Here is a 72089-nt window from a genome sequence, read left to right on the forward strand (position 1 = left end):
CTAAGTTTTTGCGTCTTCACGTAGCCGTGCTATCCTTGAAATGTCATTTTATTTTGTTTTGCTTGCTGTTTGAATAAAATACCAAGATCTAAAATTCTTAAATGAGAGAGAGTCTTCACATAGTTACATAATTATTTACCTACTCATTGATCTTCACTTATATCTTGTTGGAGTAGTTTGTCATTTGCTCTAGTGCTTCACTTATATCTTTTAAGAACACGGCGGTGGCTTAATTTTTGAAGAAATTGTTGATCTCTCATGCTTCACTTATATTATTTTGAGAGTCTTTTAGAACAGCATGGTATTTGCTATGGTTATAAATTTGGTCCTAGAATGATGAGCATCCAAGTTGGGTATAATAAAAACTATCAGAGAAAGTGCATTAAACACTAGGATCAATTTGATGCTTCATAATTGTTTTGAGATATAAAGGTGGTAATGTTAGAATCATGCTAGTGGGTAATTATGAAATTGAGAAATACTTGTGTTGAAGTTAACAAGTCCCGTAGCATGCACGTATGGTAAAAGTTGTGTGACAAATTTGTTGCATGAGGTACTCTTTTGATTGTCTTCCTTATGAGTGGCAGTCGGGGACGAGCGATGGTCTTTTCCTACCAATCTATCCCTCTAGGGGCATGCGTAGTAGTACTTTTCTTCGAGGACTAAGTAGACTTTTGCAATAAGTATATGAGTTCTTTATGACTAGTGTGAGTCCATGGATACACGCACACTCACCCTGCCACTTTGCTAGCCTCTATTGTGCCGCGCAAATTTCACCGGTATCATGCACCCATTATTTACCTTCCTCAAAACAGCCACCATACCTACCTATTATGGCATTTCCATAGCCATTCCGATATATATTGCCATGCAACTTTCCACCGTTCCGTTATTATGACACGCTCCATCATTGTCATATTGCTCTTTGCATGATCATGTAGTTGACATTGTATTTGTGGCAAGGCCACCCTCATAATTTTCATACATGTCACTCTTGATTCATTGCATATCCCAGTACACCGCCGGAGGCATTCATATAGAGTCATATTTTGTTCTAAGTGCTGAGTTGTAATTCTCGAGTTGTAAATTAATAAAAGTGTGATGATCTTCATTATTAGAGCATTGTCCCAAGTGAGAAAAGGATGATGAAGACTATGATTCCCCCACAAGTTGGGATGAGACTTCGGACTTTATAAAAATAAAAGAGGCCAAGTAAGCCCATAAAAAAAGAGGCCAAAGAAGCCCACCAAATAAAAAAGAAGGTGTTGACGCCTGATTTTGGCAAGATACAGAGTGAAAGGGTTTTTTCAGCATGAAAAGTTTCACATCACCGAGTGGAACAACTTTGATGTTTAGGTTATCATCGTCCGACTCCATCTTAGGGGCCGAAATTATATTCCGAGTGGTAGAATTCAATATTCCGAGTGGTTTTTGGCCGATCATGCCTTCAAGACGACCTCGGATGAAGGAGTACTCTAAAGGAATTGTCTTTGTCTCGTCGAAGCAATCAATTTTGATATATAAATCATCTCAATCCGAGTTTGTATGCAAAAGTTACAATCAATACAGACCAGCCCTACCAAAGACCAAAATATTACGCTCGACACCAGACACATGTTAATGAGTGTCTGATACAATGCGTGAGCAATTCGGCCTTCTGGATGGCCTTGAATGGAAAAACCTTCAACATGAAAAAGTTTCGTCTCGTCGAGCCGATCGGTTTTCATATACAATTTGTCTTAATCCGAGGTCATATGCAACCTGGAGAGGCAAATCAAGATCAGGCTGTCTTTTCAATCGGGAAATCCGAGTGGAAATTTTTACCATCCGAGTGAAAACTTACCGATCGAGTAAAAGGTCGAGTGAAAACCTACCGATCGAGTGAAAGGTCGAGTGAAAACCTACCGATCGAGTAAAAGGTCGAGTGAAAACCTACCGATCGAGCGAAAGGTCGAGTGAAAACTTACCGATCGAGTAAAAGGTCGAGTGAAAACCTACAGATCGAGTAAAAGTTTGTGAAAACCTACCGGTCGAGTAAAAGGTCGAGTGAAAACCTAACGATCGAGTAAAAGGTCGAGTGAAAACCTACCGATCGAGTAAAAGGTTGAGTGAAAACCTAATGATCGAGTAAAAGGTCGAGTGAAAACTTATCGATTGAGTAAAAGTTTGTCTTCCGAGTGAGAATATAGTCATCCGAGTGAAAGATTGTTTTCCGAGTGAAAAGGTCGAGTCGGATAGTCCGAGTGAAAGTCTCTAATATCCGAGTGGATGAGCTCGAATCCGAGTGAAACTGAACATGTGCCCGAAAGTTTATCAAGATGACCTCGGATGAAGAAGTGTTCAATACAGAAGTTATGCATATCATCAAGACGGTAAACTTTGGTTTTGGAGTCATCATCATCAAAGATAGTATATGGCCTACAAGTTCAATACGAGACTCGGATAATCCAGTCTACTGCAAGACCGAGTCCGACTGGAAGGTAAAGATGACCTCGAAGAGTATTCAAGATGGCCTTATTTGAAAAAGTAATCAACATGAGAGTTGTTCGTATCATCGAGGCGCACAAGTTTGATATTTGGGCCGTCTTGATTGGAGATCATATGCAAGCTCGGCGGCCCACGCAAGGAGGAAGACAGAGTTTGGGCCGGATTCAGACTGAATCCGAGTTGGAATAGAACTAGGACTCTAGGACGCGAATTGATGTAATTTTTCTTGTAAGGAAAGCCTAGATGAATCCTTTAATTGTACGGGAAGTCCAGCCGCCTCTTATATATGTTGGGGGTGACGGCCGATTGAACAACACACAATTGAACAAATCAATATACTACTTTTTCAAGTCTACGTTTTATCTCTCCATCGTTTTTCTCTCTCGTTCTTCGCTGTTCTTCGTGTTTGAGTGCTGCGAATCTCGAGGCTCTAGGGGCGAGCGAATTGACCTAGGGCAGCCCATAGCCGCCGCACTCCCTAATGGGGTCCCTCCCGGGGGTGTGGGGTTTTCGGGTCTGCAAAAGCGCCCGTCGACTGTCTTGCGTATCGCGCTGTCGGTCGGGTCTCCTTCGACGTGAGCTGCTGTGCATCACCCCCGGCATCGAGGGTACCCGTGACGTGTTCGTGTGTCAACACACTTTTTGGCGACTCCGCTGGGGAAAGAAGATCAATCATCATCATCCACCATGTCCGATCTTCCCAAGCCATCCGAGGTAGACGCTGATAACATCATTAAGCCCAGTCTTGATGAGATATCGGCTGATCATCGCCAAGTCTATGAGGAGTACAAGAAGGCGCGCGAAGAGAAGGATTTGCAGGAGTTCCTTGCAAAGTTCAAGAAGGATCGCCAAGGCAACATCACTCCGATTGAAGAAATCAAGTTCCCTCCTCTTCAAGCCGAGCAGGTTAAACCCTCTATGAGTACTACCTTTTCTCCTGAGCAGTGGGCTGAGATTGAGAGTCGTATTGCTGATGGTAACAATCTAGTCTATCAAACTTTCATAGAAAATACTAATGCTCAGAAAAATATACCTCAGTCGTCTAGTGGTAATGATGGTGTAGCTGCTAGTGTGCAAAACCCTAATCTGGCTTTACCTACCTCATCGACGCCTCCCGTGCCAATGACTTATTATCCTACTCAAACAAATCAGATTATGGTTGCACCCATTAATCCTATTATGAGCATGCCAGGTTCGGTGGCAACGCCGAACCCAACCCTACTTATAGCTACAACCACTCGACCACTAGCAAATTATGGGTCGACATACCTGCCACAATTCCTACCTACAGCTAGTAACCATACTCCTCATATGCCGCTGCCACAAGCTTCATCGTCCACTATGGATGATGGTCTAGCTAATCTTAGAGAGGAGATGGCTAAGATGCTTCGAGAGAATTTTGGGGTTGAGTTACCTCGGAATCGGATTTACCAAAAGCCGTACCCCGAGTACTTTGATGCCATCCAGTGCCCTCCAGGATATAAAATTCCAAATTTTGTTAAGTTCAATGGAGAGGGCACAAAAACCACATGGGAGCATGTTAGTCAATACTTGGCACAATTAGGTGAAGCAGGTTCACTAAATGAGTTGAAAGTGCGTTTATTACCTTTATCATTAACTGGTACCGCATTTTCATGGTTTTCTTCTTTACCACATGGTTCCATTCGAGTTTGGTCGCAGTTAGAGCAGAAATTTCATGATCACTTTTACAGCAGCGACAATGAACTCAAGTTGTCACATCTAACATCGGTTAAACAGAAGCATTATGAATCGGTCTCCGATTACGTCAAGAGATTCAGAGAAACGAAAAACCGATGTTTTAGTTTGGTGATAACCGAGAGAGACTTGGCAGACCTAGTGCTGAGTGGTTTGAGAACTCCCATTAGAGAAAAGTGAGAAGGTTATGAGTTCTTAAATATTAACCAAGTCTTACAAAGGGCTTTGGCTCAGGAAAGCCAAAGCAAAGATCTCAAAGAAGTGCATAGATACAAAGCCGATCGTCCAAAGATGAATATGGTGGAATATGATAGTGATCGCTCGGACAATGAGGGTGATGTTTTTGCTACTGAATTTGTTTGGCCATCTAAGGCCAAACCCTTTACTTGCAATGATCTGAAACCGATTCATAAGAATCGTGATGAAGATATGAAGTTTACTTTTAACATTGCTAAGTGTGATAGAATATTTGATGCTTTGCTGCAGGCTAAGATTATTAGAATATCTCATACTTTACCGCCGTTTGAAGAGCTGAAACGGCTTTCTTATTGCAAATATCATAATTCTTTTTCTCATGCTACTAACGATTGCAATGTTTTTCGACGACAGATACAATCGGCCATTAATGACGGACGATTGAACTTTTCTGAGATGCAAGTTGATAAACAGCCCTTTCCAATGAACACCATGGATTTAGAAGGGTCGGCCGGAGGTAGCCGAATCTGCTAATAAAGCTAATGTCATTGTTGGTGAGCCCAGGAAAGACAAGGAGGGCGACAAGGTTTTGGGGAGACATGTTGTGCTTGATAAGCAACCCGATGGCAAGGAAGTGATCAAGATCACCATGAAGAATCCTACACTCGGGGGGCAAACACAAGTGCAGCAGGACACTCGAGTTAAATTTGTCAAGCCCAAGAGTCCAGAAGTTGGCAAATGGAAGAGGAATGAAGCTAAAGTGCAACGCAAGCGGATCAAGCCAACTTTTGATATGTTACTGTCCAAATATGCTAATCAGTCGGCTGGTTCCAGCTCTAACCGGCCATCATACTTGAAACGACCAAGGTCACCATCAGATGATATATTCAGTCAGTATGTGAAACCGAGTGGACCAAGGGCGCAGTTTTCAGAAGAGCAGAGGCAATCTGTGTGGAATCGACTTGATTACTCATATAATGGCCGACTGAACATTGGTGACTATCAGTCGGCTGGTCAAAATATGCGACCGAGTGGAAAATATCCTAGTGTAAGAATGCACCCAGGTGGAAGCTATCCAAGTGAAAAAATGTGGCCAAGTAGATTCCATCCGAGTGGATTCCATCAGAGTGACGTCCATCCGAGTAAAAAGGTGTGCCCGAGTGGAAATTTCATGCATCTGGGAAGTCGAAAAGAATGGCGTGTTAAGTCACCAAGTGTTGCAGCAGTTGAGTCGGGAAAAGGCAAGGAGAAAATGGATGTCGACTCACTTATCTTGGGCACCGAAACATTCCCCATACAACAGCCGACTGTGCATAACCACTCGACTGAGCCGATACTTGCTATCGCGCCAAAACACTCGGTTAATGACCATGAAGCAAGCACCAGCCAAGTAAAGGTGAGAGATGCTAAATACACTCGACCAAAGTGGTGTCCTCCAGGGCTAACAAAGACACAGAAGAGGAAACTACAGAGGTTAAGGAGTCAAGAGATGGCAGAGCAGGAGGCCGAGAAGCAAAGGGATACGTTGTTCAATGACACTCGGCCCATGGTTCCAGCAAAACAAGTGTGGAGGCCTAAACAAATACAAGATACATCAGCTTCTACATCTATCACAGAAGTGCCTACACCACCCAAGGAGGACGATGCGGCAGCTATTACATCGTCTGCAACACTTCCTACTTCTCCTTCACTCGGCCAGATTTCAGAATCGGTCGATCCACTTGAAGAAGAGGCTGATATGTTGGACTATGAGTCTACACCGTTTCATGAAGGTATGGATATCAATATGGTATATTACTTACCTGCTGAGTTTCGTGCTGTAGATGAGGAAGGGGAAGTGGCTCAACTGGATTTTGGCCCTAAAAACGCAATATTCGAGAAGCCAAAAGAACCAGTAACACATTTGAAACCATTGTATCTCAGAGGTCATATCAATGGATCGCCACTCACTCGGATGCTTGTGGATGGAGGTGCTGTGGTAAATCCTATGCCCTATTCAGTCTTCAAGAAATTGGGTTTGCCTGATGAAGAATTGATCAAGACCAATATGGTGCTCAACGGGTTTGAAGGCAAAGAGAAAACTGAAGCCAAAGGTGTAATGTATGTGGAGCTTACAGTCGGAAGCAAAACTTTGGCTACTGCATTCTTTGTCGCTGAGGTGCAAGGTAATTACAACGTTATACTAGGCCGTGATTGGGTTCATGCAAACCAGTGCGTGCCATCCACTATGCACCAGTTTTTGATTCAGTGGGTTGCTAATGAAGTGGAAGTCATTCATGCGGATAACTCGGCCTGTGTTGCTTTAGCCGATGCATCGGTGGATTGGCAACATCCCAATGCTACTTGCTTAACGGGACGTGACTTATCAGAGTTTGATTTTCTCAGCGCGACCAAGAATGGTTTTGTGCCCATGTCTTTAAAGCCGACTGAATGCAATCGGCTCCAAGGTATGATATGTTTAAATGGATCCTAATTCCGAGTGGTTACAAAAATGTCTTGTAAAATATCGGTCCAGTGAGGACGATATGTATGAGTCTATAGAGGAGTTGGATGACATGGATAAACTTGGACAAGGTTTTACATCGGCTGATCCATTAGAAGAGATAGATATTGGAGATGGTTCAGTCACTCGACCGACATTTATAAACAAAAATTTGAAAGCCGATTGTAAGGCTAGATTAATCGAGCTATTGAAAGAATATGTTTGTTGCTTTGCATGGGAATATCATGAGATGCCAGGGTTGAGCCGAGAGCTAGTGGAGCATCGGTTGCCTATAAAGGCCGGTTTTAGACCTTATAAACAGTCGGCCAGAAAGTTTAATCCGAAAACATATGACCGGATCAAGGAAGAGATCGGTCGACTGCTTGAAGCTAATTTCATTCGACCTTGCAGGTATGCCGAGTGGATTTCTAACATTGTCCCAGTAGAGAAGAAGGAATCTGGCAAGTTGACGGTGTGCATTGACTTTAGAGATTTGAATAGGGCTACACCCAAAGATGAGTATCCCATGCCAATAGCCGATATGCTTATTAATGATGCTTCTGGACATAAGGTTATTAGCTTTTTAGATGGTAATGCCGGATACAATCAAATTTTTATGGCCGAAGAAGACATGTACAAAACAGCTTTCCGATGTCCTGGTTTCCTTGGTTTATTCGAGTGGACAGTGATGACATTCGGATTAAAAAATGTTGGAGCCACGTATCAAAGGGCTATGAATTTGATTTTTCATGATTTGCTCGGTATCATACTTGAAGTTTATATTGATGATATTGTTGTCAAATCGGATGCTTTTGAATCTCACTTGGCCGATTTGCGTTTAGCTTTTGAAAGAATGAAAAAGTATGGACTGAAGATGAATCCTTTGAAATGTGCATTCGGCGTGTCAGTTGGCAAATTTTTGGGTTTTATTCATGAAGATGGCATCGAAATTGATCCCAAAAAGATAGAGGCCATACAGAAAGTGGAGGCTCCAACATGCAAGAGAGATATGCAAAAGTTCCTTGGCAAGTTCAATTATTTGAGAAGGTTCATAGCTAATCTGTCAGGGAAAGTTGATGCATTTACTCCCATCCTTTGGTTAAAGAATGATGTTGATTTCACTTGGGGGACAAAGCAGCAAGAAGCCTTTGATATGATCAAGAATTATTTGTGCACTCCTCCGGTGGTGAAAGCACCCAAGCATAGAGAGCCTTTTAAGCTTTATATCGCAGCCGAGGAAGGTGTTATTGGTGTTGTTTTGACTCAAGATACCGAAGGAAAAGAGCATGCCATTACGTATTTGAGCAAACGCTTATTGGACGCCGAGACAAGGTATACATTTATTGAAAAACTATGTCTATGCTTATATTATGCTTGCACAAAATTGAGACATTACCTAGTGCCGAGTGTCGTGGTTCTAAGCCTGACAGTAGAGTGGGGGGTAGGTATGGAGAGGCAAGGTCCTAGCTATGGAGAGGTTGTAAACACAAGGGATGTACGAGTTCAGGCCCTTCTTGGAAGAAGTAATAGCCCTACGTCTCGGAGCCCGGAGGCGGTCGAGTGGATTATGAGTATATGAGTTACCAGGTGCCGAACCCCTCTGCCTGTGGAGGGGGTGGCTTATATAGAGTGCGCCAGGACCCCAGCCAGCCCATGTAGGAGAGGGTTTAAGGTGAGTTAAGTCTGGGGCGTTACTGGTAACGCCCCACATAAAGTGTCTTTACTATCATAAAGCCTACTTAATTACAGGCCGTTGCAGTGCAGAGTGCCTCTTGACCTCCTGGTGGTCGAGTGAGTCTTCGTGGTCGAGTCCTTCAGGTCAGTCGAGTGAGTCCTTCGTTGGTCGACTGGAAGGCGACCTCTTCTAAGGATGTCCTTGGGTAAGTTACTTGGATCAGGTCCATGACCCTACCCTAGGTACATAACCCCATCATTAGCCCCCGAATGGATTGAGGCTTTGAGTGAGGAAGGAGTTGATGTCGTTTCCGATTAACCTTTGCGCTCTGGTCGTGCGCTGTTCTGGACCAAAGAATCTCTTCGTCGACAGTGAGCAACTTGTCTTCAGTCGACTCGATCCATTCTCTTCTTTCGTCGAGTGATCTTTCGGGCTTCGACGATCTCCGAGCGACGGATCGCAGGAAACCCCGTGTCTGACAGACTGATCTGCTGTTCGCGGATTCCGCGGGATGCGAAATTTGGGGACGCGCGCGAAGCTGAGCGGACCGCGGCGTTCGGATGGGACAGGACATAGACGCCTCGATCTCCGCGCCATTTTCTTCGCCACGTATCCCGTCTGCATAACTGCTCCCGGATATGATTAGATCGACCGGGCCCACCTGTCATCCACTCGGAAGGGACCTTATAAATGCGCCCGGCGAGGATTTCTGTACTGTGCTTCAGCATTCTCTCTCTCTCTGCTCCCTTCGTCCCCGTCCAGCACGCTCGCTCTCGCTCCCGCACAACTTCCCCACGCGCATCTCGCCGGCAATCATGGCCAAGGAGAAGACGGCGGCGCTGGAACGTGCGAAGAAGGCGTCGGCGTCGGAGAAGGCGAAGGGGAGATCTACCAGCCGCGGCGGGTCCTCGTCCAGATCCCGCCTGCCGAAGGGCTGGGTCCAAGGAGACTGGATCCAGTCGACCATCACAGAGAAAGACCTCCTCTACATGGCCAACGAGGGCTTGATCCCTCATGGAGCTGCGAGGCTTCCGGGGAAGGAGTGGCAGCCCCAGCCAGAAGAGGGTGAGTGTGTGCTCTTGGCCACCCATGTTGATCGTGGATTTTCCTTGCCGCCGAGTATTTTCTTCCGTGGCTTCTTGAATTTCTTTGGAGCGCAGCTCCACCACTTTACCCCAAACTCTATTGCCTATCTTGCCGCGTTCGTGTCCATGTGTGAGGGTTTCCTGGGCTGTCGACCGCACTGGGGTTTGTTCAAGCATATATTCACGTGTCGCTCTCAGACCGTGAAGAAGGCGAGCCCAGGTGATGAGAGAACCCGAGTCGTCCAAATGTGTGGGGGTCTGGGGATCCAGGTGAGGAATAAGAGCACCTTCCCGCCCATGACCTTTCCCGAGTCAGTCAGAGGCTGGCAGTCGACCTGTTTCTACTGCTAGGACCAGTCGACGCCGGGACAGTCGAGTGGACTCCCACAGTTTACCATGGACCGAGTGAACAAGCCCTCCTCTCTGAAGTTGATTCCGGAGGAGAAAGCTGACGTGAAGATGTTGATGGAGCGCGTGGTGCAGTTGGTTCGGGAGGGAGTGATGGGCATGGACCTCCTGGAGGTCTTCCTCAGGTGTCGCATCCAGCCCCTTCAGTTCCGGAGCCATTGCATGTGGTTGTACTGTGGGACTGAAGACGAGACTCGAGTCCATCCAGAAGCAGTCCATGATGTCACTCTGGAAAGATGGATGGTAGCCGTTACCGGAAACAAGGACAGCCCACGCGGAGCCAGAAGGATTCCTCCACTCGACCACAACAGCGATCCAAACAAGGTACACTTGCTCTGCTCTCCACTGCGTTCTTGTCGCATTCATTTCTGTTTACCCTGCCGACTGGTCGACTGATCCTTGTCTTGATATCTGCTAGGCCCTCACCGAGCTGTACTCGATGCCCAATGGGGCACAAGCTCCGACTGAGGAGGGTGAGGCGAGTGGGGGCGAGAGCCAGGACGAGGAGGAATGGGACTCGGACGTTGCAGAGGATGATGATGATGATGACGAAGATGGCGGTGATGAAGATGACGTTGAAGACGAGGAAGAATAGGAGGAGGAGGTCGTACCACCGCGCTCGGAAAGGCGGTCGAAGCTTGTCCACGACCCTTCGACTGAACGTGGTAAGGGGGTTGCGACCGCTGCTCAGTCGACCAAACGCCCTCGGACTACCTCTCTAGTGCCGACTGAAAAGGCGCCGAAGCAGCCCAGGGCGGCCTCGTCGAAGCCGATCAAGCTCTTGCCAAAGATGAAGGTGTCCATCCCCACCATATCAGGGTAACCGTGCTGCTTAAGTCTTCTTATTTTGTGTGAACTTTATCTCTGGTCGATGCTGAAGTTGGTCGACTGATCCTTTGGAGTTGCAGTGCTACTACTTCTGAAACCTCAGCCCGGGCTGATGACCACGAGATGGAGGACGCAGCAACTTCGAAACCAGGTACTGTATTCTAAACACCGTTCTTAGTCGACTGACTCGCGATCTCTGATCCTGATTCTTCTCCGTAGCTCCACCCAATGTTGTTATCGATCTCCCTGATGATGATGAGGATGAAGAACCACTGAAGCGCAGGAGGAGTCGGAAAGCGTCCGCCAGTAAGGTGCCTCGGGATGTGACGGCGCCTGAGATTCTGACTGCGGAGGAAGAGAACGCCACTCGACACACGGTGTCCTTCGCAGATCCATTGACGAGTGCTCAGCAGCCCTCCCTCTTCACGACGCACCACGTCCCAGAGGACCAAGCTGGCGCGGCGAAGGAAGCGATACGTCAGGCGGGAATCATGATGGAGCAGTTGAAGACCATCTGGGATGCGAGCCAGGTAGCTTATGACGCCAGTTCTGCCCTCCAAAGCAATGTTCAGGTCAGTCGACCACCGTTTGTTCTGTTGGATATGCTACCAAAAACTTTTCCTTTCCGGAATTTATAGTAGTCACCCACTGGGTGTGTCGATTAAACTCCGTGTTAGCGGGGGCACGCTGAGTGCACCCGCTGGGTGTAGTCCCCAAGGCTAAGGTCGACTGCTGGCAGTCGGCCTTAGGCTTTATGATGTCAATCTTGCTGTCAGTCGACTATGTCGACTGGATTTCACAAACCGGTGGGGGCACGCTGAGTGCACCCACTGGGTGTAGTCCCCGAGACTGTGGTCGACTGCTTGCAGTTGATCACAGTCTTAAAGAATACATCTCTTTTTTTTTGAGGTCGACTGGTCGACTTTGTCTTCAACAGGATTAGTGGGGGCACGCTGAGTGCACCCACTGGGTGTAGTCCCCGAGACTACGGTCGAATGTTTGTATTCGGCTGTAGTCTTAGAAACGTGTGTTTTTTCCTTTTTCACTCGGAAGTGAATTATATTTGACATTTAGTCGATTGGTTCTCCGCAGAACTCTTGTGATCTTGTGGCTCGCTACTCTGAGCTGGAAAACAAGAACACTCAACTCGAGCTGAGCTTGAAGCTGGTTCAGGAGAAGCTGACGAAGGCAAAGGAGGAGACCGAAGGTATGTTTGGTGAGGCCCTGACGACTGCTTTTCCCCTTGCTTGTTTCAAAATCTGACCTTGCTGTAACTTGCAGGTAAGATAAGGGAGGCCCAACAGAAGAAAGACCTCGAACTAGCTGAGAAGATCAAGCTTGCTGACGAGAAGTTAGCTTCAGTCACCAAGCTCGAACAAGACAATACCAATCTGAAAGCTGCTCTTGGGATCGCCAACAAGGAGGTCAGTCGACTAAAAACTGATAAAGCTGCCCTGACCGACCAAGTCAGCAAATTGACTGGGAAGAAAACTGATCTGGAGGCCTTCCTGAGTGGTCTTGCCAAGAAGCTGTTTCTTATGCTTGAAGGTAAACCTCTATGCTTGGCAAACATTTCCAATTGTGGTTTTTCCATTCGACCATCCCCTTGACTTAGTGATCATCCTTGCAGAATTTTGTCAAAACTTTGAAGAAGAAACTAGCCGGCTGGAGCCAAACCTCGACCCCGTCAATTCTCCGGTGAACGACGAAGTTGCCATGGATGTTTTCCGACTGGAGTCTCGTGTTGCAGCTGTCGTGGACTATCTCACAAGGCTGAAGGCCGCCACATCTCGCATCGACTCGACGCTCTGGCCTGAGGAGACACTTCAGAATGACCTTGAGTCGCTGATGGCTCGCTTGAACACGATCCCTGGTCGAGTGCAGGAATGGAAGAAGTCCTCAGCTCGGTGTGGTGCAGATGTTGCTCTGTGTCTGGCCCGAGTCCACTGTAAAGATGCGCGAGAAGAGAAGTTGGCGGCCCTTCGGGTGGCCAACACCAAGAAACACGACTTCAGGTCCTTTATTGAAACTTTCCTTGCAGCTGCCACTCGGATCGCCGACGGAATTGACCTTGATGAATTCGTCGCACCTTCCAGCCCTCCACAGGAGGGGTAAAAAACTTCTTCTGGCTCGACGCTTTAAATTTGCCTCGGTATGCCGAGTGGAATTGTAACCGATAAACCTTAACAGGCTTAATGCCTGAGCACTTTCGGTTCCTTTAGATATCGATTCAAACTTGAATTTGGTGCTTGAATATGATTGTCTTTGGATCGAAATGTCTTTTGCAGGTTCAAAGCAAGGCGCCTTTACTGCAATCGACTTATTCTTTAGTCCACTTAGGCGAGCACTGGGCTGCGGCTAAGCCTCCGAGTGGAAGCCCGGCTTATCACTCGGTAGGATTTCTATAACTTAGGCGAGCACTGGGCCGCGGCTAAGCCCCCGGGTGAGAGATTTACTCTTCACTCGGTAGGATTTTGATAACTTAGGCTAGCACTGGGCTACAGCTAAGCCTCCGAGTGAGAGGGTTGCTCTTCACTCGGTAGGATTTTTATAACTTAGGCGAGTGCTTGGACTGCAGCTAAGCCCCCGAGTGAAAGGGTTGCTCTTCACTCGGTAGGATTTTTGACAACTTAGGCGAACACAGGGCTGCAGCTAAGCCCCCGAGTGGGAGGGTTGCTCTCCACCCGGTAGGATTTTTGACAACTTAGGCGAGCACAGGGCTGCAGCTAAGCCCCCGAGTGAGAGGGTTGCTCTCCACCCGGTAGGATTTTTGACAACTTAGGCGAGCACAGGGCTGCAGCTAAGCCCCCGAGTGAGAGGGTTGCTCTCCACTCGGTAGGATTTTTTTTACAACTTAGGCGAGTGCTTGGACTGCAGCTAAGCCCCCAAGTGAGAGGGTTGCTCTTCACTCGGTAGGATTTTTATAACTTAGGCGAGTGCTTGGACTGCAGCTAAGCCCCCGAGTGAGAGGGTTGCTCTTCACTCGGTAGGATTTTTATAACTTAGGCGAGTGCTTGCACTGCAGCTAAGCCCCCGAGTGAGAGGGTTGCTCTTCACTCGGTAGGATTTTTGTAACTTAGGCGAGCACAGGGCTGCAGCTAAGCCCCCGAGTGAAAGTCTGGCTTACCACTCGGTAGGATTTTTTACAACTTAGGCGAGCACAGGGCTGCAGCTAAGCCCCCGAGTGAAAGTCTGGCTTATCACTCGGTAGGATTTTGATAACTTAGGCGAAACGGATTCGCAGCTAAGCCTCCGAGTGAGAGTCTGGATCACCACTCGGTAGGATTTTTACAAACTTAGGCGAAACGGATTCGCGGCTAAGTCACCCACTGAGGGGGAATTTTATTTGGACAAAAATAAAAAGTGACAGAAATTATGGAGGAACTATGACACTATTATTTTGAGGTCCATGAACTACAGAAGTACTTTATTGCATCTCATCCGAGTGATAAAACTTAAGTGTAAAATGGGCGGAGTAGCTCCGCGTTCCAAGCTCGGGGCTCGTCGATATTATGCTCGACGTTGTAAAGACGATACGCCCCGTTGTGGAGAACCTTGGTGACGATGAAGGGGCCTTCCCAAGAAGGAGCAAGCTTGTGTGGTTTGTGCTGATCCACTCGGAGAACTAAATCCCCTTCCTGGAAGGCTCGACCTCTCACATTTCTAGCGTGGAAACGACGCAAATCTTGTTGGTAGATGGTCGACCGGATCAGAGCCATCTCCCTTTCTTCCTCTAAAAGGTCGACTGCGTCCTGCCGCGCTTGTTCAGCCTCTGCTTCGTTGTAGATTTCAACTCGAGGAGCATTGTGGAGAAGATCACTCGGCAAGACTGCTTCAGCTCCGTAGACCAAGAAGAATGGAGTTCTTCCGGTCGACCGATTAGGTGTGGTCCGCAGCCCCCAAAGCACCGAGGGAAGTTCGTCGACCCAAGCTCCAGCCGCGTGTTTGAGATCACGCATCAGTCGAGGCTTCAATCCCTTAAGAATCAGTCCATTAGCTCGCTCTGCTTGTCCATTCGACTGCGGATGGGCGACTGAAGCGTAGTCGACCCGTGTGCCTTGGGAGTTGCAGAAATCTCTAAATTCTTCTGAGTCAAAGTTCGACCCATTATCCGTAATGATGCTGTGCGGGACTCCATATCTGAATATTAGTTCCCTGATGAAGCTAACAGCAGTACTGGTGTCAAGGCTCTTGATTGGTTTAGCCTCGATCCACTTGGTGAACTTGTCGACTGCCACCAGTACATGCGTGAAGCCACTTCGTCCTGTTCTCAAAGGACCGACCATGTCCAGTCCCCATACTGCGAAAGGCCAGACGAGTGGGATGGTCTTCAGGGCCAACGCTGGCTTGTGTGACATATTCGAGTAGAACTGACATCCCTCGCACTTATCCACTATATCTTTTGCCATTTCATTCGCCTTTGGCCAGTAAAATCCGGCTCGGTATGCTTTGGCCACGATGGTCCGAGAGGACGCATGATGACCACAGGTCCCCGAGTGAATATCATTGAGGATGAGTCGACCTTCTTCTGGTGTTATGCACTTCTGACCAACTCCAGTCGCGCTTTCTCTGTATAATTGTCCTTTGATTACGGTAAAGGCCTTAGATCGACGGACGATCTGTCGAGCCTCTTCCTCATCCTCCGGAAGCTCTTTTCTCAGGATATATGCGACATACGGAACTGTCCAGTCGGGAATGACCACCAAAACCTCCATGATCAAGTCGACCACCGCTGGGACTTCAACTTCAGTCGGATCTGTGGCACTCTTGGGCTGTGGAGTTTCTTCGGTGAAAGGATCTTCTTTGACTGACGGAGTGTGTATATGCTCCAAGAACACACCACTCGGAATGGCTTCTCTCTTGGAACCTATCTTTGCTAGATCATCAGCTGCTTGATTTTTCAGTCGGGGTATATGATGGAGCTCCAACCCCTCGAACTTCTTTTCCAGCTTCCTCACTGCACTGCAGTATCTAGTCATGGCTGGGCTTCTCACGTCCCACTCTTTCATCACCTGGTTGACCACTAAATCCGAGTCGCCATAGACCATCAGGCGACGGACGCCGAGTGAAATGGCCATGCGCAACCCATATAAGAGGGCCTCATATTCTGCCTCATTGTTGGAGGAATCAAAGTGAATCTGGAGCACATATCTGAGCTTATCTCCTCTGGGGGAAACTAGGACAACCCCAGCACCGGAACCATTCAACATCTTAGAGCCATCAAAGAACATGGTCCAATGCTCCAAGTGAACTTCAGTCGGCTGCTGCTGTTCAATCCACTCGGCGAGGAAATCTGCTATTGCCTGGGACTTAATGGCTTTCTTTGCCTCAAACTTGATATCAAGGGGAAGAAGTTCAATCGCCCATTTGGCCACTCGACCAGTTGCATCTCTGTTGTGCAAAATCTCTAATAGTGGAGCGTCGCTGACGACTGTGATGGAATGATCAGAAAAATAATGAGCAACCTTCTTTGTGGTCATGTATATTCCATACACAAGCTTCTGATAATGAGGATATCTCTGCTTGGATGGAGTCAAGACTTCTGACAAATAATACACTGGGCGCTGAACTTTGAGAGCTTTTCCTTCTTCTTCCCGCTCGACCGTTAGCACAGTACTGACGACTTGTCCTGTGGCTGCGATATAGAGCAACAGAGGCTCTTTGCTGATTGGAGCAGCAAGCACCGGCTGGGTGGAGAGCAGAGTTTTTAGCTCGGCAAACGCTGCATCAGCTTCTGGAGTCCACTCAAACTTGTCTGTTTTCTTCATCAGTCGGTAAAGAGGCAATGCCTTTTCACCGAGTCGTGAGATGAATCGACTTAATGCGGCCAAGCACCCAGTAAGCTTCTGGACATCGTGCACTCGCACAAGGCGTTTCATTCGGAGAATAGTGCCAATCTTCTCTGGGTTAGCGTCGATTCCTCGTTCAGAAATGAGAAAACCGAGTAACTTGCCACCAGGAACTCCAAATGTGCACTTTGATGGATTGAGCTTGATATCATATCTTCTGAGGTTGGCAAATGTTTCGGCGAGATCAGCGAGCAGGTCAGAACCTTTTCGTGACTTGACAACGATATCATCCATATATGCTTCCACATTCCGACTGATTTGAGTGAGTAGACACTTCTGAATCATTCGCATAAATGTGGCTCCGGCATTCTTGAGGCCGAATGGCATGGTGATATAGCAGAAGCACCCGAATGGAGTGATGAAAGCTGTTTTTACCTCGTCGGGTCCGTACAGACGAATCTAGTGGTACCCGGAGTAGGCATCTAAAAAAGATAGCCTCTCGCATCCCGCGGTCGAGTCAACAATTTGATCTATGCGAGGGAGAGGAAAATGATCTTTCGGGCAGGCCCGGTTGATGTGCTTGAAATCAATGCACATTCGGAGCGACTTGTCCTTCTTAGGAACCATGACGACATTAGCGAGCCACTCGGAGTGGTATATCTCTCAGATAAATCCGGCCGCCAACAGTCGAGCCACTTCTTCACCAATGGCTTTTCTCTTCTGGACGGCGGACCGCCGAAGATGCTCTTTGACTGGTTTTGCAGATGAGTCGACTCTTAGGCGATGCTCAGCCAGTCCCCTGGGAACACCTGGCATGTCAGCGGGCTTCCATGCAAAAATGTCCCAGTTCTCACGGAGGAACTGGATGAGCGCTTCTTCCTATTTTGGGTCGACCCCCGACCAAAACTCCAGCAGACACCATGATGAAAGTACTCGGAAGAATCGCAACTTCTCCACAAAATCGCTAAAACACCTGCCCCACTGTGGGCGCCAACTGTCGTGGTTCTAAGCCTGACAGTAGAGTGGGGGGTAGGTATGGAGAGGCAAGGTCCTAGCTATGGAGAGGTTGTAAACACAAGGGATGTACGAGTTCAGGCCCTTCTCGCAAGAAGTAATAGCCCTACGTCTCGGAGCCCGGAGGCGGTCGAGTGGATTATGAGTATATGAGTTACCAGGTGCCGAACCCCTCTGCCTGTGGAGGGGGTGGCTTATATAGAGTGCGCCAGGACCCCAGCCAGCCCACGTAGGAGAGGGTTTAAGGTGAGTTAAGTCTGGGGCGTTACTGGTAACGCCCCACATAAAGTGTCTTTACTATCATAAAGCCTACTTAATTACAGGTCGTTGCAGTGCAGAGTGCCTCTTGACCTCCTGGTGGTCGAGTGAGTCTTCGTGGTCGAGTCCTTCAGGTCAGTCGAGTGAGTCCTTCGTTGGTCGACTGGAAGGCGACCTCTTCTAAGGATGTCCTTGGGTAAGTTACTTGGATCAGGTCCATGACCCTACCCTAGGTACATAACCCCATCACCGAGTGCTTGTGTAGTAGCTTGTCAAACCGATGTCATTAAGTATATGTTGCATAGGCCAATTCTTAGTGGTAGAATTGGCAAGTGGGCTTATGCTTTGATTGAATATGATTTGGCTTATGAATCTCTAAAGTCCATGAAAGGCCAAATTGTTGCTAATTTCATTGTTGAACATCGGATTAATGACAAGCATGATGTTGATATGAACCTTGTTTCATTAGTGCCATGGAGATTATACTTTGATGGTTTAGTTTGTAGCAATGGCCAAGGTGTTGGTATTGTTTATATATCTCCTCATGGTGCTGTTTTTGAAGCCTCATGCCGCTTAGAATATCTTTGCACAAACAATCAAGCCAAATATGAAGCATTGTTATTCGGTTTAGAGATGTTACTTGCTATAGGTGTTACACATATTGAGGCTTACGGTGATTCGTTACTAGTAGTGAATCAAATATCCAGAGTTTTTCAGTGTTTGGACGAATCACTTAATGTTTATCTTGATAAATGTCTAGATATAATTTCTACTTTGGATTGTTTTAGCATTGCACATATATCTAGACATGACAACTGGAAAGCAAATGAGTTAGCACAGCAAGCATCTGGATATCATGTTGATCATGGCATGTTTCATATCTCTCAAAGGCCGATGTCTTGTCTTGCCAATATGGGAGAGGCCAAACCTGAACCCACTGATTCGGCCATTAACAAAAAAATCTAGTGCAGGTGATAATTCCGACTGGAGAAAGCCCATTGTTGATTATCTATGCAATCCGAGTGAAAGGGTGGACAGGTCTGTTCGGCATATGGCTTTCAAGTATACAATGAGAGATGATGGTCTTTATCGCCGAACGGTCGATGATGTTCTTCTAAAGTGTTTGGATGAGGACCAGGCAAGAATTGCTATGGGAGAAGTACATGAAGGTATTTGTGGCACTCACCAGTCGGCTCCCAAGATGAAATGGTTATTGCGACGTGCTGGGTTTTATTGGCCGACTATGATTAATGATTGCTTCAGATATTATAAAGGATGTGAAGCTTGTCAAAAGTTTGGTGATATTCAATTGGCTCCTGCTGCTATGTTACATCCTATTATCAAGCCGTGGCCTTTTAGAGGATGGGGTTTAGACTTTACTGGGCAAATTCATCCATCTTCCTCAAAAGGGCATCGGTTCGTGTTGGTGGCAACTGATTACTTTACTAAATGGTCTGAAGCAGTACCTCTCAAGAACATGACACATACTGAGGTAATTCAATTCATAACCGAGCACATTATTCATAGATTCGGTGTTCCTCAAACGTTAACTATGGATCAAGGTTCATCTTTCATGTCACACCAAGTCAGAGAGTTTGCCGAATCTTATAACATAAAGTTGCTCAATTCCTCTCCGTATTATGCCCAAGCTAATGGACAAGCCGAGTCTAGCAATAAAATTTTAATCAAGCTCATCAAGAAGAAGATTGAGGATAATCCGAGGAGATGGCATGAGTTGTTGTCCGAAGCTTTATGGGCACATAGAATTTCAAGGCATGGTGCTACGAGGGTAACTCCATATGAGCTAGTATATGGTCAAGAGGCCCTTTTACCAGTGGAAGTAAATTTGAATGCTTTGAGAATAGCCAAACAAAATGATTTATCGGCAGTAGACTTTTATAACTTGATGATGGACAATATTGATGAAGTCGCCGATAAACGTTTGGTTGCTTTGAAGTCCATAGAGAGAGACAAATTGAGGGTTGCAAGAGCTTACAATAAGAAGGTTAAGTTGAAGAATTTTCAAGTTGGTGATCTTGTCTGGAAAGTGATTCTGCCGATTGGTTCAAGAGATAGAAAATTCGGGAAGTGGTCTCCAAGTTGGGAAGGTCCTTTTAGGATTATAAGAATTGTTCCCGGAAATTCATATTTGGTGGAATCTGTACAAGGGACGGTGTTACCTAGAGCTCTCAATGGCAAATACTTGAAGAAATACCACCCGAGTGTGTGGCAAGAAGCCTAAGTAGGCAATGGCCGATATATGATTATCGCCCTTAACACAAACATGGCCGATACATAATTATCGCCCTAAGAAAATAAATGGCCGATGGAGTGTTGACATCGTCCTTAGAACAAACACCGTGCATATTATTTTTCGGCATGCAAGCTTTGCCAAAAAACAGGGGGGCATGTGTTGATGCCTGATTTTGGCAAGATACAGAGTGAAAGGGTTTTTCCAGCATGAAAAGTTTCACATCACCGAGTGGAACAACTTTGATGTTTAGGTTATCATCGTCCGACTCCATCTTAGGGGCCGAAATTATATTCCGAGTGGTAGAATTCAATATTCCGAGTGGTTTTCGGCCGATCATGCCTTCAAGACGACCACGGATGAAGGAGTACTCTAAAAGAATTGTCTTTGTCTCGTCGAAGCAATCAATTTTGATATATGAATCATCTCAATCCGAGTTTGTATGCAAAAGTTACAATCAATACAGACCAGCCCTACCAAAGACCAAAATATTACGCTCGACACCAGACACATGTTAATGAGTGTCTGATACAATGCGTGAGCAATTCGGCCTTCTGGATGGCCTTGAATGGAAAAACCTTCAACATGAAAAAGTTTCGTCTCGTCGAGCCGATCGATTTTCATATACAATTTGTCTTAATCCGAGGTCATATGCAACCTAGAGAGGCAAATCAAGATCAGGCTGTCTTTTCAGTCGGGAAATCCGAGTGGAAATTTTTACCATCCGAGTGAAAACTTACCGATCGAGTAAAAGGTGGAGTGAAAACCTACCGATCGAGTGAAAGGTCAAGTGAAAACCTACCAATCGAGTAAAAGGTCGAGTGAAAACCTACCGATCGAGCGAAAGGTCGAGTGAAAACTTACCGATCGAGTAAAAGGTCGAGTGAAAACCTACCGATCGAGTAAAAGTTCGTGAAAACCTACTGGTCGAGTAAAAGGTCGAGTGAAAACCTAACGATCGAGTAAAAGGTCGAGTGAAAACCTACCGATCGAGTAAAAGGCTGAGTGAAAACCTAATGATCGAGTAAAAGGTCGAGTGAAAACTTATCGATTGAGTAAAAGTTTGTCTTCCGAGTGAGAATATAGTCATCCAAGTGAAAGATTGTTTTTCGAGTGAAAAGGTCGAGTCGGATAGTCCGAGTGAAAGTCTCTAATATCCGAGTGGATGAGCTCGAATCCGAGTGAAACTGAACATGTGCCCAAAAGTTTATCAAGATGACCTCGGATGAAGAAGTGTTCAATACAGAAGTTATGCATATCATCAAGACGGTAAACTTTGGTTTTGGAGTCATCATCATCAAAAATAGTATATGGCCTACAAGTTCAATACGAGAATCGGATAATCCAGTCTACTGCAAGACCGAGTCCTACTGGAAGGTAAAGATGACCTCGAAGAGTATTCAAGATGGCCTTATTTGAAAAAGTAATCAACATGAGAGTTGTTCGTATCATCGAGGCACACAAGTTTGGTATTTGGGCTGTCTTGATTGGAGATCATATGCAAGCTCGGTGGCCCGCGCAAGGAGGAAGACAGAGTTTGGGCCGGATTTAGACTGAATCCGAGTTGGAATAGAACTAGGACTCTAGGACGCGAATTGATGTAATTTTTCTTGTAAGGAAAGCCTAGATGAATCCTTTACTTGTACAGGAAGTCCAGCCGCCTCTTATATATGTTAGGGGTGACGGCCGATTGAACAACACACAATCGAACAAATCAATATACTACTTTTTCATGTCTATGTTTTATCTCTCCATCGTTTTTCTCTCTCGGTCTTCGCTGTTCTTCGTGTTTGAGAGCTGCGAATCTCGAGGCTCTAGGGGCGAGCGAATCGACCTAGGACAGCCCATAGCCGCCGCACTCCCTGACGGGGTCCCTCCCGGGGGTGTGGGGTTTTCGGGTCTGCAAAAGCGCCCGTCGACTGTCTTGTGTATCGCGCTGTCGGTCGGGTCTCCTTCGACGTGAGCTGCGGTGCATCACCCCCGGCGTCGAGGGTACACGTGACGTGTTCGTGTGTCAACAGAAGGAAGAAAAAAGAAAAGAAAAAGAGAAAAGAAAAAAAAATGAAAAGAGAGAAAAGAGAGAAGGGACAGTGCTACTATCTCTTTTCCACACTTGTGCTTCAAAATAGCACCATGATCTTCATGATAGAGAGTCTCTTGTGTTGTCACTTTCATATACTAGTGGGAATTTTTCATTATAGAACTTGGCTTGTATATTCCGGTGATGGGCTTCCTCAAAATGCCCTAGGTCTTGGTGAACAAGCAAGTTGGATGCACACCCACTTAGTTTATTTTTTTGAGCTTTCATACATTTATAGCTCTAGTGCATCCATTGCATGGAAATCCCTAGTCACTCACATTGATATCTATTGATGGGCATCTCCATAACCCATTGATACGCCTAGTTGATGTGAGACTATCTTCTCCCTTTTTGTCCTCACAACCACCACCATATACCACCATAGTGCTATGTCCATGGCTTACGCTTATGTATTGTGTAAGAGTTGAAAAAAGCTGAAGCACGTTAAAAAGTATTAACCAATTGCTTGGCTCGTCATCGGGGTTTTGCATGATGGGAGTATTTTGTGTAATGAAAATGAAGCATGGCCTAACTATATGATTTTGTAGGGATAAGCTTTCTTTGGCTATGCTATTTTGATAGGACATGATTATTTGTTAGTATGCTTTGAGTATTACTATTTTTATGTTTTATAAGCTTTTATCTTGAATCATTTGGATCTGAACAATCATGCCACAATAAAGAAAATTACATTGAGAATTATGCTAGGTAGCATTCCACATCAAAAATTCTGTTTTTATCATTTACCTACTCGAGGACGAGCAGGAATTAAGCTTGGGGATGCTTGATATGTCTCCAACGTATCTATAATTTTTGATTGTTCCATGCTATTATATTACCTGTTTTGGATGTTTACGGGCTTTATTATACAGTTTTATATTATTTTTGGGACTAACCTATTAAACGGAGGCCCAACCCATATCGTTGTTTTCTTGCCTATTTCAATGTTTGGAAGAAAGGGAATATCAAACGGAGTCCAAACGGAATGAAACCTTCGGGAAACTTATTTTTGGAACAGAAGCAATCCAGAGAACTTGGAGTACAAGCCAGGGAAGCTTCGAGGAGGCCACGAGGGTGGGGGGCGCGCCCCCCTACTTGGCGCGCCCCCTGTCTCATGGGCCCCTCGAGCGTCCCCCGACCGACTTATTTCGCCTATATATTCCCATATACCCTAAAAACATCGAAGACGAAGATAGATCGGGAGTTCCGCAGCCGCAAGTCTCTGTAGCCACCAAAAACCAATCGGGACCCTATTCCGGCACCCTGCCGGAGGGGGGTCCCTCACCGGTGGCCATCTTCATCATCCGGCGCTCTCCATGATGAGGACGGAGTAGTTCACCCTCGAGGCTGAGGGTATGTACCAGTAGCTATGTGTTTGATCTCTCTCTCTCTCGTGTTCTTGAGGTGATACGATCTTATGTATCGCGAGCTTTGCTATTATAGTTGGATCTTATGATGTTTCTCCCCCTCTACTCTCTCGTAATGAATTGAGTTTTCCCCTTGAAGTTATCTTGTCGGATTGAGTCTTTAAGGATTTGAGAACACTTGATGTATGTCTTGCCGTGCTTATCTGTGGTGACAATGGGATATTCATGTGATCTACTTGATGTATGTTTTGGTGATCAACTTGCGGGTTCGATGAACCTATGCATAGGGGTTGGCACACGTTTTCGTCTTGACTCTCCAGTAGAAACTTTGGGGCACTCTTTGAAGTACTTTGTGTTGGTTGAATAGATAAATCTGAGATTGTGTGATGCATATCGTATAATCATGCCCACGGATACTTGAGGTGACAATGGAGTATCTAGGTGACATTAGGGTTTTGATTGATTTGTGTCTTAAGGTGTTATTCTAGTATGAACTCTATGATAGATCGAACGGAAAGAATAGCTTCATGTTATTTTACTACGGACTCTTGAATAGATAGAACAGAAAGGATAACTTTGAGGTGATTTCGTGCCCTACCATAATCTCTTCGTTTGTTCTCCTCTATTAGTAGCTTTGGAGTGACTCTTTGTTGCATGTTGAAGGATAGTTATATGATCCAATTATGTTATTATTGTTGAGAGAACTTGCACTAGTGAAAGTATGAACCTCGGGCCTTGTTTCCTAGCATTGCAATATTGTTTGTGCTCACTTTTATCATTAGTTACCTTGCTGTTTTTATATTTTCAGATTACAAATACCCATATCTACTATCCATATTGCACTTGTATCACCATCTCTTCGCCGAAGCACCTATACAATTTACCATTGTATTGGGTGTGTTGGGGACACAAGAGACTCTTTGTTATTTGGTTGCAGGGTTGTTTGAGAGAGACCATCTTCATCCTACGCCTTCCACGGATTGATAAACCTTAGGTCATCCACCTAAGGGAAATTTGCTACTGTCCTACGAACCTCTGCACTTGGAGGCCCAACAACGTCTATAAGAAGAAGGTTGTGTAGACATCAACGCTTGATAAGATTTTTCAATGAGTACATACCTTGATAAGATTTTGAAGTAGTTCAAAATGGAACAGTCAAAAAGGAGTTCTTGCCTGTGTTGCAAGGTGTGAAGTTGAGTAAGACTCAAAACCCGACCATGGCAAAAAATAGAAAAAGAATGAAAAGTCATTCCCTATGCCTCAGTCATAGGTTCTATAAAGTATGTTGTGTTGTGTACCAGTCCTATTGTGTACCTTGTCATAAGTTTGGCAAGGGGGTATAATAGTGATCTAAGAGTAGATCAATGGACAGCGGTCAAAATTATCCTTGGTGAGGACTAAGGAATTATTTCTTGATTATGGAAGTGATAAAAGAGCTTGTCGTAAAGAGTTATGTCGATACAAGCTTTTACACCGATCCAGATGAATCTAAATCTCAGTCTGGATACATATTGAAAGTGGGAGCAATTAGCTAGAGTAGCTCCATGCAGAGCATTGTAGACACGGAATATTTGCAACATACATACGACTCTGAATTTGACAGACCCGTTGACTAAACTTCTCTCACGAGCAAAACATGATCACACCTTAGTACTCTTTGGGTGTTAATCACATAGCGATGTGAACTAGATTATTGACTCTAGTAAACCCTTTGGGTGTTGGTCACATGACGATGTGAGCTATGGGTGTTAATCACATACAGATGTGAATATTTGTGTTAAATCACATGGTGATTTGAACTACATTATTTACTCTAGTGCAAGTGGGAGACTGAAGAAAATATGCCCTAGAGGCAATAATAAAGTTATTATTTATTTCCTTATTTTATGATAAATGTTTATTATTCATGCTAGAATTTTATTAACCTGAAACTTAGTACATGTGTGAATACATAGACAAACAGAGTGTCACTAGTATGCCTCTACTTGACTAGCTCGTTGAATCAAAGATGGTTAAGTTTCCTAGCTATAGACATGAGTTGTCATTTGTTTAACGGGATCACATCATTAGGAGAATGATGTGGTTGACTTGACCCATTCCGTTAGCTTAGCACTTGATCGTTTAGTATGTTGCTATTGCTTTCTTCATGACTTGTACATGTTCCTATGACTATGAGATTATGCAACTCCCGTTTACCGGAGGAACACTTTGTGTGCTATCAAACGTCACAACGTAACTGGGTGATTATAAAGATGCTCTATCGGTGTCTCCGAAGGTACTTGTTGAGTTGGCGTATTTCGAGATTAGGATTTGTCACTTCGATTGTCAGAGAGGTATCTTTGGGCCCTCTCGGTAATGCACATCACTATAAGCCTTGCAAGCAATGTGACTAATGAGTTAGTTGTGGGATGATGCATTACATAATTAGTAAAGAGACTTGCCGGTAACGAGATTGAACTAGGTATTGAGATACCGACGATCGAATCTCGGGCAAGTAACATACCGATAACAAAGGGAACAACGTATGTACAACGTATGTTGTTATGCGGTTTGACCGACAAAGATCTTGGTAGAATATGTGTGAACCAATATGAGCATCCAGGTTCCGCTATTAGTTATTGACCGGAGACGTGTCTCGGTCATGTCTACATAGTTCTCGAACCCGTAGGGTCCGCACGGTTAACGTTCTGTGACGATTTATATTATGAGATATGTGTTTTGATGTACCGAAGTAAGTTTGGAGTCCCGAATGAGGTCGGGGACATGACGAGGAATCTCGAAATGGTCGAGACGTAAAGATCGATATATTGGACGACTATATTCGGACATCGGAAAGGTTCCGAGTGATTCGGGTATTTATCGGAGTACCGGAGAGTTACGGGAATTCACCGGGGAGAAGTATTGGGCCTTATTGGGCCATACGGGAAAGAGAGAGGGGCTGCCTAGGGAAGGCTGCACACCCCCCCAAGGCCTAGTCCGAATTGGACTATGGGGAGGGGCTGCACCCCCTCCTTCCTTCCCTTCTCTCTTCCCCTTCCTTCTCTCCTACTCCTACTAGGAAAGGAGGAGTCCTACTCCCGGTGGGAGTAGGACTCCACCCTTGGCGTGCCCTCCTCCTTGGCCGGCCGCCTCCCCCTAGCTCCTTTATATACGGGGGCAGAGGGGCACCCAAGACACACAAGTTGATCTGTTGATGTATTCCAGCTGTGTGCGGTGCCCCCCTCCATCATATTCCACCTCGATCATATCGTAGTGGTGCTTATGCGAAGCCCTGCATCGGTAGCAACATCATCATCGTCACCACGCCGTCGTGCTGATGAAACTCTCCCGTGAAGCTCTGTTGGATCGGAGTTCATGGGACGTCATCGAGCTGAACGTGTGCTGAACTCGGAGGTGCCGTACATTCGGTACTTGGATCAGTCGGATCGTGAAGACATACGACTACATCAACCGCGTTGTGCTAACGCTTCCGCTTTCGGTCTACGAGGGTACGTGGACTCACTCTCCCCGCTCGTTGCTATGCATCACCATGATCTTGCGTGTGCGTAGGATTTTTTTTTTGAAATTACTACGTTCCCAACAGTGACCCACCATGAGTGAACTCTCGCTGAACCCACCACAAGTACCAGGATCCAACAGCTATGACCTGTTTAACATCAAAGCAAGGTTTGAGAGGTAGCGACCTGGCCTCCGCCAACAGAAGATATTCTAAGATGATCGAGCCTGAATGGTCAATTTTCTTTGCTTCTTCAATGATATCAATAATTCCCAATCTATGCCATAAATCTTGAGCCTGTGTACAGTCAAACAGTAGATAGCGCACATCTTCAGCAACTTGATGACAGATCGGACAAGAGCTATTCGAGCCTACATGTCTGTTTTGTGAAAATTGATTTCAACGAGATAATTCCATGAAGGGTCCGCCAGCAGAAAATCTGTATCTTACATGGAACCTGCAGTTTCCAAACTTTACTCCATATTTCTGGTGAATTAGAACCAGAAGGGCGTGTCAATAGATTTGCCTGTGCACGGTAAGTTTGAATCCATTGGATGCGATATGCCGTCCGGACTGAGAACATCCCTCTCCGATCTGGGTTCCAGGCAATAAAAACCTCAAATGCCCCATGGTTCAAAGGGGTTTGCATGATCCTTCTAACGTCAACAGGATTAAATATAGACCGAATTAGGGGTTCATCCCATACTCCAGTATATGGATCGATGAGATCGCTGACTGTCGTGAGGATGGACTGTCCTCTACTGAAGATTACCATCCTATTAGGGCTTGAAGATACCCAAGGATCACTCCAAATTTTCACATTCTCACCAGTTCCAATACGCCAGATATATCCTAATTTAAATGTTTCCAATCCCTTCATTATGCTCTGCCAGGTGAAAGATGCCCCACTTTTCAAAGTTGCTTGAAGTAAACTTTCATTAGGGAAGTATTTTGCTTTGAACAGTCGGACACATAGAGATTCTGGGTTGGTAATGAGACGCCAGCATTGTTTCGAGAGCATAGCCAAATTGAAAGAATAGAGATCTCTAAAACCCATTCCTCCTTCTTTTTCGGGTAGCATAGTTTCCACCAAGTGTACCAATGCTTTCTTTTATGATCCTCATCATCGCCCCACCAGAATTGGGCTATCAAGTCTGTGATCTCCTTGCAAATGCCCTTGGGTAAACTGAATACTGACATGGCAAAAACATGGATTGCTTTGGCAACAGATGTAATAAGTATTTCCTTGCCACCGGTAGATAGTTGTTTCTCCATCCATCCTTTCAACCTTTCTTTAATTCTTTCACATAAGTGCCTAAAACAGTCACTTCTATCTGCTCCCACCATTGCATGCAGGCCAAGATATTAAAATGTACTAACATTGAATTGATAACAAGAGTAGAGTGAAAACAAAAACATCTAGATGAATGTGCCGTTCAAACTTTGAGTTGGTTTAACCCTCTGGCGACGTGGCACGCGAACTCGGATCTACCTGACGAGAATGTCTCTGGTATTGGTAGACTTCTCCACCGTCCCATGCCTTCCTTTCCCCTTCCTTTTCCATCTACAACATTGGCAACATGGGAGGATCTAGTGGCGCTCCATCGCTGATTTCCATCTACAGCGCCTTGGGGACAAGCCGCTGCTCAAGAAGGGGCGAATGGCACGCTTGTCAGGTGGGCTCCACCTGCAGACAAGCAAGAGGGCGTGAGCTGCCCTGCCACCACCACTGATGGGCCTGAAGGGCGAGGGGCAGGCCAGTGTCGGGCCAAGGAGTGAGTGCGTGTGTGGGTTGAGTATGGGCTGCGTGCGTGACTAGTTAAGGGGTGCGAGACTGAGAGTTTGGGGTTGTTATCGAATAGCACTTGCTGTAACGAACCGAGAGCGAGGCTGATCCTCCTCCTTCTATCCTCACCAACCCCCTCTGCTTCCTTTACCTCCTTCCTCCCCAGATCTGATCCAGAAGAGAGAATTGAGTAGATCAGGCGCGCCGCCGGCGGCTCCCCACGCGCGTTCGCCGCCATAGGCATACCCGATCTACCTCACCGCGCGCCAGCCCCCAATTTCGGACATTCGAGGTACGAGCATTTCGTCGTTCCATCCCAGCGATTAGTCAAACCCCACCGAGCTCCACGGATTCCCGGTGAGCGCACGCCGTTCCAGATCCGCCCCCTGAGTTGCAGGGCCTGATCGTTGGGCCCTTGGAGAAATCACTTGACGTTGCGGGTCTCGGATGCGGCCATGAGTTTGCCGGGGAAGAAGGCCGCGGCCGGGGCTGGGGGAATCCGGCGGTGGCTCTCCACCGCCGTGCTGTCAGCGCTGGCGCTGGTGCTGATCCTGGTGGTGATTTCGCTGTCGGTGGGCTCGCCCCTGCCCGGGGCGTCGCTCCCTGAATACCCAGCTGTCAGAGCTAGTCACCCAAAGGGGAACGCTACCGCCGATGATGGGAGCAAGAATGATATTGCCACTGCTGTTCCATTACCAGGGAAAGAGTTGCAGGGTGGCCAGGAGCCCTTGGTTGAGCACAGCGCCCAAAATGCTACTTTCAACTCAAGCGAGGGGTCTCTGAATACAAGAGAGGTTCATGACACAGTACCGGATCCAGTTTCTGTTGATAGCAAAATACAGGATCCAGTAGTAGCTATGGATGATACCACGCCAAAACTCAATGATTCTCAAAGGGCTGATCAAGGTGAGCTTTAGTTCATTCCCCTGTTTGACTTCTGCACAACATCTTACAGACATGAATGAAATGTTGTTTCCCGCTGCACTATACTGGTTTATTCATGATAAAGGCGTAGCTGGGATACGATGAATTGACCTGTTTTATTGTGCAGGTACCTGTGATCTTTATCATGGGGAGTGGGTTTTCGATTCATCTGGGGCGTCGTACACAAACAACTCTTGCCCTGTCATCACACGGATGCAGAATTGCCAGGGAAATGGGCGACCGGACAAGGACTATGAGAGTTGGAGATGGAAACCTCAACAGTGCACCCTCCCACGCTTTGATGGAATTAAGTTCTTGGAGTTAATGAGAGGCAAGACTCTTGCCTTTGTTGGGGACTCGGTTGCTCGAAATCACATGGAATCTCTCCTTTGCATTCTGTGGCAGGTGAGATACTTCACTGATACTATTAATGATTTATGTTCTCACTGCAATTTGCCTAAGTAGATGGTAGCTTGCCAATTATACTATCCATGACCAATTTTATTGACATGTATTATTTTTGCTGAAAACTGATTAAGTCGCTACAAGATCTAAGACCTTTTGATGAATGATGATTTATTTATTTTTGACCGAGCGATGGTCCGAGTTAAGGTGTTATTTCGACTTATGTGTGGACAATGGCAAATTTTGTTTCTGGTTTTATGATGCTTGCTTGTAGTAACATAACATTATTTACAAGTTCCTTCTTAAAAATAAAGTGTGAAAACTCACCATATGTACATGGTTCCTGTAAACTGGTGAAAATTATCAATCTCGTAGAAGATTTATTGTCAGTTTGATTGCTATCCTGATATTGCAAGTGCCTTGCCTTATTCTGGACAAGTTACTGGGTTACTGCTGTTGTCTGCTGTCAACCATAGGAACCAATGCCGTCATCTTGCACATCTTATACCATGTCTAGCCTCGAGAGAATGTGGTTTAGAGTTTAGATATTGCTGTCAGATATTTTCTTTTCCTGATATCACGTGGAAGCATTTGGGATGAAATTGTAATATCAGCTCCTGCGCCTATCAAAGCAGAATAGCTGCTGATGAGCAGTAGAGAGCGTTATAATTTCCTGATGTAGAAGCAAAGCTAGTTGCTTTTCATCGTGCCTTTTATTGAAAGGCAACTTCACTATACATTTTTTTTGGAAAAGGAGGTTAAACCCCCGGCCTCTGCAACTTCACTATACAGATTGTTGATTTTAGCGGTTGATAATGGATCCTTACATAATTTATGCAGAGGCAGTTTTCTGAGATAAGATTGTTGCTCGAAAGTGTGTACTTTGTCAAGTTATGAGGCCCCTCACATCTTGTGAATTCTTCTCTTAGGAATTAGAAAGTACTCCCTCTGTAAACTAAGGTAGTGATCTAAAAAGTCTTATATTAGTTTACAGAGGGAGTATATCTCTAAGATCAAAGCATAATTCTGAGTTTCTGACGCTTTATTGCTTCCCTTTGGTTTCATCATTATGTGTGACCTGTCTGTGTACTATAATGGAACACATCTGAAGGGTTTTCTTCCCTTTACTTGCTGGAATGTTCAGATCAACCTAGTCAACTTAGTGATCCTGTACTTGTAGCTCATTTCATAGAGCAACATATTATTTGATTTTTTATCTTGACATCAACGTTATGTTCTCCTTTTGACAGGTAGAAACCCCAGTAGACCGTGGCAGCCGCAGGATGAACAGGTGGATCTTCAGGTCAACCAAAACGACTATTGTCCGCATCTGGTCTGCTTGGTTAGTGCACAACTCAATTGAAGCTGTGGGGTTTGCTCCTAAGGGTCTTGATAAGGTTTTCCTGGATGTAGCAGATGAGAAGTTCATGCAATTTATCGCTTCTTTTGATGTGCTTGTCCTGTCATCTGGACACTGGTTCGCCAAACGGTCAGCCTATATCCAGAATGGCAATGCTGTTGGAGGGCAGCTCTGGTGGCCTCAACAAGCTGGAAAGATGCAGATAAACAACGTTGACGCATTTGGTGTGTCAGTTGAGACTTGCCTGACTGCTGTGGCGACCCACCCAAATTTCACAGGGATAGCTGTTCTGCGCACATACTCTCCAGATCATTATGAAGGCGGGGCATGGAACACTGGTGGGTCATGCACCGGGAAGGTTAAGCCCTTGGATGTGGTGGTGAGGAACGGATACACGGATGCAATGTATGGGAAACAAGTTGCAGGCTTCAGAAAGGCAGTGCAGAATTCTGGGAAACATGGCTCCAAGTTGAAATTGATGGACATCACTGAGCCCTTTGCGTTGAGAGCTGACGGGCATCCTGGTCCATACAGAAGTCCTGACCCAAACAAGAAGACTCAAAGAGGACCAGATGGGAAGCCTCCACCCCAGGATTGTCTGCATTGGTGCATGCCAGGACCTATAGATACATGGAACGAGATGCTGTTTGAGACCATACGAAGCCAACTAGAGGGAGACAGCAGCAGCTGAAGAAAAACGCTTGGTCGCTACTTGCCAATTTGCCATTATGTGGTATCTCCTGCAATGCTGCTAAACGTCAGTGTATATCAGAGTGCTTATGATGTTGTTGTACCACGGATAGGAAGAACTATAGCAAATCTGTAGGAGTATATGACCACAGTTGAGATAGGGAATGGGAGATGTCTTTTAGCACCTAACACCAATCCCTTGGCAAGAGGGATGGAAATGCACCAGTATCTGGAGATATTCGCTGCATTTTTTGCCCGACACACGAAAGATTTTTATTGCCAATATTTGTGGAACAGGACGCCCGATGGCTCGAACTGATGTGTAAGTGCTCTGTCTGAGTGTGTTTGCAAGCCGCTGGGATGAAACTGCAGTATCTGTAACTGCACCGAATACTGTTTTTTTTTTCTTGCCACCATTGTGATGTGATCGTATGTAGATCTAGATTATAGAAAGTGCACACATGGTTTTTGGTCTAGCTTAGGCATGTCTCCAGTCTATGATGATCCTGCACTGTTGTTAAGAAACGGTCTATCAAACACGTGCTGGTCCTACTTCCTTGAGAAGCATTTTATTACCACTGTCAGCTTTGGTTTGGTTACTCAACACTGAAGCTGTGCAGTATGCATGCCATTTGTTTACTGCTAGCAGCAAGGTTGTGTAGCTAGGCTAGGCCTTTGTTAAACAAACCTTTATAGAATTGAAGGGAACATATAAAACCAAAGGTCGAATTGTGTCAAGTGTCTGATGGAAATGGCCTTTCTTTTTCGCGGGAACGATGGAAGTGACCTACCTAACCTTAAGATTTGACACCAGATGCCTTCCTGCTGTAAACGGATATTCTTTCTGCGTTCGAAATTCTTCTGGTGCCTTGTCAATTACTCCAGCAACATCAGGTCACCCTCCAGTAACAAACAATTGCAAACATGATGTGGTCAGTTGTTCTGTATTCCAGTTGATATCTCCAGCAACATCAGGTCACCCTCCCATCCCATTTACAGCCTGATGTATATATATATTCTACTCTCACCGGTCTTGACATGAAAGCTCTTGACATTTCTTTTAGCCCAAGGCCAACCCTCTTTCTTGATTAATGAGAAAGGCCAACCCTTTGCTTTGCCTCTTTTAAATTATTATTTTTTTGAGCTTTTGCCTCTTTTAATTAGGAAAACATGAAAGCTGCAGGCTTTCCTCTTTTCATCCATCCATTCATTAAAGAGAGAGAACGGAAAGGAAATACGGCTCCAAGCAAATTATATTCCCATCAAGACCCCAGGAGAGGACACTCGACTAAACAATGTGCTTGATTTGATTGAGCCGCGGCCCTTTCTCAAGTCAGTAACGTCAATCTGTTCCCTGGTGTGGAGGGAGAGATAACATTGTTAATCCCCGGTGGTCATTGCTTGATCTCATCTGTTAGGTTGTGTGCTTTGCTTTGGAATATGCCACTTGGCCCCTGCCCTCCCATGTTATGTTACTCATCTCTTTCTCAAAGATTTCGATAACATAACATATCATATCACGCACATCGGCACGATATAGGACACCTGGCACCGTGGCATAATCTTTTCTTCGTCCTGTTGTTTTCTTGTCATTCTTTTCAATTTGCATCGGCGACATTTCTGCTTCATTTTCTTTCTCATGAAGGAGATCGGTTCGCACAATCAACAGGTTGCTGTCTGCTCCTCCTTTGGGCAACCATGCGAGCCACGCGTTATTAGTCTAAGACCTGCTCTAATCAGTGAGGCTATAATTGTTAACGAACTTATTACTGATAATGAACTGCTACTTGGAATGGAATAATCAAATAAGCAGCCATTGCGGGCAAGCACGTGCCTTGAAAATCAGCAGAGTGCAGCCCATGTATATACGCTACGCCAACCAAATATGGTATTATTAATTTCTTATACAGAGAAATCTTTCAGCAAACCCCAAGTGGACATTGTAAAGAGACCAAATGTGCAGACTGCTTCAAGGAAACTATATCACGAAGTTGCTGTCAGGAATATAATCTGTTGGGGGATGGTTGGAAAAGGTAAAGAAAGACAACGAAAACTTCAACGCGGATTAAATTCAAAACTTATAGGGCCTCTTTTCCTTCAAACCCTGCAATAATAGGATTGCAATCCCATTTTCCCTCGTATCTTACTGCAATAATCTGTCGGTAGTGTTAGGCCACTAGATAGTATGTGACTCATGAGTAATTTCCAATGGAGCCAAAACAGTAGGCTATAAAGAGTCTACAAGGTCAATGTGACTCCAAAGGAAATATGTAAAGGTGTAAAACACGACTAAGATCGAAAGGTTTTTGCGCATTTTACACTGAATAGATTACAATGAGTGTTGGTAGCACATCATGATCTGAGTTACATCAGATGAAAGATATTATGATCTGAGTTACATCAGATGAAAGTAGGGGATACTGCCTGAAGAAGTCTTTTATGGACTAAAGTAATCAAATGTTGTTTTGGGTTAAAGAAAATGAGAGGACAATTGTGTTTGTATAAAGTTATAGAATGGGAATTTCATTTCCTATATCTTGTACATGCGGATAACATTCTGCTTGTTAGTAGTGATGTTAATTCGACTGCAGGAGGAAAAGAAGTTCTAGTCCTCAAAGTTCAAAAGAATGTCTCTCGTTATAAGGATCGAGATTCACCGAGAAAAGAATAAAAGGGGTATTAGGAGTATCGCATGGGCATGCTAAGGGAAGTTTCTAAAGTATGCATGCGAGAAAACCTACACCTGTTCTTATAGTAAAGGGCAATGATTTTGGGAACTTTAGTGTTCCAAAAGTCAATACGAAATGGACCAAATGAATATGGTACCATATGCTTCAGCTGTTGGAAGCTTAATGAATGCAAAAGTATAACATTACCGTGACACAGTTCACGTAACCGAGTTGTTTTGGTAATGTCCAGTCCAGATATAGATCACTGGAATGGAGTCGAGGATATCGGCCTCATGCTGAAAGAAATAAGTGCTCTCAAAAGATTGTGAGTACAAAGACAGGACTCGTGAAATATACAGCGAAATCCACAATTGTCGCTGACTTTCACACTTGGAGTTTTTGTGTGGAAAAACTCTAAGGAATGAATCTATTATCATTAATATGATGTAAAGATAATGTACAACATGATATGAGGCTGAGAGACAGGCAAAAAAAAAGGTTAAAGAAACATGTACCAGGAATTGATAGTGGTTGACAACAGCGATAACCATTTTAAGTTTTTCGCTCCTATGACAACGAGTCAAGTGTTGATGCCAAACACACTGACACAGAGTTATGCGTTGTAAAGGAGAAAGTCTGGAATTATGTAGAAATGCTTGAAGCATAAAAGCAACAGACAAGTGTTTTGCAGATCTGCTTATTAAAGGCTTACCGCCCAGTGTGTTAGGAGAACACACAGTCGACATGGGTTTTATGGTATAGTCTAAGATTTCCGGACAATAAAAGGGCCCAAGGTTAAAGAAACTGTTTCAAAACAGAGGTGTGTGTTGTAGGTGTTGATTCTATCGGGATAGACCGTGATGATGAGACATGCTCTACATGCAAATCTGTGATGGAACGAGTACTTTGAAAAGAGTTATTTCAAAGTATAAAGTTAAAAGTATATGATGAGATCAAGGGGGAGAATGTTAGATTGATCTCTCCACCAATGGGCCCAACGGCTCATTGGGCCCTTGACCCACGCCCTGATCGGGGGTGTCCAGCCCAAGCAAGGCTTGTGGGCCCCTGTCGCGCAGTGCTATAAAGAGGAGGTGGGGACCAGGGGCACAGAGTACGAGGTTTATCGCCGCCACTGTTCCCCACTTCTAACCCTAATCCGATCCAGAGGGAGGCACTGAAGCGACGGGAAGCGCCACCAGCCACTCCACCACAGCCACTGCCTCATCACCGCCGTCACCACATCACCATGACCTCCGGCTCAAGCTCGTCAGGTCAAGGAGAGGTAATACTCTACGCCCCACTACCGGAAATCACTGACCCATACGATCTAGTGGCCTAACAGGTAGTTCGTTCCCGTAGCTCTGTGTAGTTGTGTTTTTCTGTTTGAGAAGTTAGATGTGCGTCGTCGCAGCTCTTGCGGCGTAGCTGGTCTTACGTGTGCTCTTTAATCTGTAATAACTGGCACTGGTTCCTGGACATCTTGGTTTCGTTTTTGAATGAAATGGAACAGGGGCGTTTTTGCCCTCTTCCACTAAAAAAATAATAGGAGTACTTTGTAAGTTCTGTTACATCACAAGTGAAACAATTTATTTTTCAAGAGAATTTGAGTTAATGAATTCTTTCTTCAATATTTTGTATGAATCGTTCCCTAGAACAAATAAATAGAATTCGGCCCTATAAATCAAACAGGCTATTAGAATTATTTTAGGGATTATGATTCTGCAAAGCCCTTGTGAAAAAATGCCCCTAACTAATTATGTTCTTTTAAAGAATTGCATGGTAAATTGCCTAGCTTAGACCCTGTTACTTGGTCACATGGCTTGCTTGATAAATGCTTTATCTCCACTGGAGCTTTGCTGTGCTATCCTCTGCCGCATGTGGGCAATCTGGACCATCTGAAATAAAAGAGGCCATGGGGAGACAGCCATGAACATCTCACAAGCATGCAGATGGGCATTGGGTATGGCATCTGATGTGATCCAAACATCAATTTCTGATGCAAAAGAGAAAGAAGCAACTGGAATCATTAAATGGAAACGCCCCCCTTAGGTTTTGGTGAATGTTGATGCATTTTTCAACCTGGATACTCAACAAGGAGCCACACGGATCATTCGCGACGACCAGGGTCGAGTTATTGCAGCAAGGAGCAAATGGTATGAGCCCTCCCTAGTGTCATGATTGTTGAAGCTCTTGCTTGCCGGGACAGAGCAGATTTGGCGCACAACATGAACATGTCGAAGGTGGTAATGAAAACTGATAGCCTTGAGTTGATTAATTTGTGGAGTAGTCGTTAATAGATCATGTATCCTCCCCGCTGTTGGATCAAATCCAAGATCTTACTAGGGAGTGCATTTCTTTTGAGTTTAATCATGTACTCCCTCCGTCCGAAATTACTTGTCGCGAAAATGGATAAAAATGGATATATGTAAAACTAAAATACGTCTAGATACATTCATTCCTCCGACAAGTATTTTCGGACGGAGAGAGTATGAAGAAAGGTCAATATGTGGAAATCTAACTCTGATCCCAAGTTCAGACGCTCCCTTTGTGAACAGTACATTCGAATTAAACAGCTGACACATTCAGAAAAAAATCTTTAAAAAATACACATCGAAGATAAAAAACTCTTCTAGCTGATTGCAACTTCTCGTGCTCAGATGACATCCAAGGAGCTCGATACAAAAAATAAAATAAAAAATTGGCTCGAATCTTTGTTGCAACTTTGTACATTTTGGAGCTCTGATTTTAGGTTTTTTGGGTTGAGCTCCTCCGGTGTCATCTCCATGCGGAAATTGCCAGCGCCTAGAAGAATCTCGTCTTTGATGTGCATTTTTTTAGATTTTTCTGAATTTACTGGTTCACAAGATGCACTCGAGCACAAAAATGCACTTTTTTTTTCTCGTGTTAAAAAAAAAGCCACTCTCAGCCAATATGGCTGCTCACTACACAACCAAAATTGTCTCAAAACTGAATGTTGTGAGTACTTGGGTGTATCAGGTTCCTACAATCCTGCATGCCTGTATGTACTCCCTCCGTTCCTAAATATAGGTCTTTCTAGAGATTTCAACAAGTGACTACATACGGAGTAAAATAAGTGAATCTACACTCTAAAATATGTCTATATACATCCGTATGTGGTGGTTCATTTGAAATATCTAAAAAGACTTATATTTAGGAACGGAGGGAGTATCCAACATGATTCCCATGCTGACAGTGAGTAATACATGGATGTTTGTTTCTCAAAAATAACATAAATCAAAATATGTGATCCTAATGCAAATCTTGTTTAAAATTTCCGGGAAATACATAAACTAGGCACAACTACCGTCCATTAGCCTAACCTCTGAACCAAGCATTTTCAGTTCTCATTTGAGCTTGGATGAACAGTAAATTCCGAAAAAATGAAGGAAAAAGTTGAAAATTTCTAATTTTTTTGGTGCAAACTTGGATAAATGTTCTCAGTGTTTGCAAAATTTCAATGAAAAAAAACACTCCAAAATGCTTTCGAAAATAGCATCTTTGGAGTGTCGGTTTTTTTATCACGACTTCCATGAATGTTATTTCGGGATAAAAATTTGCAAGCACGGAGAACATTTGTCAAAGTTAGCACAAAATGAATTCAGATTTTTTTTTAATTTACTGTTGATCAGGGAGCATGTGAGCTCGGTACTGGATACTCCACGTCCGCTAGCTCCCACCATTTCATTGTGTCACGTCAAGGTGGCGCTCTCATCATGTCTATCATTGCACATGTGTCGTGTCCTCGTGTGGGTCAGTCTTGTCCAAACGCGTGATCCGTGCTCTCCAGATACTATATCCCGACATCGCCGATTGACACATACTAGGCCGGTGGTACGCGTGACTCGTGCCCCCGCCCACGCAAATTTGAGCGAAATCCACGAGCAACACTGCTGCTAACCTGAGAAAGAAAAACGGAAGTAAAAAATCAAAACCACCAACCGAGAAGACACGAGTAGAGCCGAGACGATCGCAGTTGCACCACACGTGGCCAGCCCACACCGACGTGTGGTGGTACCGCTCGAAAGCGAGGGGATCACACACACACACACACGAAGGTAGATCGATCGATTAGAAATCAGATACATGCATGGCATGGACCATTAGCAAGTGCAACGCCGCTAAGCTTCGCTGTCTCGCCAATGGACTGGAGCCTCGTCAGCTCGCCTGGATGCGCCGGGCGCGGCCTTGATCGATCCGAGACGTTCTACGACGGAATCAGTTGCGGGCCCCGCGAGTGGCGCATGGGCGAAGAAGCTACGCGACGCGCGCTCGAGTGGACAGGTCTCGTCGCTGGCCCCACTACCCCGTTATTCATCTAACCATGGACCACACCCGGCATTATTTCCTCCGGCCCCAACTCCATCACCTTTTCCTTATCCTCTCCGATTTCTAACTACTGTTTGATCATCTACCGAAATGGCAATCCCGTTGTTTCCTTGGTGCTACGGGCATGCAATTACTTTTTGGTGCTCCTACAGTGGTTGCTGCCAGCCCACCCTACTTGGACGTGGGGTGCTCGGGAAGTTTCTTCTATAAATAAATGCCAACGAGGGTTAGCTTTTGAGTTGGTCTCATTTTTTTTTTTACTTTTTGGTGCTCCTACAGTCTTGTTTAAGCCTGAAAAATGTACACGCAAGAGAGAGAGAGGAGGAGGGTTGAGGGCAGTGTTTCATCAGGATCCTTGCGGCGACAAAATATCATACGAAAGATCACACCCAGAATTCCACCTCGCCTGATTCGTTTAGGATAATACTAAACATATGTTGCTTGCTTGGTTGATCCTTATATTACTAGTACTACGATCTCGTCGCCGACAACCACCGCAGATTGATAAAAGTAATGCCGTAATTCGACCCATGCTAATCCGCCTACACCCGCCCGCCCGCCCGCCGCGTCCACCATTTCATGGCTCCTTTTCATCTCTCTTTAAATTTTATTTTGTTACTATTAAATCTTATGCGCACGCCTTTATGTTTCCAGCTCACCAAGATCCATAGTTTAATCGTGCCATGGCTGCTTGAAAGGTTGACGGTTTCGATCATGCATGTGGATGGTGGATGGACCAACAATTTGCTCCTTTCATAGTCTAGGTAGACCAAAAATGTTTGTACAAAAACGAATTCGAGGCACGCTCCAACTCATCGATCATCTCTCTACATCTACTTATCAGACTATGACATCTTCCAGAGACGCGCGCGGAGAATTAGCGGTGCCGAGGAGCTTTTACTTGATCCTCGCCGCCGGCGCGGCCGTCTGGGACGGGAAGAACCCGACGGCGCGGCACTTGATGATGTCCATCCCGGGGCCGCCGGGCGCCGGCATTGCGCCGGACGCCGATGATGAGGAGGACGGCGACCGCTTGTAGGGCCCCAGCCACTTGGCGAGCATGTACCGGCTCTTGCGCCACGGCGGCACGTGCAGGCCGTGCGCCCGGAGCGACCGGCGCGCGGCGTCGGCGGCCACGCGCACGGCGCGCCCCACGGCCTCCTCCCGCGAGACCACCGCCTTGGCCGGCACCGCGGCCACGACGACCGCGTACTCCGCCGTCGCGCGCGCCACCTCCAGCCCCGCCCGGAAGTCCGCGTCCACAATGTACCTCGCCGCCTTCCCCGCGGCCGGCACGACCACGTCGATGTACTCGTACGTCCCGGCCGTCAGGTTGCCGCACGTCTCCCAGCGCGACCTGCACACGCCGGCGTCGTACCCAGCGGCACGCAGCCGCCGCATCACCGCGCGCCGGAACGCCGCGCCGTGCCCCCGCAGCGGCGCCTCCGCGTCCAGCGCCGCGGACACGGCGGCCGCCAGCCTGATCCGGAAGGGGTCCTCCGCGGCCGGCGGGTCGAGCAGCTCCCGCACGGACGCGGCCGCCTCCGCGGCGCCGTCCGCGTCGTCGGAGTCGTACCCGTCACGTCCTTTCGGGGCCGGCCCGGCCGCGTCGTCCCCGTTGCCGGCGGCGTCCGTCTCGAGGAAGGCCTGGACGAGGTCGGAGAGGCAGGCGGAGGCGTCGTGGTCGCTGCCGCTGCTGGTGCCACCCCCGTCCCCGCGGAGGCGCGCGCGCACGGCGTCGTCCAGGCGGATGTACACGGCCATGCCTGTCCTCTGTCGCCGCCGGCGAGCGAGCGAGAGCGCGCTCTCGGCTTTGTGTGGGTGCGCGTTGTGGTTTGAGCTTAGAGGTTGCGGTGTGCGGTGCCGGGAGGACAGAGGTTGACGCTGGCGGGCCGCGGCTTTATAGGGTGGTTGGCGGAAGGGTTTATTCGGCGGATTAACCTTTGCGTGCTTGCGTTAGTAGGTGACGCTTGGATTGATTACCATTGTTGTCTTCTGGGCGCCGCGGGCTGCGAGAGAATTGAGCCCTGGAATATGCCCCTCCGGTCCGGTGCTACGAGGTTGTGGGGGCAGCTTTAGGTGCCCATAATAGTCACGTACTCACGTCCAAAGCTAAGCTAAGCTAAGCTAATTTAATCGTGCCATGCCACGCCCGCGCACTGGATTAACCAGCTCCACGTTTGTTTGTGGGTTGATTGACCGATGGCTGACAATGTTAAGGAGAAACGTTTACTAGTAGCTCATCTCATGTTCCAGCCCCATCCATGCTCTGGACATGCCAGAGCCGTGGCCTCATGATATCATAAACACGTGGATCCGATCGAGCCAACGAACGCGACGTCTACGTTTTCGTTTACTTCGGCGTTGAAAACATGGTACTGCTGCGATAACGATCGAGGAAACGCTAGTCGTGATAGCAGTGGGGGTAATTTGCATCGGATTATCAGTAGTACCGCGTCTCTTCTAGAAGAGCGTTTAAAAGTTTTTTAGGTGACCCTCCTTGACCGCGAACGGGTTCACGGTGTGGCACTATCGCATGGCATATTCGCTGGCCGATTAGGCGGAACGTCTCCTCGTTGAAACTTTCATTCACGAGTGAGTGCCCTGTGCTGTGCGCGTCCTGAAAAGAATTGGAGTTGGGGAGGGGCATCAACGTAGCAGGCAGCAGGGAGGCAGGAGGATATACCCGAGGCGAGGGGCGGGGCCATGGCGCCCCCCGTTCCTGTTCCGCTTCCGGATATGGATATGCCGCGGCATCTATCCTCCCTCTCGCCGCACTGTCGCCGGGTCCGGACGGCCCTACGGCGGGAGGACGGGCGTTCGAGTCTCATTGGGCCAGGTCAGCACGTGCGGATGCGTGCCAGGTGCGTGGCCCCGGACGGGCTTTGGCCCTTGGCGGTGGCGTGGGGACGTGCCCGCGTGCGCGCGCGGCCGCGGGGCGTCGCTGCTGGCCGTGCGACGGGACGGAAAGGGACGCCCCTCTGTCTATCTCTCCGCGTCGAGTCGAGTCTTCCCGGCCCGGTCCCGCCGATGTGGCTGTACGTAGTACGTCTTATCTTACTTGCCTACGAGGTAAGGTACGTACGAGACATGTGCACATGCATGTTTTGCAGTGTTTCTTGCGGGACGGGTTGGGAAAACCAGGTTCAGGTACTGCTCCTCCGGAGCAAAGGTCTGACTTTGTATATGCTCAACTGGTTAGATCAACTGGGCGACGAGGCTCGGAGAAGTCGAGCGCACATGTCCGGCTCGCCTGCTTTTCTCCCTCTTTTTGAAATAGTGACGGACGACTTGGCGTTGGCGGGCGGCAGCTTCTGGGACGGGCTCAGAAGCCAGGGCAACCAAGCATGCAAAACGGTTCTTTTTCTTTTACGTCGAGAGCAAGGGGCGCACGGGCGAAGGACTCTGGCGGACGCGTGAAGTACGTCAAGAGGCGCGAATGGCAGATACCCGTCCCACAGCGTTCATCGGCCATCGGTGGTAGCAGCGGGGCGGCCCGTGCGAGAGAGAACGCCCGGCGCACGACGAGAACCGGTCGAGCACGTAGCCAGGGAGCGGTTAAGCGGCGTCGGTGACCCATGCGGACGGCGAATGATTACTACAGTACTACCAGTTGCCGTCGTAGGGTCTACTCAACAACAAGAAAAAAAAGGTTGCGTCGTAGGACAGGGAGCCTACGTGCTCGGCCACCGGTTTGCTAGCTGCCGCCGTGGTTTGCCTCCCGAACAAACCCCAGCTCGGCAGCTCCCAAAGGCCACTGGGTGCGAGAGCCAAATGAAACCTACTTCTTGGCAGCCTGGTAGGAGTATCCGTTTCCACAAGCTAATCCGCATTTTCCATACATGGTACTAGTAGTACTGTATTTTGTAAGAAGTAACCTGCCAGTATATATTATTCATCATTAAACTAACAAGATGCTATAATTGTGTTATTTCGCAAGAGGTTTTAGCTTTTCACTACTTTATACCTCGGAATCTCTAGAAATGTTTCTTGTATGGTTTGTCTAATGGGAGTGGCTATCCCCGCAAAGAAAAAAAGGGAGTGGCTAGGTCTCAATCAACTGAGATTTAACCAAGTCTCGGTCAAGTGACATAACACGCAAAAGAGAAAAAGAAAAAACTAAAAGGAAAATTTTGGGATCCTAACATAAGATCTCACGGATATACTGAGACTTAGCAAGACTGTTGTCTAATTCGTAGGATTGAGTTGTAAACAAAATGTTCTAAAATGTTACTTCCTCCATTCATAAATATAAAATGTTTTGCTTTTTTGTGCAACAAATGTAAATAGACGCATGTTAGTGTGTTTCTTCACTCATTTCAGTCAATATTTAGTCCGTATTGAAATATTCGAAATATCTTATATTTGTGAACGAATGGAGTATTTGTGTTGCATTTCGTTTTCAAAGAAATGCTAGCATACATTCAAACCTCTTGGAAAAAAAATTCTAAATTCTCCTGTGGCGCAATGAAACAAAACAAGGGCCTGCAAGATTCTAAATGACATAACAATTCAATCAACTATTTTCTTTCTTTCTTTTGTTACTGCGGTTTGGAGTCATGCAATGCAAAACAAAGAGGCCCTAACCACCACTCTCTTTAAAACTAGGGCATGGTTGGTTGGCTATTAATTTGTGATAGCCTTCCACACTTATGGGCTCAAATTCTTAGCCACACTTTAGCTTGCATAAGGGAATCTTGATATGTGAGGCTTCTCACAGAAATGACCCCGTCTTAGTATCCCATGCATGGATCCCCTTCCATGGTTGCATTGAAATCCGTGCTACTTCTTATCTGTTTTTAGAACTTGTCTTTGTTTCAAAGTGTTCCAATAGCCTTTTCTCCCGTTCCAAAGTGTAGCATAATGTCTAATTGTGTATCATCAGCTAACATGATCTAGAACTGGTTCATTTTTTTTGTTGCTACACAATGAACAAAATAATTGAACGAGACAATTTGAAACGAAACAATTTTGACAGCAAAAAAGACACAAAAATCAAAGTAATCACGGACGGTGGATCCATGCACGGGATATCTTGTGCATAGTAGATAAACCACTCTCTTTGTTTTAGGGGTGGCCACTGACCAAAACCAAACATCAACCTATTTTTTTTTCTCAAAGTAACCTGGTTAAACTTGCGTGTAGCAAACTGTGGCTAGGAACCAAACCCTAAACCTTGAGTAAGTGGTTGCATTCTCATATTTTCAATTTACGAAACTCCAAAATTACTGTCGAACCATTTCCTTGTAGAACTTTGTTCATGATTGGACTATGACATAATTTATGGACAGAATGCTTACGTTTTTGGATTTGGCGTGTGCAAGCGTGCAAAGTATGAGAGCAATGCGTTGAGCACCTGGCCAGAGATTTGGCCCCGCCAAGCTAGCAATGCATTGTGCATCTGGACGGAGATTTGGACCAAGTGCGATATGACGAACATAGACGCAGGAATGCATCGGGGCGTAGCGCCTCTTGCTCGGACAACCAACCACCAGTCACCCGTGCATGTCTTTAGGGCAACCATCGCATTTTTGTTAGCGAGCGTCGTACCCCTCACGCATCTGGATGGAGAACTGGATTGTATCCCTTGAACGGCGGTGACGTTGACGCTGTCTCACGTCCGTGAGCTGAGTAATTTGCACGAGCATCGCATGCCATGCAACTTTTTCCAAGTAGAGTTTTTTCTTTTTCTTTTGGTCAGGTGACTAGAAGCTGCGATGTGATATTATCGGAGGACGAGGTGGAAAACACACATTAGCATATTATACGTGCACGTGGCATGCATGGCGATCAGTACTCTATTTCTAGGCATCCATCCCATCCCGATTAAGTAAAGCTTCTTTCCCTCTCCCCAGTTGAGCCATAGAAGACTCGCAAGTTGCAGCTAGTCGTAACCTAAAGTATGTTATCTGACGATCCGTGCCCGAAACGGATAGATCCGTCGAGACCTAGTTTTGCCGTGTTTGATGGCCTGCCACTCTGTCACGTGACCCCACTCGCCCCATTCCGCTCCATGTTCTCTGTAGCTCGCATAGTCGCGTAGGGGTGCACAAGATCTTTGCACCGACATAAACAGCTAGCTGCTCGGTATAGATAGTCACCTGACCTCTATCTATCCCGCCCCTGCCCCGCGCGGTCGCGAAGGGCCCTTCCGATCCATGCAGCTATATCGGCTGTAGCATTTGACGGGCGTGGGTGTGATATGCAGCAGTATATGCTTCTCTGACACGTTAATATTGTGGCCTTATCCAGAGGCATGCAGCAAGCTGTCCGCGTAGTATACATGCAAGTGGATCACGCAGATCGATCGACGTGTACAGGGGTCCAAGTTATGCCGTGATTACACCCATCGATTCGAATCTTTCTGGGCGTAGGCCGTAATCGCCCTGGTTTTACGGCGCTCCAGCTGCGTTTGCCTCTCGCTTCGATGGGACGGAAAGGGAGTTTGCTGCCCTTTGGCTCTCTGGGCTCTGGCAAGCCTTCCCAGCCGCCGGATCCCATTCCCACCGCCGCAGCGGACATGTGCACGTATCCTAATTGCTATACTTCTGTCTCGATTTTATGTTTAACAGATCGTGACTCCAGAGCAGAGGTCAGACTCGTGAACTCTCATTTTTCCTCCTCTCCTCAATAAACGGCCTGAGCCGACTTGGAGGACACGTTAAGGACCGAGCTTGTCCCGCTCCCTCGCTCGGTCGAAGAGCTCTCAAGGAAATCATCGGAAGTGCTGTAGCAAACAACAAGAACAATCCTCCTTTTCTTCTTCTCCTCCTATTGATGCAACCTTATGCAAGGAGAGGGGACGCTGGTCAAAGTGTTATCCTATTATAAAGATTGGATTGGTTATGATGCGATCGAATTTGTCTTGTACTTCAAGTTGGTCTCTTGTAATGCGATATATACTTGTTCTCGAGTCTCAATAAACACACGCGAAACTTCATAGTTTTCGATATCTTCCATGGTATCAAGCCTTTTGGTTTTTTGCTTCCGAGATTTCATAAGAAGGACTAGCAAAAAGGCCCGTGTGTTGCAACGGAAGAAAAAAAATACCACACACTTTTAATTTACAAAAGATGGTCTATAATATGAGAACTTGTAGCTATGGCCCAAACAAAGATGGTCTTAACCTATAAAAGGGCAGTTTAAAATTCTACAGGTGTTCTATTTCAACACGGCTTGTATGTAGATTTAATTCGTACAAAGAAACGGGCAAGCAATCATGCATTTATTCATGTCATTTTCAGAATGGGGTGTTGTTATGAGTGAGTAAAGAAAAACGACAAAAACAAACGATGACACATTAACACACTACGGAGACACGTGTGCATCAATGCTAGTTTTTAGTTTAAGAATCACCAACTTAGGCTAACTCTTGAACACTTTTTTTCACATGCATATTTATTAAATACATGAAGAATTGTTAAAAACGTTGTTAAAAAGATGCATGATTTTTTAATCATGTAAAGAGATTTTTTGGTCCGAAAAAAACATTTTTGTATGGTGTCCTATGGACACAGGTAGTTGCGCCCCTATTTCATCACTATTTCTTGCCATACATGTCATAAGTATTGGTCACTGTTTCATCACTATTTATATCTTATCAAACTTATCTATTTTTTTTCATGCATGCCTCCTTTTTACATTTTTCATGCATGTCCTCCCTTTTCTTCTTCTTATATATAGGAGAATATTGCAACATCTCATCTTTATCGGATCTCCTCTGCATTTTCTCTTTTATTTGTTTTATAGTGGACATCCCATATTTGTTGGGTCATTCTTTTATTTCGTGTCATGAATGTCCTTATTTATTGGGGTCTCTAGCAAATTTATCTTCAATTTCATGTCCAATCCAGATTTTATTTAGGTGTCCATCCACATTCTGAATCAGTACCAGTATGAAAAAAAATATGGATATGCATTGTTGATTAATATTGCAGCCTAGATGGGAGTTTTTTAAATTGTTAACTGGTACAATAATATCATATTCAGATTCTACATATTTTTTGAATCAAATTCCATATATAACATGTTAAATTTGGAGTTACAGTTTAGAAGATATGAGTATTTTAAAAAAGATTTGATATGTACTACAGATTTAATGTCAGAAACATTAGCGGTTTTCTATAAAATAGCAAAACGGATTAAGAATATCTATTTCTTTTATTAGTAGTTATCGATAAGTAGAGAAGAAGAGCACGACCACCGAAGGAAACCAGAGTGCTCTTCCGCTTGTGCCGTTGGTGGCTGAGGCCTCTTGTGATGCATGTGGTCTGATTACTGAGGGAGTCCTGGATTAGGGGGTCCTCGGACAGCCGGACTATATGTTGGAAATATGCCCTAGAGGCAATAATAAAATGGTTATTATTATATTTCCTTATTCATGATAATTGTCTATTGTTCATGCTATAATTGTATTGACTGGAAACCGTAATACATGTGTGAATACATAGACCACAACATGTCCCTAGTGAGCCTCTAGTTGATTAGCTCGTTGATCAACAGATGGTCATGGTTTCCTGGACATTGGATGTCATTGATAACGAGATCACATCATTAGGATAATGATGTGATGGACAAGACCCAATCCCAAGCATACCACAAGATCATGTAGTTCGTTTGCTAAAGCTTTTCTAATGTCAAGTATCATTTCCTTAGACCATGAGATCGTGCAACTCCCGGATACCGTAGGAATGCTTTGGGTGTACCATACGTCACAACGTAACTGGGTGGCTATAAAGGTGCACTACAGGTATCTCCGAAAGTGTCTGTTGGGTTGGCACGAATCGAGACTGGGATTTGTCACTCCGTATGACGGAGAGGTATCTCTGGGCCCACTCGGTAATGCATCATCATAATGAGCTCAATGTGACTAAGTAGTTAGTCACGGGATCATGCATTACGGAACGAGTAAAGTGACTTGCCGGTAACGAGATTGAACGAGGTATCGGGATACCGGCGATCGAATCTCGGGCAAGTAACATACCGATTGACAAAGGGAATTGTATACGGGATTGCTTGAGTCCTCGACATCGTGGTTCATCCGATGAGATCATCGTGGAACATGTGGGAGCCAACATGGGTATTCAGATCCTGTTGTTGGTTATTGGCCAGAGAGTTGTCTCGGTCACGTGTGCATGATTCCCGAACCCGTAGGGTCTACACACTTAAGGTTCGATGACGCTAGGGTTATAGGGAAGATTTGTATGTGATTACCGAATGTTGTTTGGAGTCCCGGATGAGATCCCGGACGTCAGGAGGAGTTCCGGAATGGTCCGGGGGTGAAGATTTATATATGGGAAGTCATCATATAGTCACGGGAAATATTTGGGGGTATACCGGTATTGTACCGGGACCACCAGAGGGGTTCCGGGGGTCCACCGGGAGGGTCCACCTACCCGAAGGGCCTTATGGGCTGTAGGTGGAAGGGAACCAACCCCTAAGTGGGTTAGGCGCCATCCCCCACTAGGGCCCATGCGCCTAGGGTTGGGGGGGACCCTAAAGGGGGCGCCCCCTAGCTTGGGGGGGTGAGGGAGTCCTGGATAAGGGGGTATCCGGACAGCCAGACTATATACTTTGGCCGGACTATTGGACTATGAAGATACAAGATAGAAGACTTCATCCCGTGTCCGGATGGGATTCTTCTTGGCGTGGAAGGCAAGCTTAGCGATTCGGATGTAGATCTCCTTCTCTGTAAACCGACCCTGTGTAACCCTAGCCCCCTCCGGTGTCTATATAAACCGAAGGGCTTAGTCCGTAGGACAACAACAATCATACCATAGGCTAGCCTCTAGGGTTTAGCCTCTCTGATCTCGTGGTAGATCAACTCTTGTAATACTCATATCATCAAGATCAATCAAGTAGGAAGTAGGGTATTACCTCCATCGAGAGGGCCCGAACCTGGGTAAACATCATGTCCCCCGCCTCCTATTACCATTAGTCTTAGGCGCACATTTCGGGACCCCCTACCCGAGATCCGCCGGTTTTGGCACCGACATTGGTGCTTTCATTGAGAGTTCCTCTGTGTCGTCGCTATCAGGCTCGATGGCTTCTCCAACCTTCAACAACGCCGTCCTGGGTGAGACTTTTCTCCCCGGACAGATCTTCGTGTTCAGCGGCTTAGCACTGCGGGCCAACTCGCTTGGCCATCTGGAGCAGATCGATAGCTATGCCCCTGGCCATCAAGTCTGGTTTGGAAACCTAAACTACACCGCTGACATCTGCGGAGACTTGATCTTCGACGGATTCGGGCCCGTGTCAGGAGCGCCAAACAATCATGACATGCATGACCGAGATCTGCAGTCGCGCAGTATTCGGAACATCGCACCTGCTACAGCTCCGGACTTCATTCCAGAGCAGGTCGTGCCCTCCGAGGATGGGTGGATGGACCCCGCCCCGAAGGCCGCACACTCATCGGCTTTGGAGCCGAACACAGATTCCTCTCCTAAGAAAATCTGTATTTCCGGACCCTCGGACTTGCCTCTGGCCGTATGTTCCGGACCGTGCGCATCCGTGCCCATCGAATCTAACTGGGCTCCAGCCATGAAGTCCGCCGCCGCGGATATCTTTCAGCACTCACCCTTCGGAGACGTGCTAGACTCATTAAGGTCTCTTTCTTTATCAGGAGACTCCTGGCCGAACTATGTCCGGCTCGAGTGGGAAGCTGGCGACGAAAAAATTCGAAACCCACCCACCACCCACTTAATAGCCACGGTCGATGACTTGACCGACGTGCTTAACCTCGATTCCGAAGACATCGACGGTATAGACGACGATGCGAGAGCAGAACAGGAACCACCGCCCACAGGGCGCTGGACTGCCACCTCTTCATATGATATATATATGGTGGATACTCCCAAAGAAACTAATGGCAATGAGGCGATGGGAGATAAACCCTCGGAGAAGAAAGCAAAACATGGGCGTCATCGGCGCTGCTACAAGCCCCGCCACAACCATACCGACACTGGAGAAGAAATCCCAGATGGTGCCGAAGAAGAATACGATCCTGATCAACCCACCTTCGAGCAAGCCGAACAGGAACACGGGCAGGCTAGCCCAGACAAACAGGCGACAGACGGATACTTAGAGGACGATAACTACATGCTTCCCTCCGAAGACAAGGTGAGCCTCGGCGATGACGAATTCAGCGTGCCAGAGGATCCCATAAAGCAGAAGCGCTTTGGGCGCCGGCTTATAGTCACTGCAAGAAGCCTGAAAAAGAAGCAGCAACAGCTTCAAGCTGATAAGAATCTGCTCACAGACAGACGAACTAAGGCCCGGGAAGCCGAGGAATACAAACTCAAGCGCCGAACAAAATACTACCCAAAGCGCAGGCTATTACCTCAATTCAAGGAGGCGGCACTAAAAATCAAACGCAGGCCTACACCCAGCCGATAGCACACTACGGCAAGGGGCTGCACGCAAGATCAGCATTACATACCAAACAACAACATAGCAAGCACCCTGGACGCATCAGCAGGTAAAGGCAGAGTCCACAAACCTTGATGCAAAAAATATAAACGTTCCAAGACAAAGAATGGCGCCCAGGAAACGACGATCAACACAGGAGCCCGTAGTCCTCAACCCGTCGAGCGGGAAAAGAGACTTCAAAACTCAGGCCACTCCAGCCTGAACCGCATACTTGACCGCCCATGTCAAATTCATGGTACCCCAGGGGTGGCAGCCAACCATACCAATAGAGAATCCTGGGTCTTTAAACAAATCGGCAGGCCGACGCCAGAAGGAGCATAAAGAGGTCCCAGGGCAAGAAGCCCAGATTATCAAGTCTAGGGATCGACCACTCGGGGATCAGACCCACCAAAAAACTCATTTTAAAGTGCTACAAATAGGCGTGAAGGCCACCTAGACCCCGCCACCCTGGAGATTATCTTCGGATCGCCAGAAAATTGCCATACCATCTTTCGGCCTTACACCCCTAGGCAGTAGCTACTCAGCACCGCCAGGATACACTACGACTCGATGCATCATCACCCAATACCCACGTGATTTAGTCACAATTGTGGGTAAGACCGAGCTTTGCCTCGGTACAGAAGAGTATTCGGCTACCTTATTAACAGAAGCAGCGAGCCACGCCTCCCTTTTATAACATGCACCGTACTCATACGCGTAGACGTATTTAAATCCAGCATGTAGAGTCATTTGACGCTTATCTGCTACTATTTCTCAAACGACATTTTGTCATAACGGCATCCGAACACCGTGTTATGCCTTTAAACGCCAGGGGCTTGATTGCACCCGTACTATGGCGACTAAAGTCCGAACACCTTCTCGGTCGTTCGGCACCCCGAACTTATAACATTATATGCATTAGCTCCGAATCATGTCTTGGGTCATTGGTTGGGTTTGCCCGACTCCCATGTTTTGGTACCTTACGTTCCGCAATATCGGCTAAGGTAGCACTGGGAGAACTACTGCGATTGTATCTCGGTTCTGCCGGACGAACACCTCAGTAGAGAAAGCTGAAAACCGACTATCATGATTAGGCGAGAGCTGATCAGCTGTTCGAGAGGTTGTAAAATCTTTAAGGATTTATTCCGCATAATGCCATAATAAAATGCAGCGTGTGAAGGATCGGTCCACCGATCAGGCGCTAATAGAGCCCCTCGTGCGGTCTTCGGAATACCAGGGGTTGCGCCTCCCATACTCGAATTCCTATGGCTAAGTGAGAGTAATAAAGCCCTATAGTCCGATCGCCTGGTTCGTTGTGCTGAACACCTCCTTCATGGACCCAAGAATGGGATAAAGAGTGTCCAGGTGTATCCCAAACACCCCCGTATTTCCTACATGGGGGCAGAAGCCGACGACTGGCAAACTCTCAAGACTAACATATTAAACGGCCGCGCAGGAATAAAAATTTACACATAACAGGCACATACATATTAGTGACTCTGTTTCACCTTACAAGGGATAACATAACTGCCTTCAGGGAAAAATAATGTCTTTTGCACATTGCTCAGCCACGAGGCGGGCCCCTTTCAGGACACCGCCATAATACAATTCGGGCTTGCGGTGCTCCTTCCTCTCTGGCGGCCCCTCGGCCATCAGCTTCTCAGCATCAAGCTTCCCCCAATGCACTTTCGCACGGGCGAACGCCATTCGTGCCCCTTCCATGCAAACCGACCGCTTGATGACGTCCAGCCGAGGACAGGAACCCACAATCCGCTTCACGAGCCCAAAGAAACTAGTCGGTATGGGCTCGGCGGGCCATAGGCGGATAACCAATCCTTCATGGCTAGTTCGGCCGACTAATGCAGTTCGACCAACTGTTTCAGCTGGTCGACAAACGACACCGGATAATTCGGCGCCAAATACTGTGACCAGACAAGCTTATCCGCAGTGTCCTTCTTCTCAGCTCGGCAGAATTGGGCAGCATCAGATATGCTGCGCGGCAGAGCCGTAAACGCCCCTGAAAAAATTCGGATTCAATGGGTCACCGTGAATCTCCCCTGCAAAGGCGCAAGGCGCTTCGAACAAAAAAAAACCCTTACCAGCCGCAATCTTCCGCGCCTCCTCAATATCCTTCAGAGCAGCCTGGGCTTCCTCCCGAGCATTATTCGCGGACTCGAGAGTTTGGGCGAGTTCGGATTCTTTCAATGATAGACTCTGCTCCAAACTCTCGCTTTTGTTTACGGCTTCCTAAAGCCCTCGCTCAGCTTCCACGACCCTCGCCTCGTGCTTTTCACGGAGAGCCCGCTCCGCGGCCGCCTTCTTTTCGGCCAAGGCAACATCCCTCTTGAGCGCCTCAATTTCGGCATCTGCCCCTGGTGTCGGTGTCAAAACCGGCAGATCTCGGGTAGGGGGTCCCGATCTGTGCGTCTTAGGCTGATGGTATCAGGAAGCAGGGGACACAATGTTTACCCAGGTTCGGGCCCTCTCGATGGAGGTAAAACCCTACTTGCTGCTTGATTAATATTGATGATATGAGTAGTACAAGAGTAGATCTACCACGAGATCGTAGAGGCTAAACCCTAGAAGCTAGCCTATGATGATTATGATTGTAATTGTGATCGGCCTTCTAAGGACCATCCTCTCCGGTTTATATAGACACCGGAGAGGGATAGGGTTTACATGGAGTCGGTTACAAGGAAGGAAATACAATATTTGGATCGCCAAGCTTGTCTTCCACGCAAAGGAGAGTCCCATCCGGACACGGGACGGAGTCCTGAGTCTTGTATATTCACGCTCCAATAGTCTGGACGATGTATATAGTCCGGCTGTCCGGATACCCCCTAATCCAGGACTCCCTCAGTAGCCCCTGAACTAGGCTTCAATGACGATGAGTCTGGCGCGCAATCTTGTCTTCGACATTGCAAGGCGGGTTCCTTCTCCGAATACTCCAAAGTAATTATCGAACACGTAGACCGTGTCCGGATTTGCAAAATGATCTCCACATACCACCGTAGAGAGAATGATATTTCACAAACGTAATCTGCTGACAACGTGACATGTTATTATGGTTGGGTCATTATGCGAACTGTTCTCCCACAACCAGTTGCAGCGCATATCGGGAAGCGATTTCCTCTGCATGTTTTGCCATAGCAGAGATCGTGTCCCCTTATTATGGGATTCTCATCAATACGGGTATGGGTAATCCAACCGCACCGCTAATCGCGGCGAGTGGGAAACGAGCGGGTTCACCAGGCAAGTGGGGAGGCGCAAAAAGCTTTCATCGTCTCTATAAAGAGATAAGGTCTCTTCCTCTTTACCCACGCCTTCTCCTTCCGCTAGCCCATTCCCCTCTGTTCGAGCCCTAACGCCCAAGCATTCTTCTTTTCCATCGAAGAGAGGTTTTCCAAAGATGTCCAGATCCGGAGCAGGAGGCAGATGGATGGCCTCTACTTTCCAGGAGAGGGATATCAAGAGGCTCCGGGAGGCCGGGTACCTGGCCAAGAAGATCGGCCACCGTCTCCCACCGGCGGGGCAAGTCGTCCGTACTCTGGAGCCTCACGAGAGAGTCGTGTTTCTTCCCCATTTTGTTCGCGGGCTCGGGTTTCCCCTTCACCCATTTGTTCGCGGAGTCATGTATTACTATGGGATTGATTTCCACGATCTTTCCCCCAATTCTTTTCTCAATATCTCAACGTTCATCGTCGTGTGTGAGGCTTTTCTCCGGATTTCACCTCACTTCGGCCTGTGGCTGAAGATTTTCAATGTGAAGCCCAAGGTGGTTAGTGGCGAGCACGCAGAATGCGGCGGTGCCATGGTGAGCAAGATGCCCAAGGTCGTTTGGCCGACGGGTGCCTTCAACGACTCCATCAAGGAGTGGCAGCAGCGGTGGTTCTATATCACCGAACCGCGCGGCAAAAACTGGGCTGCAGCTCTCGAGTTCAGATCCGGAGCCCTCCTACGGCTCACGTCCTAGCCCAAGAAGGGACCGAACTGGTCCTCGTCCGATGAGCTATTACTGCTCCAGACGCGCGTCCAGAGTGTGGTCGACAAGGACGTCAAGCTTGTCGACGTAGTCCAGGTGATGTTAGTTCGCCTGGTTCTCCCTTGCCAGCGTCGAGCCTGTCATCTATGGGAGTACGACCCAACCGAGCACCAAACCCTTCAGGAGCTTTATGATTCCTCCCACAAGGATATCTGGAAGGTGTTCTTTAAGTCCGGTAAATCATGGTTGGGCTCCGTCGAGGACCATGGGTATCAATTATCCCATTCTGCGAGACCGGTAAGTTATAGCTACGCTCTGTCTATCCATGCTTCAGTTGGCATGCCCCGAGGGAGACATTTTTATCATGCCTTATCATGACCCCAGGGATGGATAAAAAAGGTGGAGCGGATGCAATGTCCGACCCCGCTATCGGAGGAACCGGCCGGACCTCTTCTGACAAAGATGCTGGTCCCCGCGCCTTACAAGGCGCCAAAGAAAGAGGCCTCCAAGAAGGTCAAAAAGACCCGGGGCAGCCTCCGTCGCCGCGAGGCTTCGGACGCAAAATCCGAAGACTCCAGCGATGATCCTTCTTCCGAAGACGAAGAGGAAGAAGCAGAGGAGGACGAGCCTCACTCTGGAGGTGGGAAGAAGAGGTCGGCTTCCTCGTCCCTGGAGGCCGAATTGCCCAAGAGGGGGAGAGGTTCCCACCCAGAGGCATCCACCACGGCTATCGATAAAAGCCCGGAGTGGGATCCCAGGGCCCAGCCCCTGGGAAAGTCGTAAGTATCCAACATCCGAACACGCATATGCGTCCAGGGTTGTTTGTGTGCAGTAGCTTTAACTGCCGCCATATGTCATACAGCCCAGAGAGGTCTCGCGCCGGACAGTCCTCATCGGAGGATTCGCTGAGCTCAGATGCTTTGGCGAGCGAGACGCCTCCAGAGGCCCCTTCCCTGAAGTCCATGCACGGCACTGAGGTGTTGTCTCAATGAGGCCCGGACCAGGGGAGGCATGTCTCTGGGGCCGAACACACGGGGGCGGCGGCCTCCCGGCGTGTCAACGGTGGGGGCGATCTCGGGTTCGGACCACAACCGGACAAGGTCCTGGAGACCTCTAAGGCTCCAGATCGGGCGAGTAGCCACCTTCGACGGTGGGAGGTTTGCCTACTCCACCGGCAACCTCCGTCCAAGAAGAGTTGCGTGGCAGTCTATCGACAGCGTTAAAGAGTGCGTCTATCATTGATGAACATCGGACCCTCATGGGTGCGGTGATTGAAAAGATTCAGTCCGCCGAGAGCGGGCTGAATGAGTCCTGCCTTGGCCTTATAAAGGACTTTGAAGTATGTTTTCTAAGAAACCTTTGAGGAATCGTCATAGTATGAGTAGTAGCCCCTGATACACTGTCCGGCGAAAGAGAGAAAGAGCCAGACAGGGGATCAAATCCTCTGCTTTTGCAGGAGCCTTTTTGAATGACGTATAACCCTTTATGTGAAAACAGGCGTCTGCAGAGAAGACGGCCGCTCATAGTGCGGAAGTGTCCGGACTGAAGCAGAGCCTGGAGCGGGCCGAAGAAGAACTTGGCCGTGTAAAGAAGCAATTGGAGGACAAGCAAGGTATGTTGAAACATTGTCTTGAATTCGGCACGAATGAGTAAGTGTGCCTAGTGAAAAGTATTTGTATTGTATGCTCTAGGAGCGAGTGCCGAGTATGAGGCACTGAAGAAGGTTGTGGCTGATGCCAACGAGAAGGCTTCCGCCGAACAGGAGCTTCGTGAGAAACACGAGGCTAGGGTCATTGCAGCTGAGCGAGAGCTCCAGGAAGCTCTAAAGAAAAGCGAGGGCTTGGAGCAGAGTTTAGTAGGAAAAGAATCTGAACTCGCCCAAGCTCTCCAAGCCGCGGAAGATGCTTGGGAAGAAGCCCGAGGTGCTGTGCAGGACATCCAGGAGGCCCGGAAGGTTGCGGCTGGTAAGGCATGTTGTATTCATGGCCATTTGTACATGATAAAAGGAAGAACTCTAAGCGACGAGCTGAATTCTTGTTTTTCCAGGGGCGTTTGTGGATCTGCCTCGCAGTATATCAGATGTCGCCCAATTCTATCGGACCGAGGAGAATAAGTCTGCGGGGAGGGATTTCTGGTCGCAGTATTTGGCGCCGAACTATCCGGTGCCCTTTATCGATCAGCTGAAGCAGCTGGTCGAACTACACCAGGCGGCCGAACTAGCCATGAAGGACTTGGTTGTCCGGATGTGGCCCGCGGAGCCAATTCCGAGCAGTTACTTCGGACTCGCGAAGTGGATTGTGGGCGCCTGTCCTCGGCTTGATGCTATTAAGCGATCAGTCTGTATAGAGGGTGCACGCATGGCGTTTACCCGTGCGAAAGTGCATTGGGGGAAGCTTGATGCGGAGAAGCTGATGACTGAGGGGCTGCCAGAGGGTAAGGAGCACTGCAAGCCCGAGCTGTACTATGAAGGTGTACTGAAGGGAGCCTCCCTTGTGGCGGATAAGTGTACCAAAGACATTATATTTCCCTGAGGGTACTCATGCCGTTCTTTGTAATATGGGATAATGGCACTTTTATTATTTGTTGCCTATTTTGTTTGAACATTTGTTCTTCCTGTGCAGCTGTTTAGTGTATGTAAATCCTGAGAGTTGGCCAGTCGTCGGCTTCTGCCCCCACGAAAAAAATACGGGGGTGTTCGGGACATACCTGAACACGCTTTATCCCATGGCTGGGTCCTTTTAAGGAGGTGTTCCTCACCAAGAACCAGGCAATCGGACTATAGGGCTTTACCGCTCTCACTTAGCCATAGGAATTCGAGTATGGTACCGCACTAGGGGCTCTATTGTCACCTGCTCGGAAGACCGATCCCTCGCACTCTGCATTTATAATGGCGTTATGCGGAATAAATCTTTAAGGATTTTACAACCTCTCGAACAGCTGACCAGCTCTCGCTGTATCATGACAGTCGGTTTTCGGCTTTCTCTACTGAGGTGCTCGTCCGACAGAACCGAGACACAATCGCAGTAGTTCTCCCAGCGCTACCTTAGCCGATGGGGCGGAACGTAAGGTACCCAAACATGGGAGCCGGGAAAACCCTACCAATGACCCAAGACATGATTCGGAGCTGATGCATATAGTGCTATAAGTTCGGGGTGCCGAGCGACCGAAAAGGTGGTTGGACTTTTATTGCCGTACTGTGAAGCCCCTGGCATAATCGGGCATAACACAAGGCGTGGGTGCCGTTTTTGACAAAAAGGCGTCGTTGAGAAACGACATCCGGTAAGTGTTATTTAAATCTACGCATTGTAGTAGAATGATATGTCTATGCATATGAGTACGATTTATGCTTATGAAAAGAGGTGTTTTTGGCGGAACCTGTCATGGCTGGACTGGAGGGGGCTGTGAATGGATCTGAAGTGAATCCGGCCTGCCTTCTTTGGGGGGGGGGGTTCACTTACGTGTTCCTGTCCTCGTGTGCCCGGGCCGTTTCCATGTCGCCAAGCCTGTTCTGCGTCAAAGTTAGTTTGTAAAGGCAAATATCTGAGGGCAGCTAAACATCCTCTTGTGGTTGGTCCGAGGGTTCCTGATCGGAGCCTGGTTAACCCGGCCGTTATACCGCGAAGTAGCGCAGACTCCCCAGTTGGTGTCCGGATAGTTGGCCGTCGTATCAAAATTTTGATAGGCATGCATGACTCGTTACTCCGGCAGCAGTATGATTTCCGCTCTAAGGGCGGGGTTCGGCCTTGCCCATAGGTGTGATTATGTCACACGGGGTTGGCCTAATTGTTTACCATGCAGAATCTAGTCAACGTGGTTCGTCCCGTTAACATATGGTAAATTACCATATGAGGGGAAGGTGCCGAAGAGTTATTCTTTGGCGTGGCATTTTTTGGTCATCCGAGGACAACCGTTAGAATGGTGGGCCAATAAAACTTTGGCTTTTGCACCTGGCATCTTTTAAAAGATGTTATTTGTGGCTTCATATCCGCGGGGGCTCTATGTGAGATGGAGCCCCCAGACTACTAGGTCTAGAGGTACTGCAATTAAATTGCTGTGGTTGATATTGTCCGGACGGTTGATGTGATCGGGGGAGATCAGCCGTACTTTTATGATCTGGAGGATCTTTTGACTTCGCCGTTGTTGGACTCCTCCCCTCCTTGTTTCCGACACACGACCGGCCGCTTTGTTTTGAGGATCCGGCATTCTCTATTGGTGTGCTTGGCCGTCCTTTTAGGAGTACCATGAAGTTCACATGGTTGATCGAGTATGTTGCTCGGGCCGGATAGGCTTGAGCTGTTCTTTGTCCGCTGACCGGACTGGGAGTTGCCGGATTTGGCACCAACTTCCCTGACTTGATGTTTATGACAATTGCGCCGAGGCTTGAGGATGCCTCTTCGTGTATCCATCGTATTGTCTTGGACCGTTGCGGTGAGTTGACGTCGGGGTATGTGCCTTGGGTTCTCCTGGTAAGGTTGGGGTAGCGAATTATGCCGTGCGTGTCCTTTGTAGGGGCGGTCGAGTTTGTATTTCTCGGTGGCCAAGATCTTGGTCCATCTGTCCACGAGCAAATCTTGGTCAGCTTTAAGCTGCTGTTGCTTCCTTTTTAGGCTCCTCGCAGTGGCAATATTGTGGAGCATGAGTCCACGGGGTTCTCAGGCACGCCGAACTCGTCGTTTCCGAGGCTAATCTCATCTTCGGAGGGGGGCATGTAGTTGTCCTCCTCCGGGTACCCGTCCATCGCCTGCTCATCTGGGCTGTCCTGCCCATCTTCCTTCTCGGCCTGCTCGAAGGCGGGTTGATCGGGGTTGTATTCATCTTCGGCACCGTCCAGATTGTTTTCGTCTCTGGTGCCGGTATTGTTGTGGCGGGACTTGGAGCGGCGCTGGCGACAACCATGCTTTGTCTTTCTCCCTGAGGGGTTATCCTCCGTTGCCTCATCGTCATTGGTTTCTTTCTGAGTGTCCACCATATATATATATATATCATATGAGGAGGTGGCTATCCATCACCCTTTGAGCGGTGGTTCCTGTTCTTCTCCTGCATCGTCGTCCATGCTGTCGATGTCTTCGGAGTCGAAGTCAAGCACGTCAGTTAGATCATCGATCGTGGCAATGAAGTGGGTGGTGGGTGGGCAGCGAATTCCTTTGTCGCCTGATTCCCACTCGAGCCGGACATAGTTCGGCCAAGAGTCTCCTAACAAAGAGAGAGACTTTAATGAATTCAGCATGTCGCCAAAGGGCAAGTGCTGGAAGATATCCGCAGCGGTAAACTCCATTACCAGAGCCAAACCAGGCTCGGCGAGTTCGGGGGCGCGCGGACTGAAACCTACAACCGGATACGAGTCCGGGGGTCCGGAGTCACAGGCTTCCTTAGAAGTGAGGCCTGTGTTCGACTCTACTATCGATGAATGTGCGGCCGGCGGGGCGGGGTCCATCCACCCGTCCTTGGGCCATGCAGTCTGCTCCGGATTTAGGTCCGGGGCTGCTGCAGGGGTGATATCCCGAGCATTGTCCGATAGCAGGTCTAAGCCGTGCTCAGCGCGACTGTCCGGCGCTCGTGGCGCAGGCCCGATTCCGTCGAAGATCAAGTCTCCGCGAATATCGGCCGTGTAGTTCAGGTTTCCGAACCTGACCTGGTGGCCAGGGGCGTAGCTGTCGATTTGCTCCAGTTGGCCAAGCGAATTGGCCTGCAGCACGAAGCCGCCGAACACAAAAATCTGTCCGGGGAGAAAAGTCTCACCATGGACCGTGTTGTTGACGATTGAAGGTGCCATCAAGCCTTGCAGCGGCGACACAGAGGAACTCCCAATGAAAGCACCAACGTCGGTGTCAAAACCAGCAGATCTCGGGTAGGGGGTCCCGATCTGTGTGTCTTAGGCTGATGGTAACAGGAAGTAGGGGACACAATGTTTACCCAGGTTCGGGCCCTCTCGATGGAGGTAAAACCCTACTTCCTGCTTGATTAATATTGATGATATGAGTAGTACAAGAGTAGATCTACCACGAGATCGTAGAGGCTAAACCCTAGAAGCTAGCCTATGATGATTATGATTGTAATTGTGATCGACCTTCTAAGGACACCGGAGAGGGCTAGGGTTTACATGGAGTCGGTTACAAGGAAGGAAATACAATATCCGGATCGCCAAGCTTGTCTTCCACGCAAAGGAGAGTCCCATCTGGACATGGGACGGAGTCCCGAGTCTTGTATCTTCACGCTCCAATAGTCCGGACGATGTATATAGTCCGGATGTCCGGATACCCCCTAATCCAGGACTCCCTCACCTGGAGTGCACAATATATATGCTTTAAGATAGACACAACTACTTACTTGTGCTAAAATTTACTAAAGGTTTCAAAACATATCTTGTTTATCCTCCAGCTGTTTCTTCACTCGGCCGAGTTCCTCCTCAGCCCGCTCCAGACTCTGTTTGAGTCCGGACACCTTCCGCAGTACAAGTGGAGGCAGTCGTCATAGACGCCTGATTCATAATTCAGTAAATCTATGTCATTAGTTGAGTCTCCTGCGGACAGAGCTTCGATCCCCTGTTCGGTTCCTGTCCTCTCCGAACACTGCATCAGGAGCTGCTATCTATACTATGACAATCTCCTAACAAACATACCTCCAAGCCTTTTATAAGGCTGATGCAGGATTCATTTAGTCCGCTCTTGGCGGCCTGAATCTTTTTTATCACCACGCCCATAAGGGCATGGTGTTCATCAATGATGGACGCACTCTCCAGTGCTATCAATAGTCCTCCTGACACCTTTGGCTGGACGGAGCTCGTAGGTGGAGCAGGATCGCCCCCTCCAGTCAAGAGGGGCTTCCTGCCTGACCCCAGAGCCTTAAGGGTCTCCGGGACCATGTCCGGCTGTGGGCCGAATTCACGGTTGGCCCCGCCGTCGACGTTCATGGGGATCACCGCTCCCGCATGTCCGGCCCTCGAGGTATGCCCTCCCTGGCTCAGGTCCTTCTGGGATGACACCTCGGTGTCACAACCAGGCTTTGGGGAAGGGGCCCTGGGAGGTGTCTCGCTCTCCAAGGCATCAGAGCTCAACGAGTCCTTCGACGAGGCCTGTTGAGCAGGAGATCCTGCCGGACTACAAAAAGCACGATGCAAATCAAAATACTACACTTTAGTAAAGAATGGGGACGCGTGAATGTGTTCGGATTTCACGCACTTATAAGTTTACCAGGGGCTGGGCCCTGGAATCCCATTCCGGGCTGCTATCGGTAGCCGTGGTGGATGCCTCGGGGATGGATGTTCTTCCCCTCTTAGGTGGATCTGCCTCTAAGGATGAAGAGGCCGTCCTTTTCTTCCTCCCCCTCGTAGGGGACTCGGGCTCTTTTTCCTCCTCATCCTCTCCCTCCTCCTCGCCTCTTCCTCCTCGTCGGAGGAGGGATGGTCACTAGAATCTTCGGACTCCGTGTCCGAAGTGCCACGACGACGGAGACCACCCCTGGTCTCCTTGGCCTTTTTGTCAGCCTCCTTCTTCGGCGCCTTGTAAGGCGCTGGGACCAGCATCTTCATCAGAAGAGGTCCCGCCGGTTCTTCTGGCAGCGGGGCCAGACAATGGATCCGCTCCTCCTTCTTCGTCCATCCCTGAGGTGATCGTGGAAAAGCACGCTAAACAGCATCTCCCTCGGGACATATCAATAAAATATATGGATAGCCAAGGCATAATGACGATTTATCGGACTGGCGGGGTGGGACAATTGGTAACCGTGGTCCGCGGCAGAGTCCAGCCATTGTTTGCCGGACTTGAAGAGCACCATCCATATGTCCTTGTGCGAGGAGCCGAAAATCTCCCATAGGGTCTGGTGCTCGGCCGGGTCATACTCCCACAAATCACTGCCTTTGTGCTGACAAGGAAGGATCAGGCGAACCAGCATCACCTGGACCACGTCAACAAGCCTAATGGCCTTGTACTCCATACCTTTGACGCGGGCCTAGATCACTAACAGTTCACCGGACGATGACCAGTTCACGCCCTTCTTGGTCCAGGACGTGAGCCGCAAAGGGGCTCCAGATCGGAATTTAGGAGCAGCGGCCCACTTTTTGCGGCGCGGCTCAGTAATATAGAACCACTGTTGCTGCCACTCCTTGACGGAGTCGTTGAAAGTACCCGTCGGACATGTGACCTTGGGCATCTTGCTCACCATGGCACCTCTGCACTCGGCATTTTCACCATTCAAAACTTTGGGCTTCGCATTGAAGATCTTGAGCCAAAGCCCGAAGTGCGGCGAGATGCGGAGAAAGGCCTCGCACACGACAATAGATGTCGAAATGTTAAGGAAAGAATTGGGGGATATATCGTGAAAATCAATCCCATAGCAGCACATGATGCTGCGAACAAAAGGGTGAAGGGGAAACCCACGCCCGCGGACGAAATGGGGGAGGAAAATGACTCTCTCACGGGGCTCTGGAGTAGGGACAATCTGTCCTGCTGTTGGAAGACGATGGCCAATTTTCTTGGCCAGATATCCAGCCGCCCGCAGCTTTTTAATATCCTTCTCCTGGACGGAGGAGGACATCCACTTGCCTCCTGCGCCAGATCCGGACATTCTCGGTGGACCTTTGTTGAAGGGGAAGATGAATGCTTGGGTGATAGGGCTCGGGCGAAAGGAGAGGGGCGAGCAGAGGGAGAAGAAGGTGTGGGTAGAAAGGATGAGGCCTTTCCCCTTTATAGAGGCGATGAAACTTTACGCCTCCCCGCTTGCCTATTGGAACCCGCTCGTTCCCCACTCACCGTAATTGATGGTACGGTTGGGTTACCCATGCCTGTATTGAAGAGGATCCCGTGTTAAGGGGACACGATCTCTACTTTGAAAAGACGTGCCAAAGAAACCTCCTCGCCATATGTGCGGAAGCAGGTTGTGAGAAACGGTTCGAATAAAAACTGGACCATGGCATGATGTCACTTTTCAAAGAGTTATCAGCAGATTAGATTCGTGGATTATTATTCTCTCTACGATGGAATATGGAATTTACCTTGCAGAGGCGGACACAGTCTTTGTGTTCGGAGCTTATCTTGGAGTATTCGGAGATGGAACCCGCCTCGCAATGCCGAAGACAATCTACGCGCTGGACTCATCGTCATTGAAGTCTGGTTCAGGGGCTACTGAGGGAGTCCTGGATAAGGGGGTATCCAGACAGCCGGACTATATACTTTGGCCAGACTATTGGACTATGAAGATACAAGATAGAAGACTTCATCCCGTGTCCGGATGGGACTCTCCTTGGCGTGGAAGGCAAGCTTGGCGATTCGGATATAGATCTCCTTCTCTGTAAACCGACCCTGTGTAACCCTAGCCCCCTCTGGTGTCTATATAAACTGGAGGGCTTAGTCCGTAGGACAACAACAATCATATCATAGGCTAGCTTCTAGGTTTAGCCTCTCTGATCTCGTGGTAGATCAACTCTTGTAATACTCATATCATCAAGATCAATCAAGCAGGAAGTAGGGTATTACCTCCATCGAGAGGGCCCGAACCTGGGTAAACATCGTGTCCCCGCCTCCTGTTACCATTACTCTTAGACGCACAATTCGGGACCCCCTACCCGAGATCCGCCGGTTTTGACACCGACAGGGGGCAAGCCCCCTCCCCCTTGGCCGCCCCCTCTATATCTCACCTAGAGGGACCGGGACCCTTCCCCTTCTCCCTATAAATAGAGGGGTGGAGGGATGGCTGCAGCACCACATCCAAGGCGCAGCCCCTCCCCTCCCCAACACCTCTCCTCCTCCGCGTGAGCTTGACGAAGCCCTGCCGGAGAACTGCCACTTCATCAACACCACGCCGTCATGCTGCTGCTAGAGCCATCTTCCTCAACCTCTCCCTCCTCCTTGCTGGATCAAGGTGCGGGAGACGTCACCGGGCTACACGTGTGTTGAACGTGGAGGTGCCGTTGTTCGGCGCTTAGATCGGAATCCACCGCGATCTGAATCGCTACGAGTACGACTCCTTCATCCGTGTTCTTGCAACGCTTCCGTCTCGCGATCTTCAAGGGTATGAAGATGCACCCCCTCTCTCTCCTTGCTAGTTACTTCATAGATTGATCTTGGTGATGCGTAGAATTTTTTTAATTTCTGAAACAATCCCCAACAGTGGTATTAGAGCTAGGTCTATGCATAGTTTCTATGCACGAGTAGAACACAAGTTTGTTGTGGGCGTCGATTTTGTCATTTTATTTGCCACTACTAGTCTTATCTTGTTTCGGCGGCATCGTGGGATGAAGCGGCCCGGACCGACCTTACACGTACGCTTACGTGAGACAGGTTCCACCGATTGACATGCACTAGTTGCATAAGGTGGCTAGCGGGTGTGTGTCTCTCCCACTTTAGTATTATCAGATTCGATGAAAAGGGTCCTTATGAAGGGTAAATAGCAATTGGCATATCATGTTGTGGTTTTTGGCGTAGGTAAGAAACGTTCTTGCTAGAAACCTATTGCAGCCACATAAAAAACTTGCAACAACAATTAGAGGACGTCTAACTTGTTCTTGCAACATATGCAGTGTGATGTGATATGGCCAAAAGGATGTGATAAATGATATATATGTGATGTATGAGATTGATCATGTTCTTGTAATAGGAATCACGACTTGCATGTCGATGAGTATGACAACCGGCAGGAGCCATAGGAGTTGTCTTAATTTATTGTACGACCTGCGTGTCATTGAAGAATGCCATGTAATTACTTAACTTTATTGCTCAACCATTAGCCATAGTAGTAGAAGTAATAGTTGGCGAGACAACTTCATGAAGACACGATGATGGAGATCATGATGATGGAGATCATGGTTGTTAGGGAACGTTGCATAAAATAAATTTTTTCCTACGTTCACCAAGATCAATCTATGAGTTCATCTAGCAACGAGAGAGAGGAGTGCATCTACATACCCCTGTAGATCGCAAGCGGAAGCGTTCAAGAGAACGGGGTTGAGGGAGTCGTACTCGTCGTGATCCAAATCACCGGAGATCCTAGCGCCGAACGGACGGCACCTCCGCGTTCAACACACGTACTGCCAGCGTGACGTCTCCTCCTTCTTGATCCAGCAAGGGGGGAAGGAGAGGTTGATGAAGATCCAGCAGCACGACGGCGTGGTGGTGGATGCAGCAGGGTTCCGGCAGGGCTTCGCCAAGCGACTACGGGAGGAAGAGGTGTAGCAAAGGGGGAAGGGAGGCGCCAGATGTTCGGGTGCGGCTTCCCTCCCACCCCCCCTCTTTATATAGGGACCCCAGGGGGGGCGCCGGCCCTAGGAGATGGGATCTCCTAGGGGGGGCGGCGGCCAAGGGGGGAGACTTGCCCCCCAAGGCAAGTGGAGGCGCCCCCTCCCCTAGGGTTCCCAACCCTAGGCACAGAAGGGGGCCCAGGGTGGGGGGCGCACCAGCCCACCAGGGGCTAGTTCCCCTCCCACTTCAGCCCATGGGGCCCTCCGGGATGGGTGGCCCCACCCGGTGGACCCCCGGGACCCTTCCGGTGGTCCCGGTACAATACCGGTGAACCCCGAAACTTTCCCGATGGCCGAAAATTGACTTCCCATATATAATTCTTTACCTACGGATCATTCCGGAACTCCTCGTGACGTCTGGGATCTCATCCGGGACTCCGAACAACTTTTGGTTTGCTGCATACTAATATCTTTACAACCCTAGCGTCACCGAACCTTAAGTGTGTAGACCCTACGGGTTCGAGAGATATGTAGACATGACCAAGACGGCTCTCCGGTCAATAACCAACAACAGGATCTGGATACCCATGTTGGCTCCCACATACTCCTCGATGATCTCATCGGATGAACCACGATGTCGAGGATTTAAGCAACCCTGTATACAATTCCCTTTGTCAATCAGTACGTTACTTGCCCGAGATTCGATCGTCGGTATCCCAATACCTCGTTCAATCTCGTTACCGGCAAGTCACTTTACTCGTACCGTAATGCATGATCTCGTGACCAGACACTTGGTCACTTTGAGCTCATTATGATGATGTATTACCGAGTGGACCCAGAGATACCTCTCCGTCATACGGAGTGACAAATCCCAGTCTCGATCCGTGTCAACCCAACAGACACTTTCGGAGATACCTGTAGTGCACCTTTATAGTCACCCAATTACGTTGTGATGTTTGGTACACCCAAAGCACTCCTATGGTATCCGGGAGTTACACGATCTCATGGTCTAAGGAAAAGATACTTGACATTGGAAAAGCTCTAGCAAACGAACTACACGATCTTTGTGCTATGCTTAGGATTGGGTCTTGTCCATCACATCATTCTCCTAATGATGTGATCCCGTCATCAATGACATCCAATGTCCATAGTCAGGAAACCATGACTATCTGTTGATCAACGAGCTAGTCAACTAGAGGCTCACTAGGGGCATGTTGTGGTCTAAATATTCACACGTGTATTACGATTTCCGGATAATACAATTATAGCCTGAATCAAAGACAATTATCATGAACAAGGAAATATAATAATAATCCTTTTATTATTGCCTCTAGGGCATATTTCCAACAGTCTCCCACTTGCACTAGAGTCAATAATCTAGTTACATTGTGATGAATCGAACACCCATAGAGTTCTGGTGTTGATCATGTTTTGCTCGCGGAAGAGGTTTAGTCAACGGATCTGCGACATTCAGATCCGTATGTACTTTGCAAATATCTATGTCTCCATCTTGAACATTTTCACGGATGGAGTTGAAACGACGCTTGATGTGCCTGGTCTTCTTGTGAAACCTAGGCTCCTTGGCAAGGGCAATAGCTCCAGTGTTGTCACAGAACAGAGTGATTGTCCCCGACGCATTGGGTATGACTCCTAGGTCGGTGATGAACTCCTTCATCCATATTGCTTCATGCGCTACCTCCGAGGCTGCCATGTACTCCGCTTCACATGTAGATCCCGCCACGACGCTCTGCTTGCAACTGCACCAGCTTACTGCTCCACGATTCAACATATACACGTATCCGGTTTGTGACTTAGAGTCATCCAGATCTGTGTCAAAGCTAGCATCAATGTAACCCTTTACGATGAGCTCTTCGTCACCTCCATAAACGAGAAACATGTCCTTTGTCCTTTTCAGGTACTTCAGGATATTCTTGACCGTTGTCCAGTGTTGTTCCTTGCCGGGATTACTTTGGTACCTTCCTACCAAACTTACGGCAAGGTTTACATCAGGTCTGGTACACAGCATGGCATACATAATAGATCCTATGGCTAAGGCATAGGGGATGACACTCATCTCTTCTTTATCTTCTGCCGTGGTCGGGCATTGAGCCGAGCTCAATCTCACACCTTGCAATACAGGCAAGAACCCTTTCTTGGACTGATCCATTTTGAACTTCTTCAATATCTTATCAAGGTATGTGCTTTGTGAAAGACCTATGAGGCATCTCGATCTATCCCTATAGATCTTGATGCCTAATATGTAAGCAGCTTCTCCAAGGTCCTTCATCGAAAAACACTTATTCAAGTAGGCCTTAATGCTGTCCAAAAGTTCTATATCATTTCCCATCAAAAGTATGTCATCTACATATAATATGAGAAATGCTACAGAGCTCCCACTCACTTTCTTGTAAACACAAGCTTCTCCATAAGTCTGCATAAACCAAAACGCTTTGATCATCTCATCAAAGCGAATGTTGCAACTCCGAGATGCTTGCACCAGCCCATAAATGGATCGCTGGAGCTTGCATACCTTGTTAGCATTCTTAGGATCGACAAAACCTTCCGGCTGCATCATATACAGTTCTTCCTTAAGATAGACGTTAAGGAATGCCGTTTTGACGTCCATCTGCCATATCTCATAATCATAGTATGCGGCAATTGCTAACATGATTCAGACGGACTTCAGCTTCGCTACGGAGAGAAAGTCTCATCGTAGTCAACCCCTTGAACTTGCTGATAACCCTTAGCGACAAGTCGAGCTTTATAGATGGTAATATTACCATCCGCATCCGTCTTCTTCTTAAAGATCCATTTGTTTTCTATCGCTCGCCGATCATCGGGCAAGTCTGTCAAAGTCCATACTTTGTTTTCATACATGGATTCAAGCCATTTGTTGGAATCTGGGCCCGCCATCGCTTCTTCATAGTTCGAAGGTTCACCGTTGTCTAAAAACATGATTTCCAGGACAGGGTTGCCATACCACTCTAGTGTGGAACGTGTCCTTGTGGACCTACGAAGTTCAGTAGCAACTTGATCCGAAGTACCTTGATCATCATCATCAATTTCCTCTCCCGTCGGTGCAGGCACCATAGGAACATTTTCCTGAGCTGCACTACTTTCCGGTTCAAGAGGTAGTACTTCATTGAGTTCTACTTTCCTCCCACTTGCTCCTTTCGAGAGAAACTCTTTTTCCAGAAAGGATCCATTCTTGGCAACAAAGATCTTGCCTTCGGATCTAAGGTAGAAGGTATACCCAATGGTTTCCTTAGGGTATCCTATGAAGACGCATTTTTCTGACTTGGGTTCGAGCTTTTCAGGTTGTAGTTTCTTGACATAAGCATCGCATCCCCAAACTTTTAGAAACGACAGCTTAGGTATCTTCCAAACCATAATTCATACAGTGTCGTCTCAACGGATTTAGACGGAGCCCTATTTAAAGTGAATGTAGTTGTCTCTAGAGCGTATCCCCAAAATGATAGCGGTAAATCGGTAAGAGACATCATAGATCGCACCATATCCAATAGAGTGCGATTACGACGTTCGGACACACCATTACACTGAGGTGTTCCAGGCGGCGTGAGTTGTGAAACGATTCCACATTTTCTTAAGTGTGTACCAAATTCGTGACTTAAATATTCTCCTCCACGATCTGATCGTAAGAACTTTATTTTTCGGTCACGTTGATTCTCTACTTCATTCTGAAATTCCTTGAACTTTTCAAAGGTCTCAGACTAGTGTTTCATCAAGTAGACATACCCATATCTACTTAAGTCATCAGTGAGAGTGAGAACATAACGATATCCTCCGCGAGCCTCAACGCTCATTGGACCACACACATTAGTATGTATGATTTCCAGTAAATTGGTTGCTCGCTCCATTGTTCCGAAGAACGGAGTCTTGGTCATTTTTCCCATGAGGCATGGTTCGCATGTGTCAAATGATTCATAATCGAGAGACTCTAAAAGTCCATCAGCATGGAGCTTCTTCATGCGCTTGACACCAATGTGACCATGGCGGCAGTGCCACAAGTATGTGGGACTATCGTTATCAACTTTACATCTTTTGGTATTCACACTATGAATATGTGTAACATTACGTTCGAGATTCATTAAGAATAAACCATTGACCATCAGGGCATGACCATAAAACATATCTCTCATATAAATAGAACAACCATTATTCTCGGATTTAAATGAGTAGCCATCTCACATTAAACGAGATCTAGATACAATGTTCATGCTCAAACTTGGTACTAAATAACAATTATTGAGGTTTAAAACTAATCCCGTGGGTAAATGTAGAGGTAGCGTGCCGACGGCGATCACATTGACCTTGGAACCATTCCCGACGCGCATCGTCACCTCGTCCTTCGCCAGTCTCCGCTTATTCCGCAGCTCCTGCTGTGAGTTACAAATATGAGCAACGACACCGGTATCAAATACCCAGGAGTTACTACGAGTACTGGTAAGGTACACATCAATTACATGTATATCACATATACCTTTAGTGTTGCCGGCCTTCTTGTCCGCTAAGTATTTGGGGCAGCTCCGCTTCCAGTGATCCTTCCCTTTGCAATAAAAGCACTCAGTCTCAGGCTTGGGTCCATTCTTTGACTTCTTCCCGGCAATTGGCTTACCGGGCGCGGCAACATCTTTGCCGTCCTTCTTGAAGTTCTTCTTACCCTTCCCTTTCTTGAACTTGGTGGTTTTATTGACCATCAACACTTGATGTTCTTTCTTGATTTCTACCTCTGCCGACTTCAACATTGAAAATACTTCAGGAATGGTTTTCTCCATTCCCTGCATATTATAGTTCATCACAAAGCTCTTGTAGCTCGGTGGGAGCGACTGAAGGATTCTGTCAATGACCGCCTCGTCCGGGAGGTTAATGTCCTGCTGGGATAGGCGGGTGTGCAACCCAGACATTTTGAGTATGTGCTCACTAACAGAACTATTTTCCTCCATCTTACAACTATAAAAATTGTCGGAGACTTTATATCTCTCGACCCGGGCATGAGCTTGGAAAACCATTTTCAGCTCCTCGAACATCTCATATGCTCCATGTTGCTCAAAACGCTTTTGGAGCCCCGGTTCTAAGATGTAAAGCATGCCACACTGAACGAGGGAGTAATCATCAGCACGTGACTGCCAAGCGTTCATAACGTCTTGGTTCTCTGGGATGGGTGCTTCACCTAGCGGTCCTTCTAGGACATATGCTTTCTTGGCAGCTATGAGGATGATCCTCAGGTTCCGGATCCAGTCCGTATAGTTGTTGCCATCATCTTTCAGCTTGGTTTTCTCTAAGAACGCGTTGAAGTTCATGTTGACATGAGCGTTGGCCATTTGATCTACAAGACATATTTTGCAAAGATTTTAGACTAAGTTCATGATAATTAAGTTCATCTAATCAAATTATTTAAAGAACTCCCACTCAGATTTGACATCCCTCCAGTCATCTAAGTGTTACATGATCCGAGTCGACTAGGCTGTGTCCAATCATCACGTGAGACGGACTAGTCATCATCGGTGAACATCTCCATGTTGATCGTATCTTCCATACGACTCATGTTTGACCTTTCGGTCTCTGTGTTCCGAGGCCATGTCTGTACATGCTAGGCTCGTCAAGTTAACCTAAGTGTTTTTGCATGTGTAAAACTGTCTTACACCCGTTGTATGTGAACGTAAGAATCTATCACACCCGATCATCATGTGGTGCTTCGAAACGACAAACTTTAGCAACGGCGCACAGTTAGGGGGAACACTTTCTTGAAATTGTTATGAGGGATCATCTTATTTACTACCGTCGTTCTAAGTAAACAAGATGCATAAACATAATAAACATCACATGCAATTATATAGTAGTGACATGATATGGCCAATATCATATAGCTCCTTTGATCTCCATCTTCGGGGCTCCATGATCATCTTCGTCACCGGCATGACACCATGATCTCCATCATCATGATCTCCATCATCGTGTCTCCATGAAGTTGCTCGCCAACTATTACTTCTACTACTATGGCTAACGTTTAGCAATAAAGTAAAATAATTACATGGCGTTAAATCATTAACACGCAGGTCATACAATAATTAAGACAACTCATATGGCTCCTGCCGGTTGTCATACTCATCGACATGCAAGTCGTGATTCCTATTAAAAGAACATGATCTCATACATCACACTATATCATTCATCATTCATCACAACTTTTGGCCATAT

General features: G+C 47.3%; 2 protein-coding genes across 2 annotated transcripts; one reads left to right on the top strand and one right to left on the bottom strand.

The window, feature by feature from the left end:
* The first annotated feature begins 28974 nt into the window (after window positions 1–28974).
* Window positions 28975–32611, top strand: LOC123071945 (protein YLS7). Its single transcript, XM_044495522.1, has 3 exons — window positions 28975–29823; window positions 29969–30246; window positions 31497–32611. Exons 1-3 carry the CDS (start codon window positions 29373–29375, stop codon window positions 32295–32297), a joined length of 1530 nt encoding a protein of 509 aa, XP_044351457.1. The 5' UTR covers window positions 28975–29372; the 3' UTR covers window positions 32298–32611.
* A 7422-nt stretch (window positions 32612–40033) lies between these two features.
* On the bottom strand, window positions 40034–41239 carry LOC123066162 (uncharacterized). Its single transcript, XM_044489307.1, has one exon. It carries the CDS (start codon window positions 41074–41076, stop codon window positions 40210–40212), a length of 867 nt encoding a protein of 288 aa, XP_044345242.1. The 5' UTR covers window positions 41077–41239; the 3' UTR covers window positions 40034–40209.
* Window positions 41240–72089: the final 30850 nt, after the last annotated feature.

Source organism: Triticum aestivum, chromosome 3B (genome assembly GCF_018294505.1).
Source record: "Triticum aestivum cultivar Chinese Spring chromosome 3B, IWGSC CS RefSeq v2.1, whole genome shotgun sequence".
Taxonomy (NCBI): Eukaryota; Viridiplantae; Streptophyta; class Magnoliopsida; order Poales; family Poaceae; genus Triticum; species Triticum aestivum.

Excerpts from the sequence above, each read along its gene's own strand:
- LOC123066162 (XM_044489307.1), bottom strand. The coding sequence starts at position 41,076 with ATGGCCGTGTACATCCGCCTGGACGACGCCGTGCGCGCGCGCCTCCGC.
- LOC123071945 (XM_044495522.1), top strand. The coding sequence starts at position 29,373 with ATGAGTTTGCCGGGGAAGAAGGCCGCGGCCGGGGCTGGGGGAATCCGG. Across the intron at positions 29,824-29,968 it reads TTCTCAAAGGGCTGATCAAG|GTACCTGTGATCTTTATCAT; the intron begins GTGAGCTTTAGT and ends TTTATTGTGCAG. Across the intron at positions 30,247-31,496 it reads TCCTTTGCATTCTGTGGCAG|GTAGAAACCCCAGTAGACCG; the intron begins GTGAGATACTTC and ends TCCTTTTGACAG.